Source organism: Myxocyprinus asiaticus, chromosome 5 (genome assembly GCF_019703515.2).
Source record: "Myxocyprinus asiaticus isolate MX2 ecotype Aquarium Trade chromosome 5, UBuf_Myxa_2, whole genome shotgun sequence".
NCBI classification, from domain to species: Eukaryota; Metazoa; Chordata; class Actinopteri; order Cypriniformes; family Catostomidae; genus Myxocyprinus; species Myxocyprinus asiaticus.
This window is the reverse complement of record NC_059348.1, coordinates 46,680,855-46,752,943: the sequence shown is the minus strand read 5'-3', so window position 1 is coordinate 46,752,943 and position 72,089 is coordinate 46,680,855. Positions and strand designations below refer to the sequence as shown.

General features: G+C 38.8%; 2 protein-coding genes and 4 non-coding genes across 9 annotated transcripts; all 6 read left to right on the top strand.

The window, feature by feature from the left end:
- Positions 1-30,305: 30,305 nt before the first annotated feature.
- Positions 30,306-51,363, top strand: LOC127440330 (condensin complex subunit 1-like). The gene is made up of 32 exons (XM_051696862.1): positions 30,306-30,432; positions 30,671-30,798; positions 30,904-30,979; positions 31,555-31,613; positions 31,716-31,891; positions 32,336-32,481; positions 33,231-33,358; positions 33,950-34,073; positions 34,864-35,011; positions 35,498-35,695; positions 36,329-36,463; positions 36,607-36,694; positions 36,852-37,047; positions 37,146-37,264; positions 37,372-37,584; positions 38,342-38,516; positions 38,612-38,696; positions 40,687-40,823; positions 41,328-41,460; positions 41,547-41,622; positions 41,706-41,909; positions 42,005-42,165; positions 42,276-42,384; positions 42,475-42,598; positions 42,674-42,829; positions 44,308-44,485; positions 44,879-44,973; positions 45,066-45,146; positions 45,323-45,506; positions 50,571-50,727; positions 50,822-50,935; positions 51,104-51,363. The coding sequence occupies exons 2-32, from the start codon at positions 30,681-30,683 to the stop codon at positions 51,181-51,183; spliced, it is 4,173 nt and encodes a 1,390-aa protein (XP_051552822.1). The 5' UTR covers positions 30,306-30,432; positions 30,671-30,680; the 3' UTR covers positions 51,184-51,363.
- On the top strand, positions 31,936-32,265 carry LOC127441738 (small nucleolar RNA U85). Its single transcript, XR_007897400.1, has one exon. It is a non-coding gene; the product is annotated as a small nucleolar RNA U85 (small nucleolar RNA).
- Positions 33,497-33,830, top strand: LOC127441739 (small nucleolar RNA U85). Its single transcript, XR_007897401.1, has one exon. It is a non-coding gene; the product is annotated as a small nucleolar RNA U85 (small nucleolar RNA).
- LOC127441736 (small nucleolar RNA U85) lies at positions 35,067-35,375 on the top strand. Its single transcript, XR_007897398.1, has one exon. It is a non-coding gene; the product is annotated as a small nucleolar RNA U85 (small nucleolar RNA).
- Positions 40,916-41,215, top strand: LOC127441737 (small nucleolar RNA U85). Its single transcript, XR_007897399.1, has one exon. It is a non-coding gene; the product is annotated as a small nucleolar RNA U85 (small nucleolar RNA).
- A 292-nt stretch (positions 51,364-51,655) lies between the features above and the next one.
- acsm3 (acyl-CoA synthetase medium chain family member 3) lies at positions 51,656-71,847 on the top strand. Of its 4 annotated transcripts, XR_007897117.1 has the most exons (14): positions 51,665-52,202; positions 52,974-53,184; positions 55,574-55,781; positions 55,973-56,116; positions 57,483-57,639; positions 57,804-57,883; positions 57,979-58,102; positions 58,294-58,374; positions 60,361-60,462; positions 60,570-60,697; positions 60,776-60,875; positions 61,186-61,305; positions 66,770-67,004; positions 70,879-71,847. XR_007897117.1 is itself a non-coding variant. In XM_051696872.1 (13 exons), the coding sequence occupies exons 1-13, from the start codon at positions 51,975-51,977 to the stop codon at positions 61,514-61,516; spliced, it is 1,776 nt and encodes a 591-aa protein (XP_051552832.1). In that variant the 5' UTR covers positions 51,669-51,974; the 3' UTR covers positions 61,517-62,578. The 4 variants fall into 4 exon arrangements, 2 of the variants coding, with proteins under 2 accessions (XP_051552833.1, XP_051552832.1); XM_051696872.1 differs by lacking the exons at positions 66,770-67,004; positions 70,879-71,847 and adding an exon at positions 61,424-62,578 and having other exon boundaries at positions 51,669-52,202; XR_007897118.1 differs by lacking the exons at positions 60,570-60,697; positions 60,776-60,875; positions 61,186-61,305; positions 66,770-67,004; positions 70,879-71,847 and adding an exon at positions 58,892-59,012 and having other exon boundaries at positions 51,656-52,202.
- Positions 71,848-72,089: the final 242 nt, after the last annotated feature.

The following is a 72,089-nucleotide window of genomic DNA, read 5'->3' as shown; positions in this document are numbered from 1 at the left end:
AAAGATTTTTACAAAACATCTTAAATCAGACAGATTTGCTAATGAATCATTCAGATTGATTTGTGAACTGGTTTGACCTCTGAAAAGAACAGACTCCAAAGAATGATTTGCTCACAAATTTTGAATCATTAAACTTTGTGAGCAAGTTAATTCTATGCAAGCGCTACACAAGGACATTATTTAGCAGATTAAATATTTTAGATCTAAGCAAAACTAGAAAAATGTATACTGGAGCTGGATCCCATGAAAATAATGGGACTGTGGCGACATTTTTGCAAAATTATATTAATTGGTTCATTACATGCATTTCGGCAATTTCGAGTTGAAATATGTCCACTGTGTGGTTCTAAAAGTTAAATGTTCTCCCAAACAGATTAGATTTTAAAGGGTTTTCAAGGTTAATGATCTATCAAGAAAAACGTACCTCCCTACCCTAAACCTCAGACCTAAACCTAACTGATAGTGTAACAAAAAGCTAATTTGAGATTAAAAACAAATGAGGTTTTAAAGGGTAATACCCTGTCAATTTTTAAATCAACAAACTGACCTCCCTGCCCTAGACCTTAAATCTAAACCTAACCAACAGTGTCATAAAATCTAAATTAAGAAGAAAAATGCAATTGCTGAAGCAACCATGTCATTTTCTTGTGCTTCTATGACACTTTGTGCCGACTCGGATGCTTTTCAGGACTCGTACCCTGGTCCTTTGCATCGCAAGCGTTGGTTATATGCAAGCGTTCGCAAGCTTTAAATGTATCACCTTACAAGTCATGCACTATAGTAAAAGTCTTGATGAAATAAGATGGTGTTATGTGAGGAAAATAAAGCAAAAAATCAGAGTTTATTAACTGAAAATCTGCCGATTTACTCATGATTTGTGTGAAAGGGACTAAAAGTTGTTGTTGTAGCACATCTAGTGTTTATTTCATCAGGCAACTGCTGCGACATGTAGAATGAGCCACATAAATCATTTTGCAAAAATGTAGGTAACGTATTCTGTGAGACCAGGTTGGTATCACAAATTTTCCATGATTTTTCCAGCACTTTAAAACACAATTTTAAAATGCCTTGATATGTCTAACTATCCCATGATCTGCTACACATCTGATTGATTAGAAAGGTATTAGCATACCTCTCCTCAATAAGTTGCATGATTTGAGGGTTTGGAACAACATGAGGGTGAGTAAATGATGACAGATTTTTTTCATTATTGTGTGAATTATTATTTATTTATTTTTTATACATAAATTCTCATTATAATTTTTTAAAAGGGATAGTTCACCCAAAAATGAAAATTCTCATCATTTACTCACCCTCATGCCAGATGCGCAAGATTTTCTTCTGTTGAAAACAAAGATTTCTAGAAGAAAATCTCAATTATGTAGATCCTCACAATGCAAGTGAATGGTGATAATTTGAGCCCTTTATTAATATAAATTCTCCTCCCTCCCCAGTAAGTGGCGATGTGCATGAAGAATGCAAATCGCCAAAAACAAAAGAAAAAGAATGTGAAAGAGGAGACTGATAGTAAAAAAGGACTTAACTATAGATATTTCTCACCCACACTTATAATATCAATTCTGAAGACATGGATATAACCACTGGAGTCTAATTAATTACATTTACGCTGGTTTTATGTACTTTTGGAGCTTTAAAATGTTGGTACCAATTCACTTGCATTGTGAGTACCTACAGAGCTGAGATACAGTGGCTTTAAAAAGTCTACACAACCCTGTTAAAATTGCAGGTTTTTGTGAAGTAAAATATGAATCTGAAATAAATCATGTCTGATATATTTCCACCTTTAAAGTGATAATGCAATCAACCAAATTCAAGTGAACAACAAAGGAGAAAAAAATAAAAAGATTTACAATAATCTGGTTGCATAAGTGTGCACATCCCTCAGCTAATAGTTGGTTGAAGCACCTTTTGCTTTTAATACAGCAGCCAGTCTTTCAGAATAAGAGTCTATCAACTTTGCACATCTTGATTTGTAAATTTTTTGCCACTCCTTCTTGAAAAAAAACTCAAGATCGATCATATTGTGAGAGGATCTCCAGTGCACAGCCCTCTTCAAGTCATTCCACAAGTTTTGATTGGATTTAGGTCTGGGCTCTGACTGGGCCATTCCAAAACATTGATCTTCTTCTTCTGAAGCCATTCCTTTGTTGACAGATTTGTGTTTGGAGTCATTATCATGCTGAAAGATGAAATTTGTCTTCATCTTCAGCCATCTAATGGAGGCCTGCAGATTTTGTGCCAAAATGGACTGGTATTTGGTACTATTCATGATTCCTTCTCCCTTGACTAGTGCCCCCTTCCCAGCTGAAGAGACGCAGCCCCATAGCATGATGCTTCACCGTGGGTATGGTGTTGTTTGGGTGATGAGAGGTCTTTTTTTTTTTTTTTTTTTGCACCAAACATACCTTTTAAATTTATGACCAAAAAGTTCTATCTTGGTTTCATCAGACCATAAAACATTTTTCCACATGGTTTTGGGTGATTGGATATATATGCAATATGATTTGCCAAAATTTAGACAGGGCTTGGATGTTTTTTTGTTTTGTTTTTTTGCAAGTAACAGCTTCTGTCTTGCCACCCTACCCCATAGCCCAGACATATTAACAATACAGGATGTTGTTAACACATGAAACGAGTGACCAGTAGTTGAAAGATTTTCTTGCAACTCTTTTAATGTTGCTTAAGTTTTCTTCTTGTTTTTTTTTGTTTTTTTCCATATATGAGTGCCCTGTTCTTTGGAATGCCATTGTGGTGCCTCATATTCTTCACTTGTTGATGATGGCCTTCATAGTGTTCCATGGTACATCTAATGTTTTGTAAATTCTTTTGTACTCCTTTCCTGATTGTTACCTATTCACAATGACATCCCGCACATCCCTTGTAAGCTCTTTGCGGACCATGACTTCAGCAGTAAGACGCAACCAAGAAGATGCCAAGGAAACCCTACAGAAACAGCAGTATGTTTGTTTGAGACAAGGCTGAGAGGACGCTAACATTAAAGCTAACCTCAAGCAGTTAGAACAATGTGACAAAAATACAAGTCCTACCCAAATGTTTAAATGTCACGATTGTTACCATCTATTTGCATTAGTTTATATCCTGCTGGTCACGTTTATGCATTCGATAGCCAGCTAAGTTGCATATTTAAAGCTAGTGACTTGAGAAAGCAAATTAATATCTTCATGTAGCTGAGAGAAATGTATAAACAAATCAGAAACGCATCTGATTTCAGTTCAGTTTTTTTATCCTCACTGAAATATGATGACTTCAGATCGATAACATTCTTGCGCTAAAAAAAGGCTAGACACAGTGCAACAAATACAGTTGAACAGAAAGCAGATGTCTCAATATGCTTTTAAAGTTCTTTTTAATTAGACACATCATCTAAAAACAGTGCTCCTGCACGAGACGCTGAATAAACGGAAACAAAGGCAAACAAAGACATTCGTCTAGCATGCGTTTACATAGAAAAACAAAGGATTGATGAAAAAGCGTTCGGTGTGAACAGCGCCTTACAGTTGGTGGAGGTCTTTGGTCGTTGCGTCTTGCTCTCTTATAAGCATTTCTCAGATTAAGCTATGAGTTGTTTGAATGCTTTGTCAGGAAAGATGTTCAACTTGGAAATGTGTGTCTCGAGATTCTCGTGTTCGGTTCCAGTCTGTTGTGTTCCATCTGTTTGAACAGCCCCTGGCCTGGGCTCATAGTCTGAGCCGCTTCACCACCAAGTTCAGCCGAACACCACTGCTATCTGTGAATATTGCTACTCTATATACAATTGTAATGAATAAAAAACAATGTGCTATTTTGCTGTTATTATAGCTTGAGTCTGGGGTAGTACACTGTGGCATCAGTGCAAGTGTAAGACCATGCAAAAACTATCGGTTGATTTATCGGATATCGGCAGGTACTGCCCAACTAATTTATTGGTATTGGTAAAATCCACTATCGGTCATCCTCTACTATGTATGTGCATTTTTTCAGCTCATATCAGTGTGGATTGCTTGTAAACCAGTCATAAAATGATTCATGCTTTGCAAATGAACTGTAATTGAAGGATGGGCCAGTTAAAAACACTTGGACCCGATCGCAAAACCATAAGTAAACAGTTTCATTCATTAATATTTCAAATGGCATGACTGTTTGATAGTTTATGTTGCTGCTGTGCTTGAGTGAACAGTTTAATTTGGATGCAATGTGTTGGATGTGTGTTATGTGTAAACCCTGAAATTTAGCTTTATAACATTGTGGAGTTTATTCATTCTCTTCCGACTGAGTTGAAAATATGTATGGCTGTGTATATGAGGGGCTGCACTATGTTAGCTAATCATAACAGTAGGTGTTTGTGCTGAAGTTTAAAGGAGACGCTGAGGCCAAAACAGAGCGTTTCAGACAGAGGGCCAGAGACAGGGTGAAAAATGATCAAATATCACTCAATTTTGACTGTTTTGGTGCACAAAAACTTTACTAACATTGTCAGTGGACCTCAGGGAAGATAATAACATTATAAAAAATATAGCCACAAGTGGCAATTATCAGGGTCCAAGCACATACAGTATGGAGAGATGACCAATATAATTACATTTGTCAGAAAAGATCCTGTGGATGCTATCGACAGTTGTTTTGGTGTTGGTTAGGTAACCCTAACCCTAATTGTCCATGTGTATTAAGTTTTGTTAAGTTTGGATACTGCGCTCACAAGATACAGGCCAATTAGTAGTAATAGGCCACACCCAAAACACTTATTGGCTTATATCTTTGTAATGATTTGACCAGTGACGGGCCATGCATTTAAAGTCTAGGCCTTCAATGTGATTCATGCCATTAAGAAATGGCATTCACAGTTTCACAGTGAATAAGACAACCTATGCCTTTGGGCATCATACAGTATGTTGCAGCTAACTAGTAATACCAATTGACATTTTAAAAAGACGTCCACGCACGAAAGCCAGAACATGAAACGACACTTAATGCTCAAGCATGCCTAATTTTAATTGCAGCTTGACTGTTTTGTGATAAAATTATAATTTTTCAATTGAATCTACCAAGGAGGTCTATAATACCTGGAAAAATCTATCTAATAATATTTGCGATTTAAATGTTGCTTTCAATACATTTCGTTTCGTCAGGGTACACAGTTATGCTGCATTCCATTCAAGTGTGGGATATTCCTACTTGATATCTCCGACCATAAATGCATTCCATTCCCCGATATTCGGAACTGCAACGCTCCCGTTAGCTTAGTAGGGGTTCGACTCTCATTAGAGATGTCTTCTAGCAATCCAACTGATAAACAATGCTGCAGCACTAGCATTTGTGCTAAAGGTGTACGATTATCAAAAGAGATTATAATGTTTTATACACCTGTTTCTGCAGGCATTTGTTAAACAAGCTTTAATATCATGTAATGTGGAAACAACTCGTTTATCGATATTACTTAATAAAGTGAATGTTTATCACTTACTTTGTATATCTCCCTGAGTTTCGACGTGTTTGTGTGACATCCTGTATCTCGGCGAGATCGTAGTTGAGAATTTCTGCACGAGCCTACAAGCTGTAATTCTGACTTCAAGATTCATTCCATTGCACATTTCCCTAGTAGGAAGTTGTAAAATCCGACTTTACGAGTTGAAGGGAACGCAGCACTACTTTTCAAAACTTGATCCGACACTGAATGCTCCAGCAACCTAATTTACACTTAGAAAACTCCTGATGTTGCTATAACAATGCAAAAAGCACTTACCAATTTACTTGAAGTGAAAATCAGTCCTCCTTTCATGATTAATAAATTAAGCAATCACATGGTCGTGCAGAACATCTCGTGTTTTTAAATCCATAAGGATATCTTTCTCAACGGCAATACTAGCAGTGATGACAGCTGACTCATCAGACAGCTTGAGAGCTCTTCGCTTTCAAATTATGTACATCACTTAAAGCGTGATTGCATCACTCAAGGCCAGCTAGAAGGCCTCGACTGGGAAATATCCTAAAGATCACACCCACCAAGAACAAATAATCTGATTGGCTGATGAATCTGATTGGCTGATGAATCTGACAATCTGACTTTAATTGCTCATTCATTTGCACTATTGAGGGATTCTGTGGAAATTCTGAAGGTGATGGGGTGGAGCTCAGACTCACACGCTGCTTCGGGCATGTGATTTATGAAACAGTTGTCACACTTTGCTTGTAAGCATCAAAGAATACATTCTGACTGGATAAACTTTTCGTTTTTCTCTATTTGTTTGTAGATTAATTAAGAGTGGAAAGCGATTAACAATACATAGGCAAAAAGATGATTGAGAATAAAAGGATGAAAAACATTTATTTGGCATGTTATTCCAGCAGAGAAGGCTTCGCTGGCCCTGAGAAATCACCACTGGATTTGACATTTCAAACTTCTTTTGATACATTTTTGTCAGGAGGGTCTGTAGATGATGTATACCAAGTTTCATGCATATCGGAAAAACGACCTAGGATGAGTTACAAAAAGTAAGTTTTTCAAATGAATCGAAGTAGTAGAAAATGTTTAATGCAGAAATGGAAATTCATGTGACCATATTATTTGGGGCCACTGATGGTTACAGAGAAGCTTAAAAACTTTATTCTAGCCTATACGGTTCCAGAGTTATTATCAAAAATGTGAATTAGCTCATTATAGTGCCACCTTGTGTGCCAATTCTCACGGAATTTTATATATCAGTAGACACTCTGCTTGTATATAATACGTTTCAGGACCATGGGCTAATCCCAATACAAGTTATTAGGTGCTGAAATTTGATTGGCTGCTGGCAGCCATTTTTGTTGATTTGTTTAATCGATTTTAAGAATATGTTAGCACTTGAACCAAAGAAGGTGCATTTTTAATATAAACTTTGTCAATCAAACAACTGCAGAGTTATTACAGTTTTTTGGTTATCGCGCCCCCATGGGTAGAATTGTATGAAAATTTTGCATCCTGTAGACTATGTGTACCGGGTTTTGTTACATTTGAACTTTGCCTTGAGTAGATATTGATCAATAAATCAAAGTGCATTCTACCGAAGGAATTGTATCGCTAATATCTTTGGGACAGTTTCACGTATCGAAATTCTTTTGATACATTTTTGTCAGAAGGGTCTGTAGATGATGTATACCAATTTTCGTGCAAATTGGGCAAACGTCCTAGGAGGAGTTAAAAAAAGTAGGTTTTTAAAAAAAATAATTATACTTGACATAAGGAATCAGAGGAAAATATAATTTTGGTTCTAGCCCTTATGGTTGCGGAGTTATGAGCAAAGACGTAAAAGTGAAGAAGGAGAAGATCTGAACAAATACAACAGGGTTCCAGCACCTTTGATGCTTGGACCCCTAAAAATAGCATTTCATGACCCCTTTAAAAGTTTCTATTTGTTTGTTCTATGAATTTGATTGGTTTCAATATCACATTGAAGGTAGAAAAAGATCTGACATGATTTATCTTGGATTCATCTTTTACATCTCAAAAACCTGCAATTTTATCAGGGGTGTGAAGTCTTTTTATAGCCACTGTATTCTTCTCAAAAACTTTGTGTTCAGCAGAAGAAAGTCAAACACATCTGGGATGGCATGAGGGTGAGTAAATGATGAGAGAACTGAACTATCCCTTAAAAGGATGAGCAATAGTAATGATGCTTTCCTTTGCAAGCACAATTAATAAACAGTCTAAGAGCAATTTTCATTACATGCACCAGAAAATAACCGCACACATGCATTAACACATTAAGGCACAGAATAAAGCACTTGTATGGAAAATGTAGATGCTCTTTGTTGTTTGCTGTGTCATATTTTGAAAATATAAATCAATACTTTAAATAGAGAACCGTATGTTTGTTCTGATTATACAGTATGTGGCAGAAAGATAAAGAAAAAGAAAGATGGAGAGAGAACAGAAAGGCACAGCAGTTGAAGCGACATTTCCAATCACCCTCCTGCCAGGCTGCAGTCTGTGCTCACACATGCACATAAGCTCGCACACACGCGTACATAGCTCATCCTAATTTCTCACATACTAGTTTTCACAAGAACACATGAAGTATTTACATGTATTCTCAAGTGTGTGTGTAAGTGCAAATCACCAAATGAGTGTGTATGTGTGTGTGTGTGTGTACATACTTATAGTAGGGAAGAAACCAAAAGTGAGCTAAATCTAACAAAACCTCACTTTGGAGTCCTCTACTCTAAAACTGATTCACAAATACTGTTATTTAAAGCAATAAAAATGCAAATGTTAGTTTGGGAGACGAGGTTCCCCAGTCGTGTAAAGTGATGAGAGTAATCAATGTTGGAGAGCAATAGTGTGTGTTTGGTGCAGATTTAACTAGGTGAATTCCTGATGAGACTCAGGGAGCTTGTCCGAACACACAAACACACACACACACACACACACACACACACACACTTGCTTTAGCTGGAGGGAGATGTTGGCAGTCAAATCACGGCAGGAGAGAATGTGAGTAGGACGGAGAGATTAAAGCGCTTACTCACCACAATCTGTACATAGAGAGAAAAGATGCAGGGATGGGCAGAAGATGATGAGGTGTACAGGACACTTCAAGACCTCTTTAACTTCATTCTGACCTCTTTGTCCCCAGAGAGGGAGTATGCATGAATATTGATCTTCCATTCTTTGTCATGTCATGAGTAACCGTTAACTAAATAACAATAACATCTCTCCCTCTCGGCCTTAACCAGAACACCTGAGCTACTGCTGTGTGTTTCATTGCTTGTCAGTGTGCCCATATTTCCCATAAGCCCTTGCTCATAGTAAGTGCTTTGCCATTAGTGAGACTGAGTTCTGCCAGAGGGGCTCTCCCAGAATCCTCTCCGCTCCCACAACAGCTGCGAAGCTGCTTATGTAACAGAGAACACTCTTTGGAGGCCAAAAAACTTATTTTAGACGAACGATGGCTGCAGTGCTACAAATATGAGAGTTGATCTTTCACCTCAATGGTTCAAGGGTAGTTGATAAATAACATGCACAGTAATTTCGGTTTGCAAAGTCTTGCCAAAAGCACTTATCACTTAACATGCATAACACTTGGTATGCGGTTGTTAAGGTGTTCTATGTGGTTGCTAGTTGGTTACTTACTGGCTCAAGTCTCTTATGAAATTCTGGTTTCTAGATATGGCTTGGTCCCTCCTGCAATGTAAGCATTTGGGATTTGTTGCCTGTATATCGCCCACCAGGCAAACATCTTTCACTCAAAAATGTAATCATGTCATTTTGTTCCAAACCTGCATGACTTTTTTTTCTTCCAGTGGAACACAAATGGAAAAAATGTCACACTTGAGTTGCACAATTACTTGAATAAATAATTGAGATTGCAATTACAGCTGCCACAATAAAAAAGTAATTCAGAATCACAGTTATCCACTTGTTTTCAAAATATGACATGCATTTGCCCAACACATAAACGTTTTCATGTAAATTATACTGATTGAAATGAATCGCAATTACAATATTGAGGGAAATAATGGAGAATTATTATTTGTCGTAATTGTGCAGCCCTACTTAACACGTCTTTTTGCCATTAAATAAATGAGAAGTGACTCCGGGAAATCAAGCTCTATAAGGGACAAAAAATTTTGTTTTAAATACTGAATAAAAGTAGTCAACATTAGTAGTTTCCATTTTTTGTCCTTTATGGAGCTTTACAGTCGAGAGTCACTATTCACTTTCATTATATAGAAAAAAGACTTCTGAAGATTACATTTTTTTCTTTATTATGTGTTCCACAGAAGTCAAATGATGACAATATTTTGAAAGAGGGAGAGAGAGGGAGAGAGAGAGAGAGAGAGAGAGAGAGAGAGAGAGAGAGTTTCACAGAGTCTCTCTTGACCTGTTATTATGATGTAATGCTGTTGAACCTCTGGTTCCATCTTTGCCCCGACACACACACACACACACACACACACACACACTTACTAACAAAAAATTTAATCTCATCCTTAATGCCTTTGCCTGGCTCAGAATTCCTAAAACACACACACACACACACACACACACAATTGAACACAGACTATTTTTCTCATTCTTTTTTAAAGTATCTGTGAAACAGGAAATAAATAAGACATTTAAATTATATGAGAGAAAGACAATGCGAAAGAGAGAGAACAAAGTAATTGAGAGCATTTCTGTAGCTGACCTTGAAATGCTTCAGAGTTTAATTCAAATAATCTTCCTACAGTGGCACAAACAGGCCCTGCAGCAGTAACACTGACCCTAACATACAGTGATGACCTCTGCCCTTTGAAATAAACAAATAAAAAGGTCATGCTCCTACCTTGACCCTGTGACCATGCAACAGAAGTTCTTACTAATATACCAGAGATAGCAGATGAGAGTAAATGACCTCACCATACAAAGCAGACACACTATCAATTAAAGCTTTGAGTGTGTGTGTGTGTGTGGGCAGGTTTAAGTGGTTTACGAGGACTTTTTTTTTAGGTTACAAACTGGTAATTACAGGGGTATTATGCTATAAATGTGGTTTACGAGGGCATTTCTAGTGTCCCCATAATTAAAATCACTTAAAAAACATACTAAACGATGTTTTATTGAAAATATAAAAATGCAGAATGTTTTTTGTGAGGGTTAGGTTTAGGGGTAGGGTTAGGGTTAGGGGATAGAATCTATAGTTTGTCCAGTATAAAAATCATTATGTCTATGGAGAGTCCTCATAATGATAGCTGCACCAACTCAAATATCTACGTTCCTTGAACTTATTTTTCTTACAAATCCATAAATTTAGCCCTATTTTAAGAGCGCTAGCATTAAGCTTAGTGCTATACCACAAGTCATAAGTGCAAAGTCAGTGGGCATGGCCATGAAATTTTGGAATTTTCATGCAAGCGTGTGCTAAGTCAAGGCGCAAGTAGGTTTGGCGAAATCGCCTGCGCAGCGCACAAATGGGCTGGATAAAATGCAATTGAATTCTGAGGTTCTTCTCTGGGATTTCCACCATCTGCATCCTATTATAGTCCAAACCTTGTCAAGCACCAACGATATGAACAAAGACATCACATTCATAAGAAGTTGGTAGTGTAAATCGACTGTATGCTGTGAATTGGAAGAATAGAAAATCTGCATTAACTGCATCCTTGATGAATGCCAGGCATAATTCCATGACAGTGACACGCTACTTATATATGCATAGAAAATGTGATTCTCTTCTGAATTTGGATGTACACTCAGTTAAATTAAAGGGAATGTAAGCATTATTAATCATTTTCACATACTGAAACACAAATCAGGGCTAGTATTAACAGTGATTGTGTCGGCACACACTTCAATTCTACCGGTCGATTTTGCTTTTGAAAAATTAAATTAATGTATTCAAACACTAAAATATAAACCAAAAATATTTCTAAATTCAACTTGCACTTTAAACGAAACGAAAATAGAATCAAAATAACAAAGTGGTACAAAAGTTATACCCAATCCAAACATTTAATCTCTCCTTTCACCGGCCCCTTTTGCAGTGACTTAAAAATCAATCTCAACAACAGGTGGAAAATTACAAGTAGGCTACAAATTAAATCATCAATACAATTTTAATTAATACATTTCAGTCATTCATTCACTTTTAGAAAATACCACCAATTACAGCAAAACCCATAATGTGCATCTTTAACTACACATTTGTCATATTAACAACCATACAGTAATTTGCCTCCTCTGATTTAGGTTTCATGGGCTTTAAGTATAACACAGTAACAATTTAATAATTTAGAGTCGGACATAGCGAAATGAAGGACTTGCTGTTCAATAAGTTTTTTGATTCGCTAAAAAGAATTGTCTGATAAGACTAAATTGTTTGGAGATAGCATGAGCACTGCATCCGAATAACCATAATTCCTTACTGTTTGCTATGCGAAAAACAATATGTCAATGGAGTAGTATGTCCAAATCCTCAGTATTCATAAAAGAGTAAGTGAGAAATACCCGGACGAATTACTATTTCTGGTGAGATTCTAAAGTGCAGTTACATTACTATCCCATAATGCCTCAGGAGCTGAGGAGACATCATATTCAAAATGCTGGATTTTAAAAAAAGGCAGAGATTCGCCAGTCAGGCAGCTCTTCACAAATGTAAGTGCTATGTATACTAAGAAAGTTGTTCCTTGTGCTAAATTGGTGCTCATTTAACAAAACCGGTTGTAATTACATCATACACTATATTCACTTCATGGGAAATGCACACGTTCCTGGATGAAGTATTTCCGGAATCTATTCATACTACTTGCATGCATTTCTTAAGAATGTACTTGTTTTACCAGCTGAGATGTGTGTCCATTATTAAAAACAGTACATACTCCGACAATACGTGATTTGGGAAACAGCATTGCGGTGTAGATTCAAAAGAACAGCTCATAAGAGTCAACAAGCCTGAGCTGAACTAAGCTAAAGGTGAGCAGATGAGAACGTGATAGAACAACAGATCTCTCTAACAGAGCTACTCTGGCATGCACGCAAAGAGCAAGAGAGAATGTTCTAGAGTTGATTATCCTATTGCATGTGTGCAGAAGAATTGCAGAGGATTTGGATATTAAAAACTCATCTCTAGCCATCTGCTGGATTATAAAGAATCCAATGTTACAGGAGACAGGCTATCAGATGAGAACCTGTGTGTGTGAGGGGGAAGTGGAGTGTAGGTTGTTTTTTCGGTTCCGCTGCCTGTCTTTTTGAGAAGGGCAGAGGACGCAGGCAGCATCTGAACTCCCACAGGAAAACAATTCCAAAGAGCTACTTTTATTCTAAGCCCAACCTACATCAAATCTACAGCCAGAACACTCAGCTGTCTAACACCCCACACACTTCAACACAGCACACCCACAATCGCATCCCAGCAAAAGCCAAAACTTTGTAAAGTTTTGCTCCTGGACAGGTTTAGCATAAGACATCTTTGTGGTCTAAAACCCAAATCTTACTCCGGTTGGTGGGAATCAGCCCTGCCAAATAAGCAAAACACACATTCCAGATGAAATCAGACCTCTCTTAAATATCTGATTTTTTCAGTGTGAGTATGATGAGTTTAGTTCTTTGTTTCCTGATTGTGGAACAGGGCTGAAACTAAGTTAAGGTCAAAGTCAATGACCTCTTCTGCACTTGATATCTCAGCAGAAGTAATTAAAGCATCAGCAGTGTCTATGTGAGCCGACTGTCGTGAAGATCCAGCAGTTAAATTCATCCACAAACAGTAACACCCTCACTTGGATGAATCCATTATCTGATGGAGGTCAAAATGACACCAAAGCAGCAGACAAAGTGTCAATATAAAGAGATACTTGTATATGAATAAAAAGATACTTGTCTGAGTACATATGTGAGCAGCATACGGTACTCACCATCATTACAGTCTTAGAGATAGATAGTTGACCCAAAATTCACCCTCTTTTTGTTAAAAAACCTACTAGCCCTGTCACGATTATTAAATAATCGTCTGATCATGGTTATTTAATCTAAACACGATTATTTGAGATAACCACAATAATTTTGCACTTAAAATTCCAATCACATTTGAATGCCCAAATAAGGGAATTGTAAGTGAATATATAAATGCCATGAACGGCAGGTTTGTGTGTCATTCAGTTGAGCTCTGAGCATCACAGAGGAAATGCACGCTTCCTCAATTTCTGTGGAGTGATAAAATTATGAAACTAAATCTCAAAGGTTTTGTTTTATAAATCAGGGCTCATGGGTTTAATCAAAGAGCATTAAAAATGTGTGAAAGTGAATAAATTAGGATAGAAATATTTAACAATTAAAAATATAATATAATAGAAATATTTATTCTATTTTTTCTTTATATATATATATATATATATATATATATATATATATATATATATATATATATATATATATGTATGTTAGCAAATCATCAAGCCTGCTTGTGGTTAACGCAACACGACAGGTGAAAGAAGACTTTTAAATTTAGCAAATTGTCGATGAAATCCACATTTTTTAAGAATCTTAAAACAGGACTGAACAGCAGGATCATACATATATCATATATGGCTCAATGAAGGAGCGGAGGATGGAGTTGCTGTACACACACTAAACATTTGCCTCCCCCAAAAAATTACCTCAAGGAAATACTGTTAGAAACCATGTCTGACTCAGATCTATTAAACAAGTTTTTACCGTAAAAATGATCTAAAGATACAAGTGCACATCATTGAACTAAATGAAACAAAGAACTGTCTCTCTTAACAATATAGATGCATGATAACACACATTGGCTCTGGTGTTTGCAATGGGTCTGTATGGCATTGTCATATTCCAATGAAATGACACCTGAACTAAATCTAACATAGCTAACAAACAGCATTCACTAACTTGAGCTCATGTCTGCTGTTAAACCTGTGAAGACAGCCATGTGTTGAGATAGAAATGTATTTGATTCCCTTCCCCGCAACTGAAGATCCAAGCACCGTTTTATACTTCATTCAAATTTTATAATTTTCTTAAGTGTTTGTGCAGACAAGTGATCTCTTGATCACTGAACAAGAGATCTGGGGTAAAATATGAATTCTGCTGGAAAGGTTGCAGTGGTACAAACCGGGACACAGAAACCAAAAATCTACAGATGCAGCTGTTGCTTAGAAACAGATCATTCCATGCCTGATCCACTCATGACAGACAATACTCTGTGTGTGAGCACACATACACGTTCGCATGCAGATGAAAGCATGTCATGCCCACACAAACTGGCCCCCTACATACACCTGTTTGTGTGTGTATATGTAAAGTAGGTCTTATTAGGGAAGGTAGTTGCTGTTTTGCTAATTAAATGTATTGTTAGAGAAGCGCCATCACATACAGCCTTTATAAAAGAAAGAAAAACAAATAACAAGGGAAAAAGAAAACAAGAGTGATGGAGACTTTTTCATGCATGCTTTATAAGGCGTCACTAAAGTTGCTGGCGGATAGAGGTGCATGTTGAAAATGATTACATAATAGCGACAGGGTCCTCCTCCTCCTCTCTTATTGTCATTAAAATCGGATTATGTGTGGAGAGAACAGCTTTAAGATGACAGACAGACAGATAGACAGACAGGCAGAAAAACAGACAGTCAGAAAAACTTAAGACAGAATGTTAGACAGTCAGTGAGTCATAGACAGTCAGATAGACAGAGAAATAGAGAAACTTAGAAAGTTAAAGAGTCAAAGACAGTGAGGCATATAGGCAGTCAGACAAACAGCTAGAGAGTCAGATAGACAGAAAGACAGAAAGATAGAGAAACTTAAACAGAAAGTTAGACACTCACAGACAGTGAGACATATAGACAGTCAGACAAATGGTTAGACAGTCAGATAGATAAATAGACAGAAAGATAGATAGACGGACAGACAGACAAACTTAGAAAGATAGACAGTCACAGAGAATGAGACAGACAGACAAACAAATAAACAGACAGTCAGGCAAACTGTTAGACAGTCAGATAGACAGACAGACTGACAGACAGACAAAGACACAGATAGACAAACAGTTAGACAGTCAGCTATACAGATAAGATAGACAAACAGATAGACAGTTTGATAAAACTTAGACAAACTAAGACAGTTAGACATTCACAGTGAAACAGAGACAGTAAAACAAACAGATGGATAACAGTAAGACAGTCGCACAAACGGTCAGACAACCAGATATACAGAAAAATGTCTATCAGCAAAAGTGTCCCTACTTGATCAGAATAGGAGGGTTAAATGTGATAAAAGTGTTAAATGTTTTAATCGCATGCGTTAACATGTTCACTTTGACAGCTCTTATAAAAACATGTTAGACCAACAATATTCCCCCAAATGTTGTCCCAACTAGCCTAGTAATGTTGTCTGAACGAACAATTTCATATTAAACATTGTTGCTGATTTGCGAGTTCCCAGCATGCATTGCAACATGAATAAATTATGTGGTTATTGTTATAGGCTTATTTTTTGCTGTTTGCTGACTTTAATTATGCTGTTATTGTTGTTTTCTGTTGCCACTGTAAGATAATTGTTGTGTGGTGATGTTAAGAGCTCATCTTTAAACTTAAGGTTTGTTGATTGTCATCGTTATTGAGGTTTGTGTGTTAAAGGTTGAGGTCTATAGTCTGTCTATGTCAAACAATTGCACTTACTGTCTTGCCTTGCAAGACACACCTTTCTTCAGAGGCAAAGATTGCAGTTAACCTCTATGTCCTGATACCATATTTTGGAGTACCAATACTTCCGTTACCCTTTTTTTTCTGCATTACATATCAACGGTTTATTTCAATCGGTATCGGGACATCCCTATTAACTTCATGTAAAAGTAATATAATACCATATATAAGATTGAAATGGTAACAAAATGAAAGTTCTGGTATTGTGAATTGATAGTTAGTTGAACAAGTAATTAGTAGTTCTCTCAACAACAATTTTTGCGTTTAGTGAACAAAGAAATTCAAATTGACTAAACAAACTAATGTTACTGAGGCCAATTATTAAGACAGTTGTTCAGAGAACTCAAAAAATCGTACTGCATCATGTTGCCTTGAATTTTTAACTTTGCTCAACAATTTCTTTTTTACAGTGTGCCGCTTGTCGGTGAGACAGCATAATGTGGCCAATCTTAGGGTACTGGAACTCTTGGAAACAACACGCTGACTTCACTTGTGATCATGTTGGACAATTCCAGCAATAAGACTTCCTAATAAGTCAGTGTGTGATCCACTTAATGCTTAAATCTGACCTCTACCTGAAACAGGAGTTCTCATTACCTCCAACCTAGTTCACTACACCATAAGGAGTGAGAACTCGCACTTACACACACACACACCTTAAACACACTCACTGAGCCAGTCAGGAATTTCCAGCACCAGATGGTCAAAAGAACAAACTGTTTCATACGTATTAGGACATTGACAATAAACAGAAGCTGATATGAGCTTAAGTGCTGCCTCACAGATGTGAGAAGCGAACAAGCCAGTCAGAACAGTCATGTTTGAAAGTGGCATCAGTATCAAGGTTAAAATAACAGCAGCATTTATAAATACAAAAACAAGAATTGTAGTGACAGTTTAAGATTGTAGGAATATTCAATAAAGGTTAATGGAGGAAAATTTTAACTTTGAATCTATACAGACTCCAAAGCTTGGAACTGAAATAGTATAAGCATAGTATTAACAATTAATACTGTATATTTGACATGCTAACATTTCAGTCAATAAAAATTTTTTATTTGGAAACATTCAGGAGTTTATGACTATAAATATAGCATGTTAATAGAGCAGTTGCAAATTCATCAAGAGTCAGTCATGACAGAAACATTTACAGTTTCACACACTGTAACACGGTTTAAAATGGAGGAGGCGGGAACCGGACAAACAATCAAAATAATGTTTAATGAAAACTTAAAGACATAAACAGGCTCTCTCTCGCGCGATCTGCTGCATCCGGCTCGGCCTTATCCCTCTCCTTGGCTGATTAGCCCGATTGGAGGCTGGCCGTGCGCACTCACGGCCTGACCCCGCCCTCCTCCTCGTCACACTCCTGCCTCCTTTGCCTCAGGCCAGGGAACCCCCAGCATGACATACAACCCCCCCCCCCCCCCCCCGCCCTTCTGGCCATGCCTGCTGGCAGAAAAAAATTGCTCGCCGGGTCCCAGACACGCCGTCGCCTGGTCCTCGACCACTCCTCCACCCTCTGGTGGATGACTGCCACTCCTCCGTGGGCGGACCGGAGCGAGTATTCCGCCCCCTGGCAGATGGAACGCCCCTCCGTGTTCAGGTGGCCGGCAATGAGCCCCTCCTCCCCTCGCAGATGGCAGCTGGCAGCGACTCCTCCATCCCCTGGAGGACGGCCACGGCTACTCGTTTGAGTGGATGGCAGTGGTGAGGACTCCACGACAACTCATCCCTCCTCCCTCCCGGGTTTCGGCACCAATGTAACATAGTTTAAAATGGGCAAGGAGGAGGCAGGAACCGGACAAACCATCAAAATAATGTTTAATGAAAACTTAAAAAGACATAAACATAAACACACATGGCAGCTGCGTGTGGCTCTCTCTCTCCTGAACTGCCGCATCCGGCTCGGCCTTATCCCTCTCCTCGGCTGATTAGCCCAATTGGGGGCCGGCTGTGCACACTCACGGCCTGGCCCCACCCTCCTCGTCACACACACCCTTTCACATCTAGATTAATAAACAGTAATGTGTGTGATATAACACATAACACAACATCAATTCCTACAGACACATGCAATTTTTGAGCTGTAGAGATGTTCTCCTGTCTGTTAGTCAAAGTGCAGAGCTGTCAGAAGGACAGAAGATGACAGAGTCGCCAGACATGAGCGCGATAAAACTCACTTCCTGTGTACGAATTCCATCTGTGCCCTCAAACACGTCCAGAGAACTTCCAGTCCCTGCTTTCACATTCACACACATACACTTCCCTAAGTGGATATAAAATATCAGTGTAATGTTTCCGTTTAATGCTGGGTTAAAGAGACAGTTCATCCAAAAATGAAAATTCTCTCATCATTTAGTCACCAACATGCCATCCCAGATGTGTATGACTTTCTTTCTTCTGCAGAAGATTTTTAGAAGAATATCTCAGCTCTGTAGTTCCATTCGATGCAAGTGAATGGTGGCCAGAACTTTGAAGGTCTAAAATGCACATAAAAGGCAGCATAAAAGTAATCCATAAGACTCCAGTTGTTAAAACCATGTCTTCAGAAGCTATATAATAGGTGTGTGTGAGGAACAGATCAATATTTAATTATTTTTGTATTATAAATTTGCTTTTACACAGCTCTCCTATGCACGCTCACGAGAGGTTTTTTTTCCCCTCCCCTTTTCTCCCCAATTTGGAATGCCCAGTTACCAATGCGCTCTAAGTCCTCTTGGTGGCGTAGTGACTCGCCTCAATTCGGGTGGCGGAGGATGAATCTCAGTTGCCTCTGCGTCTGAGACCATCAATCCCTGCATCTTATCACGTGGCTTGTTGAGCGCGTTACCGCAGAGACTTAGCGCGTGTGGAGGCCCACGCTATTCTACGCGGCAACCACGCACAACTCACCATGCAACCCACCGAGAGCGAGAACCACATTATAGCGACCATGAGGAGGTTAACCCAACATGACTCTTCCGACCCTAGCACCCGGGCCAGTTGGTTGCTTAGGAAGCCTGACTGGAGTCACTCAGCAGCAATTTGCATTCTTTGTGCATATCGCCACCTACTGGCCAGGGAGGAGGGAAAAAAAGGGAGGGATAAAGCAAAGGAAAAGTATAAATAAATCATATAAATCAACAGCTGAGAAGATGGCGATATGCAAGAAGAATGTAAATCAGCAAAAAACAGAAGAACTTTTGTGAACGTGCATGGGAGGTCTGTTTGAAAGTAGATTTATTAGGGCTGGGTATCAGCAAAGATGCCCCGATTCGATTTTGATTCACAAGATCTCGATTCGATTCGATTCTCGATTCGATTAATTAGAAATGGAAAATTCAGTACTACTAATTGGAGAGATGTTTTTAAAGCTGTACATGGAACACCAATTTAAAAATAAATAAGAGTGCAGTGTTTCCTACAGGATTCTTAGCAGCGGGGGAGACCAGTAGACCGCCCCTTGAAATTTTGTATATATACACTGGTGGCCAAAATTTGGAATAATGTACAGATTTTGCTCTTATGGAAATAAGTGGTACTTTTATTCACCAAAGTGTCATTCAACTGATCACCATGTATAGTCAGGACATTAATAATGTGAAAAATTACAATTTGAAAAAAATGTTCAGAACTTTGTTCTGAAAAGTGTTCTCATCAAAAAATCCTCCACGTGCAGCAATGACAGCTTTGCAGATCCTTGGCATTCCAGCTGTCAGTTTGTACAGATACTCAGGTGACATTTCACCCCACACTTCCTGTAGCACTTGCCATAGATGTGGCTATCTTTTCTGGCACTTCTCACGCACCTTACAGTCTAGCTGATCCCACAAAAGCTCAATGGGGTTGAGATCCATAACACCCTTTTCCAATTATTTGTTGTCCAATGTCTGTGTTTCTTTGCTCACTCTAACCTTTTCTTTTTGTTTTTCTGCTTCAAAAGTGGCTTTTTCTTTGCAATTCTTCCCATAAAGCCTGCACCCCTGAGTCTTCTCTTTACTGTTGTACATGAAACTGGTGTTGAGCAGGTAGAATTCAATGAAGCTGTCAGATGAGGACATGTGAGGTGTCTATTTCTCAAACTAGAGACTCTGATGTACTTATCCTCTTGTTTAGTTGTACATCTGGCCTTCCACATCTCTTTCTGTCCTAGTTAGAGCCAGTTGTCCTTTTGTCTTTGAAGACTGTAGTGTACACCTTTGTATGAAATCTTCAGTTTTTTGGCAATTTCAAGCATTGTATAGCCTTCATTCTTCAAGACATTGATTGACTGACGAGTTTCTAGAGAAAGCTGTTTCTTTTTTTGCCATTTTTGACCTAATATTGACCTTAAGTCATGCCAGTCTATTGCATACTGTGGCAACTCAAAAACAAACACAAAGACAATGTGAAGCTTCATTTAATGAACCAAATAGCTTTCAGTTGTGTTTGATATAATGGCAAGTGATTTTCTAGTACCAAATTAGCAATTTAGCATAATTACTCAAGGATAAGTTGTCGGAGTGATGGCTGCTGGAAATGGGGCTTGATAAAAAATGACTTTTTTCAAATAGTGATGGTGCTGTTTTTTTACATCAGTAATGTCCTGACTATACTTTGTGATCAACTGAATGCCACTTTGCTGAATTAAAGTACCAATTTCTTTCCGAAACATCCTTTTGGCCACAAGTGTGTGTGTGTATATATATATATACAGCAGATTCAAGATTCTACTTATTACTGGTTGTCTTCACTGTAAGATTATAATACATTAGTCATTTTAAAACTAACTTTAAAACTAACCCAGCCAAGAGCAGTGACATGTTTTCTCGTTTTCTTGTTATTGTTGTTTGATTATTATTAATGACCTGCTAGACAGAGACAGAGCTGGAATTACACATTTATAAATTAAATATTTTGATACAACTCAGCCTTTTCTCCCACTGTTTACATTTACTTTAGTAATAAATCTCTGTGTTTACATTCATACCTCGATAAGTCACCAGATGGGTATTTTGACAGAATTTGTATGCATTTTTCAGCATTCTTGCACAAATTCACATCGCGAGCACTCTTGGAACACACACACACATAACTATTGGCTACAAAGCCGAGGAAAAGTTGTACTCTGTCAACATGTGCTACGCGGACGAATTTAGCTGTTGTGCACCGTCTCCGTATTTACATCCGCTTCTCACACTGCACACATTAGATGCACTCCACTCGCAAACGGCAACTGAGAAGAAGGATGTCGGACCACCTGGGAAATGTGGAACCCTGGGCTGCAGACCACGTAAGCCTGTGGATTAATGCACCCATGATCTGCACATTGTTTTGGAGCACTGTTGCTAAACAGCAGTGCAGGAAATGTTGAGAAAGAGATATCTAGAGGAGAAGCAAGTAATAAAAGGATTCACGTTAAGCAGACTCAGTACACCAAGATCGATCCATTGCTTTTCAGAATCGATACTGAATCGACCAAATAAAAAAGTAAAAATTTTTTTTTTTTGCCCAGCCCTAAGATTTATAGTAAAAAAGGATTTTAATATCGATCTGTTTCTCACCCATACCTATCATATCGCTTCTGAAGATATGGATTTAACCACTGGAGTCATATGGATTACTTTTATGCTGCCTTTATGTGCTTTCTGGACCTTCATATTTCTGGCCACCATTCACTTGCATTGTATGGACCAACAGAGCTGAGATATTCTTCTCAAAATCTTCATTTTTGTTCTGCTGAAGAAAGAAAGTCATACACATCTGGCATGACATGAGGGTGAGTGAATGATGAGAGAATTTTCAATTTTGGGGTGAACTATCCCTTTAAATGGCAACCCAAAAATGATTTGATTTTTGTCATCATTTACTCACCTCATGTTGTTTTAAATTTGTATGTCTTTCCTCCATGGAACACAAAAGGAGATGTAAGGCAGAATGACAGCCTCAGTCACCATTCATTTTCATGGCATATTTTTTCCATACAATAAAGGTGAAGGGTGATTGAGGCTGTCGTTCTGCCTAACATCTATTTTTGTGTTCCACAGAAGAAAGTTTTACAGATCTGGAATAACATGAAGGTGAAACTTCTCACAACAGATGGTGTCACAATACTAGAGCTTATAAAAATCCGTTCATGGCAAAGACAAACATCATACAGATCCAGAGAAGGCTGGGAAGGATTGATGTCTGATTCATAGGCTGAGGTGAGAGCTGTGTGATTATGTGCTGTGCAAATTAAAGCTTTCAGAAGAGAGTCTCACAAAGAGTGTACAGTATCTGTGACTTAAAATTATTCAAAGAGAGAAAATCATGCAGCAAATAAACAAACTTGTGAGACAGCATTGGTTGGTCATGGTGTATGTTTAGAACAAACCCTTTCATAAATCACAAATACACAAGCGGGTTACTTCCGTGTGCATCCACTGGCCCATTTATCGAAGGCGAGCCCATCTATCATCCCAGTCCCATTGCCCGGGTAACCCAGTTAATATTCCAGACACGAGTATAAGAGAGAAAGGAGGAGAAAGGGAGGCACATTCCTCCTGAAGTGCTAACAAATAAGCAACACATTTTAAAAGGTCCAACACACAAGCACCAATTTTCAACAATCCCAAGCACAGCACACACATTTAACCATCAACAGTTTTTACAAGCTCGCACAGATGAATATACTGACCCACACAACATTTCTTATGCATATACAGTAGCATATTCATTAAAAATTAATTTGACAAAATATTTTCACTTGATCACACATACACTTTCAGTAATGAAAAAGTCTAAAAAAGACCTTTTCACAAGGTCATGTGTAATTCACAAATATAAAGACACACACACACACACACACACACACACACAAACAACAGGTCTTATGCATGTACAGTATAGAAACAACTATATTTTTATAACCAAAACAAAACAGATGTTCCCATTCAATCAGAACAAAATATGGAAAACACACATCTCTCATGTATGCAACACATATTTCCATTCAATTTTCATTCATAAACTGCAGTGGTTGTGGTGATGGTTGGGGGGGGGGGTAACCCCCACATGACTGAAGGACCTTCCAGCAGCATTGACTCCTCTCAGCCAATCAGGTGACAGGATGAAAGGGAGGAAGAACAAAACAGGATAGGCGGGGCCGAGGAGATACCGCATACCACTGCAGCCCTCCCCTCCTCCACCTTTCATTCATTTGCTCCCTCGTTCAACCTTTCATTGATTCATTCATTCATAAAGTGTGATGTATTTTGCACACCACGGCAGTTGAGCTGGACCTCGCTGTCACTGTAACAGTCCTGGTTCTGCACACGTTACGTGTCTCTGAGGGGTACAGAATGTCGAGAGCAGGGGAAAAAAAGAGACAATGCTTGCAATGTAAAATGAGCATGCTGATTCAGGCTCATTTTTTCCAATTGTGACTCAAATCAGAGCAGTTCATTCAACAATTGATTCCTCTTAAACTCATCAGAATTTCTTTGTAAATGAAATGTGATTGTTCTAGTGCAAACCAAAGGATACTTCAATGTATCTCTCGTTCTTTGTTATCTTGTTTGATTCTGCAGTGGGGTTACGGCAGTACAACCAATAGCAACCGAGAGAGAGAGAGAGAAAGAGAGAGAGAGAGTATGTGTGTGCTTAGGGGCTACCCTGCAGATGGCACGTCGGTATGAGCTGTCACAGATACTTCAAAGACCACCCTCTCCTCTCCCTCCTTCACTCTATGCTCTTTCCGTTCTGTCAGCAATAACTCTAATGAATGTGAGTTTGCCCTCTGTGAGTGGAAAAAAACAAACACTTGAGAAGACATACTAAAAATGCAGACACACACACGAATATATCAAATGACTACAAGGCACTCTTGGCAGACCTGACTTTGACTGGTCAGTTACTGTATTCTCAACATGATCACACAACATGTTGACATGTTGCTTCCAAAAGTTCAAGTACTCAGAAATCCACCTCATATTGCTGAATTACTGATAAGCGCCATCCCTAATCGAAAATGTTTGCATCAATTCAAGCATGAAAACATTTCCTTCTAGTGCTACTGATAGGGTGTTGCACTAGCAACCTGCGAGACACGGGTTCTGGTCCCGTTGGAATCAGGAAGTAATCACGTTCACATAAACAATGAGCGTGATTCGCAGGTTGCATTTTTGCTCTAAACGTACATTTTAATAGGTAAACTTTAGATAGGTAAAATTTGTCAAGACAAACTTTGATGTTGGCTTGACAAAGCCTTGTTTGAAAGTTTAAACTTGTTTTAAAAGTTTGAAGAATGATGGTTAAACAGACAATGCATTAACACACTGCCTACACCGGATGCAGCAAATGTTGTAAACCGTTAATTTATCTTGTTGGCAGGAGTACTGTGAGTGTGTGCAGCGAAAAAAAGTAAAGGGACATGCGTTTACTGGGATAATGGAATCTGGTTGGTTGGAGGATGGATGGATGGATAAATATATATATATATATATATATATGAGAGAGAGAGAGAGAGAGAGAGAGAGAGAGAGAGAGAGACAGAAAGAAATAGAGAGAGGGCAACTTAAAGGTGCTGTAAGCGATTTTAGCATTCTGAAGCTTTCATGTGACTGAGCCGTTAAATTAGTCACGCCCCCTCATTCCAAAACCCCGCCCATTAAAGATCATTTTGAGACCAATACCGATCAAAAAAGCAGCATTGTTTGTTCCTGTGGCTGTCGAATTCAACAGTGGCACAATAGCGCCCTCAACTGACAAACATTATGAATCACAGCCTCAATGATCCACATCAAATACAACACTATGAGAACGAGCAAAATGAGTGACAGGTGAAAAGCGTCAATGTCCGCAGACACATTTTTTTTGCTGTTTACAAAGTCTACAGCTGTCACAGAGACCAGTGAGATCTCTCAGGACACTTATTTCTTTAATATCTTTAAGGGAGTAGGAACATTTTTTGCATACTTTTCCATGAAAAAAAAATCGCTTACAGCACCTTTAAAGCAGATTAAAGGCCTTGTGTGAGTTTGTTTACGTTTAAATTTTTGACAGTTGGCGTTTGAATTAAAGAGCATTCTGTTGGCCCATTTGAACATTCTGACAATAGCTGGGTTTCCATCCTTGTATCTTTATGCACATTTTGGGATATTGCATAAAAACTGCTGGATGGAAACACTAAGATGCAAATAAAATCTCCAAAATGGAGTAATAACAATGTACTAAAATCCAAAGCCTGCAAAGAGTTTTCAGGGCAAATAAATTGAATACAAACTTAAATTGTGCTGAAGAGCAGGTTTATTGACACTTTTGAAAAATATCAAATCGATCTGCATGGTGAAGTCATAAGGATAGAGGAATGCACACGCATAGTGCTCCCAGAACTGTGTGACGCACTGCTGCTCACAGACACGAGACAAAGTTCTTTACAGTGTTTTGTTTGCATGTTCTAAACCATCAGTATTTTATAAATGAAAGAGTCACAGTGGCTACAATTTCTCCGGAAGCGACGGTTTTGTTCTTTTGATGTAATATTATGTTTTTTCGCATAAATTAAATTCGCAACTTGGATGGAAACATAACTATTATAAATCTATGGGAATTTTTCTGATTTTTTTTTTTACGTCCGCTGTGAGAAAAGTCTGATCAGTTAGAAAAGCCATAGCACACTATTCCAGAGCAGTCTGAAGGTCTGTTCCATGTTTGGTGGATATAGCTGGAAATCTCTAGGAGGAGTTAATGTTAGAAATTTTGGTCTTTAGTGGTTTTGAAAAATTTCTAAAGCAAGTTTGTAGAATAACAGTATGTTGGCCTCACCAAGCCAACATTATAAATTGTTTGGTTGGAGTTTTATTCAAAATGAGCAAAGACAATCCATTTTTTTATGACATGCCACTTTTAAGCACTCTTCCACTAATGTTAACTTCGGGACATCCACCACTCTTCTTATTGCAATAACCCATTACACAACCACAGAAACATGAGACACACATACAGCCTTAACAGCTTGCTCAGGAATCAACCCTGAGCCAGTCTATTATGGGTAAGGGAGGACACTTATGTTGTTATGGCAATTCTGAGTTGGAGCGAGAATAAAAAGCAGTATCCTTGAGCATGGAAAAATAAAATAAAGCATCCAATTCTGCCCTGATATAGGAATGTCATAAAATATCGATGCATCGATTATTGATCGCCATGTTATTTTTTTTAATATGTTTTTGAGGCATTGAAATATTAAAATTAGCTGACGCTTAAATTAGAAACCTAATTTGTGTGCTTTCCAATTCACTGTCAGTTGGCCTTCCGTTTAACATAGTCTGGCGTAATAGATTTGGGAGACCAAAAGGGGATGATATAGCATATACTGTACTTAATAGTGTAGGACTTAATAGTGTCGATGCGGTGCAGGTGGCAGTCGTAAAGTTGTAAATCCAGTCACCATACACACACAAAAGTTACAAAGGTTTTTGTACTTCTTCAAGAATGAACAAAGTTCAATGATGAGTTTGCAGGTTAGTGTATGTGTACAGATGCCGAGCAGTGGCAGCGGTGTTCGTACCTTCGTGGAAAATAATTGTTTCTAATTTTAGAATGCGCCTTGTCGTGTGCCAGATGCATCCGGTGTGCGACCCCTTTTAAGTTACCCTGCTGCTCACACTTTACCAAAGATGTGTTGAAAAATATAAATAAAGAGACAAAAACTAGTCTATTGTGCAATGATTAGCCTAATTTAAATCTGAAAAAGACCAAACTAGGTCGAGAAAGAACATTTCAGAATCTTGCGATGAAAAAAAAAGCTTAGAGAAAATCACCCACACCAAGCAAATTCACAGCAGTTCTGTGGTCAGATGGTCTCGTCTTGAAGGTTACATAAAGATGTTTCCATTACTTGTGTCAGAGGTCACAGGTGAGGCGCATGAGGGAACGGTGTGTGTGCGTGCAAGTGTGTGTGGTACTGACTCTCCACCTAACGTACGGCTGAGAAAGATCACAGAGAGCGATGTTGTTATGTTTGTGACGGTGGGCTGCTCTGGGAACATGATGTGGGTGGGGTCTGTGTGGAGATAGGGAAAGATATGGCTACACAATTAATTGAATAAATAATGGAGATTACAATTACAGCTGCCACAATTAACTAACCTTGAAAACATCCCACCAACATCATGCTTAATCACAACATCCCCAGATACATCCCTGCATTACGACTCCAATGTATGCCCATGGCAACACTTTATGCCCCGCATTCAGGACCCATGCTCTTTAAAGCTGCAGGAATATCAACTCAACACTGACCCACACTAGCTCCTCAACTAATGCAGATTTCTTATGAGGTTGAAGTGAGAATGGTGGCTGTTTGATTGGTAATTAAATTGAGATATGGCTGAACCTGCCTGAGATATGGCTGAAAGGATGGGAGCTCATGTCCTAGCTTTGAAGAACAGATCTGGAGCTCAGAGAGCATGTCAGAGGTCCACACTCATATCCAATACACCACCAGCTGAATACATGATCCCTTATCCTGCAGCCGCACACACTGCATTCAGCCAGTCCAACACTGCCCCCTAGAATTGGAATACAGCACTGCAGTTGCAGTAAATCTAAAGATCAGTGTTGACTGTAGAATGTTAAACACAAATAATTCAGCTCATCGTTTGTCTGTCTGCCAGCCATTATTTTTACACAGCAAAACTGCAAGCACAAAAATGGAAATACTGCCGATTAAGTACCAGGAAACCAGGGTTCCCCTTCCAGGCCAATCAGAACATGATATATCATTTCTGAGCTTCTTCGTAAGAATTAGTAGTCTTCATATTTTGTATGTTCTCCTACTTTTATTACTTAAAATGTGTACTGTAATTTGCTTAGTATAAAAAAAGCACCTGCTAAATAACCAATGAGGAGAAGAGGGATCTCACTATCTCTCCAGTTCATGGTTTACTTTGGGAGTGAATACACAACTTTTGTGTTAGCAGCCTAAAATCCATAAAGTTAACCATTAAAAGAACAGTTCACCCGAAAATGAAAATTCTCTCATCATTTACTCACTCTCATGCCGTCCCAGATGTGTATGACTTTCTTCTGCTGAACACAAACAAAGATTTTTAGAAGAATATCTCAGCTCTGTAGGTCCATACAAGTCAACAGGGTCCAAAACTTTGAACCTCAAAAAGCATATAAAGGCAGCATAAAAGCATATGACTCCAGTGGTTAAATCCATGTCTTCAGAAGTGATATGATAGGTGTGGGTGAGAAACTGAATATTTAAGTCCTTTACTGTAAATGTCCATTTTCACTTACACATCCTTTTTCAATTGTTTTTGGTGATTCTCCATGCATATTGCCACAAACTGGGCGGGGAGGAGAATTTATAGTAAAAAGGACTTAAATATTGATCTGTTTCTCACCCACACTTATAACATCACATGAAGACATGGATTTAACCCCGGGAGTCTTATGCATTAATTTTATGCTGCCTTTGTGTGCTTTTTGTTGCTTCAAAATTCTGGCCACCATTCACTTGCACTGAATCAACATAGCTGAGATTTTTCTAAAATTGTTTGTTTGTGTTCAGCAGAAGATAGAAAGTCATACACATCTGGGATGGTACGAGGGTGAGTAAATGATAAAATAATTTTCATTTTTGGTTGAACTATTCCTTTAATGGTTAAATTTAAGGATAAACTACCACCTCACATATTCATTGCTTTAAAAAGAATAATGTTTAAAATATAACTATTGCCAAGGCACATACACCGATCAGCCACAACATTAAAACCAACTGCCTAATATTGTGTAGGTCCCCCTCGTGAGATGATATTCTTCTCACCACAATTGTACAGTGCATTTATCCGAGTTACCATAGACTTTGTCAGATCCAGCCAGTCTGGCCATTCTCTGTTGACCTCTCTCAGCAACAAGGTATTTCCGTCCACAGAATTGCCGCTAACTGGATGTTTTTTGTTTTTGGCACCATTCGGAGTAAATTCTAGAGACTGTTGTGCGAGAAAATCCCAGGAGATCAGCAGTTACAAAAATACTCAAACCAGCCCATCTGGCACCAACAATCATCCATGTGATTATCTAATCAGCCAATCATGTGGCAGCAGTGCAATGCATAATGTCAACATCAACCATCAGAATGGGGAAAAATGTGATCTCAGTGATTTTGACCGTGGCATGTTTGTTGGTGCCAGATGGCATGACGCTAAGAGAAATGACATAAACCAGCGCCAAATCCGACTTGACAGCTCAAAATACAAATTCTTTTTATACACTTACTGAAATGAATCAGGGTAAGGTAAGGACATTGTTTTGAACACTGATTGTTTATGTACTTAATCAATAATGACAATTTGTTAATTTTTAACCAAAAAAATCGTACATAGTGCAGCTTTAACTAAAACCCCAACTTTTTTTGTGCTAGCCCTTAACATGTCAAGCTGTGCTTTGGCAAACAATACATTGGTTTTTAATTGTGTTACCATTTTAATTATCCAGTATTGTCACACTTATCTCAACTGTCCCAAAACTAGGCTACTTGCACCCACATATTTTAACACCATGTACCCATATTAATAATTGAATTAATTAACTGTAATATTACCGAATCCCAAGAATGGCCCAAAAACCAGTAGCAGTGCAACATTCCCTACTTTATTTGCATTCTAACTGCCTATAAAGACTTATCACCGGGGAATTGGATTCATGAGCACCATTTGCAGATTGTAACTTTGCAGGTATTGTTGTCCTAATGTTCGCTAATGATGATGGTCCGGTGAAGAGGTGAACTCGTGGAAGTTCTGTTCAGACAGAACTACTTTAGGTAACTGGATTTTGAATGTGTTATTCTAAAATGCTGAAAAAAGCAAGAGAGTTCGAAAGAACAACATCAAAAACTTAGATGTTCATCTTTTATTTTATATTTTTAATTATTTTTATCTGATTAAATAAAAAGAAAGACAACCTAATAAGTACAAATATTAATCCAAAACAGCGAAAAAAAAGAAAACAAAAGAAAAAAAAACATTAAAAATGGTTTAGACTCTAGTACATACGAGCAAGTGTGCGCCCTGTGCATTGGCGTCGCGCCCTCTACTGGCCAGATGGGTGCGGTGCACTGATCTATATAGATCAGTGATGCGGCGTGTGAGTGGGCGGGGAGATGACGTACTTCCTTTGGCGCGTTGTGTGAAATTCAAAGCTGCGACTTGAACCGTTCAGTTCGGTTTAGGCGAAAGGTCTCTGCGGATTAATTTATCTGTTAAAGATTTATTCAGAGTACATTTCTCATCGGTGAGTCTCATATTGTTTATCTAAACTTTGGTACGTGTTTCGTTTGCTGAGAGAAATGTTTTTGCATGTTTAGTCTGTAGGTTAGCATAGCACGTTAGCTTTCCTTGTCAAACAAAAACAATCATGATTTGATTTGTGTTCATGTGTATTTTTACAGTGTTGTAATGTCTACTAATTTCTTTACAGATCAACACAAACTCTTATTTTTCGCTTTAATCAAAGTACGTTTTGTTTTTAGTTGTTCAGGGATGTCGTGGGATTTTATCGTACCGGTTTGTTTGGATGATCTTGTAAAGTCTGGAGCAGTGAACCAGTATGTGGTGCAGGATGTGCTGTCTGCTAAACACCTCCCCTCTCACCTCAACAGTAAGTGTCGATCTCTAAACTGTGAACATCTTTCAGTTCATTATTGCTTTTTAAAATGAATTAATCCATTTCCCTCTCTATTTCTGTCTTATGTTTTTTCATAAGGTATGAAAGCAGCATTGAGAAGCCAGGGGCCACTATGCATCCTTGAACATTTTGACACAGTGTACAGTGTACTGAAGTCAGTGTGGACAGACATTTTCATGATTATAATATCTCTGTGTTAATGTTTTATCAATCGAGTGCCTAAGAACACTACAATTTTACACTAGAAATTTATATAGGAATGGTAGTACAAAAAGACAAATGAAATGTGCAACAAACATGACAAGCCATAGATGCTTGAGAATGCCTGCAAAAAAAAAGACCCATAGACCTTATTCACAATAGCGCCATAAGCTCTCAGACCACATCTGATTTTCCACTACTCCTGTTGTCTGGAATTTTTTGTCTACTGAATGTTCTTGGAAAGATGTTTTTTCAATGATTTGTCAGCGGAAAGATCCAAAAACACTTAAACCGCTGTACAGCCCGTTGAAGAGAGAGTAGGTCTATCCCTCACAGCCTTGTTGTCATTCCCATCAAAGGTGGCGCTGCTGTGAATAAGATCTCTAGAGCAGAACCTTTTAATAATAATGCAAATAAATAGGTTGTATTACATTTAGCTGTATTATGAGTTGGATGAAGAAATAACCACATTGAGTTTCAACCAACCAGACTTGAGTTTGTTTACATTTTCTGATCTTGTTTTTTTAGACATTGTCGCACAGTGGATGTGGCGGTGAAAGAAGACACACTTGAGTTGCTGATACAAGGTCAGTGTCTCTCACAGTCACACTAATCACATCGTCCTCTTTGCTGCAATGAATCAAAGCTACATTTACCACAATCCATCACTTTGCTGTCTCTGTTTACAGTGGTCAGGGGACTGTCCGTCTCTCTACCTACCCTCCTCCTGTCTGGGTCCCTGTCATCTGTAGACCGTAAACAACAGCTCAACGCTGTCAAGATGAGCGTTTTTCTCCTTTGCAAGCTCACAGAGACACTTGAAAGTGATTCCTATAGGGAGAATATTGTCACTGTGCCCAGCAAGGTAGACCCAATCCAATCACATGCTCATCTTGAAGTAGTGGTTGTGCCCAATGATGAGACCAAGGCAAATACGAGCTGATTGGCTGGGGATGTTGTGTTCTCTTGCTTTCTGATGGGTGGGTAATCTTGGCAGAGCAGTGGAGATTGGCTGCGTTGCTGTAAGGGCCCACCCATAGTCAAATCAGCTGCCACTCAGAATACACACAGTTCTCCTTTAGAAATGGACACTTGTGGATGATTTGCAGCTTACAGAGTGTATTTGTGTGAGTATGTGCCGTTTGTCTGGGCGTGTGTAAATGTGTCAGTTAGCAAAGAGTCACATCTCTCCAAATGGGCCAACCAGCTGTGAATGTTTTCTTTGGTAATCTGAGGGTGATGACCAGTGTTTCTGAGCTTGTTCAAAATGTTGTTTTCAGAAATTGAAGATTTATTCTGTGTGCTTCAGGGTCGTAAGAAGGATAAAGTGGCTGGGAAAGGTCTTCTGCAGTGGGACAGTGACAGAGAGACAGTTCTTCAGTGTTTGACTCAGCTGCTGCAGCTGGACATTCGCACACTGTGGAGTCTGTCTTTAGTTGAGGAGGAGTTTGTCAGGTGAAACCCTGTCTTACACAAACACTGCCCATGCTACTGTCTTGTTTTATTGTCAAGTGAAAAAATAGTAATTCTTAAAGTCAACACTCTCAAAACCCTATTTAACCTGTAATAACCCTTAATACAGGTTTCTGTTTTATTGAGAAGGATACATTGAAATAACTTCCAACAAAGATGTTTTGTATTAGTAATCTTTCAGTGAACTATAATAACTTCCCTGTTCAGCTGATATCACCTATCTCTTATTTTTCAACTCATCCGCTCCAACAACCTGGCTTTCTGGCATGGAAATACGTAACATAGATGTAGACGATATACTGGTTTTACCAATTAATCAGTTGCTTATTGGAACTATCGGTTATCTGAAAAAATCTATGCTGATAGTTGCTGGATGTTTTTTTTTTTTTTTTTTTCCCCTCTGTGGCTTATGTGGATTCTACAGTTAGAACAGCTTGGTTCTACAGCAAACAGCAGCCTCTAAAAGTGAAATAAAAACAATGACTGACACCTCATAGGGACTTAGTCTATCCAAATCAATAATCAAATTGAAGCAAGGGCATGCAAAGAAAAATGCGACTATATGGAAATGTGCCTCATCAGATTCAGCACATATGTTGGGTCTCCAACTTCATATCTTGTGAATAAACCTTATTCCTAATTAAACTTCATCTGTGTTATATACATGTATACATACATATGGCAAAGGTTTTTTCATTTCTCAAGTGTCTTTTCTTACGTAATGTGTATAGTTGTGTGACATGCTGCTGCTATAAACTCTTGGAAAACCCCACCATAAGCCACATGAAGAGCAAATCCACCAGAGAGGCCATCATCCATGTGCTAGGAATCATGGTAAAGAAATACAACCACATGTTGGGTGAGTTTATAGTATTTATATTTGCAATCACATATGCTGGAATGAAATGAGTAGAATCTTATCTTTGGTTTGTCAGTGTTTTAACTTGCAATGTGTAGAGACCCAAGCTGGTCACACTCATTTAAAAGTAGTGGCTGTGTCCATTGATGAGACCAAGGCAAATACGAGCTGATTGGCTGGGATGTTCTGTTCTCTTGCTTTCTGATTGGTGGGTAATCTTGGCAGAGCAGCGGAGATTGGCTGCACTACTGTAAGGGCCCACCTATAGTCATACCAGCTGCCACTCAGAATACATACAGTTTTCCTTTTAAATATGGAAACTTGTGAACGAGTTGCAGCTTACATACAGTGTGGGGGGTGTGTGTATGTCCCATCTGTCTGAGTGTGTGTGTAAATGTGTCTATCAGCAAAGAGTCACGTCTCTCTAATGGCCACATCAGCTGTGAATGTTTTCTTTGGTAATCTGAGGGCAAAAACTGGTGTTTCTGAGCTTGTATAATATGTTGTGCAATGCAATTGATATAATCTTGTTCTCTATGTCAGAACTGCAGTGGTGAAGATGTTGAGCTGTTTATGTACTGTGTTTTGTAGGAGCATGTGTGAAGGTGATTCAGCTCTTGCAGCACTTTGAGCAGCTGGCGTCGGTGTGTGCCCAAGCTGTGGCTGCCTGGAGCACAGAATACGGGGTCAAGGCCATCGTTGGAGAGATCATGAGGTGAAATTGCCTGACTTAAAGGGATAGGTCACCCAAAAGTAAAATTCTTTTATTTACTTACACTCATGCCATCCTAGATGTGTATGACTTTCTTCTGCAGAATATCTCAGCTTTGCAGGTTCATACAATGCAAGTGATTGGTGACCAAAACTTTGAAGCTCCAAAAAGCTCACAAAGGAGGCATAAAAGTAATCCAAACGACTCTAGTGGTTTAATCCCTGTCTTGAGATGCGATTTAATTGGTTTTGGGTGAGAACAGACCAAAATATAATTCCTTTTTTACTAGACATTTTGCCATTGCAGTCACGATCATGATTTCAAGCTTGAGTACACTTCCTAGTGCTTGATGGCGCTGGAAGTATAGTTTAGCTTTAAATCACGATGCCAAGGAGACTGCTGATATCAAGATTTATAATGAAACGGGAGTTAAATGTCATTTTTTTTTCTCTCACCTAAAACCAAATGGATTGCATCAGAAGATGGATTAAACCACTGGAATCATATGGATTACTTTTTTGCTGCCTTTGTGTGCTTTTTGGAGTTTCAGAATTTGGTTACCTTTTCACTTGCATTGTATGGACCTTCAGAGCTCACATATTTATCTAAAAATCTTCGTTTGTGTTCTGCAGAAAAAAATCATAAACATCTGTGATGGCATGAGGGCGAGTAAATGATAAAATAATTTCTTTCTGTGTGAACTGTTCCTTTAATAATATTTTGATACATGTCATTTCACTGACACTTCATCCTAATCAACAAAAATTGTGCTGATTCTGCATGCGTGTCTCAGAGAGATTGGTCAGAAGTCGAGTGAGGAGCTAGTCAGAGAAGGTTCAGGTGTAAAGGCTTTCTCCAGCTTTCTGTCTGAACTCGGAACTTTGGTACCTGAGACCATGATCCCCAACATCAGTGTTCTTCTGACACACCTGGAAGGAGAGGTACACTTGCATTTTCTCGACACACTCTATTGCATCACTTATGTCATTTGGTTCTACCCAGTGATGAGACCAAGGCGAATGTGAGCCCTTTGAATTAGAGTCTGAACTCTCCTGTGTTCCTATTGGCTGGTAATCTTGGCTGGACAGTGAAGATTTGCTGTCTTGCTGTAAGGGCCTGCCTACATTCAACAAGCCCTTCCCTTATAAGTTTTTATCCTTTTGAGAAATGGGGGAAGAGACAGAGGTGGGGGCTTACATTTTGTGTGTGTGTGTGTGTGTGTGTGTGTAAGGGTCATGGGTTGAGTTTCATTTCTCTACAGTAATTCTTTGGGCACTGAACTCTCTCTCTGGTTATCTGAGGGTAAACAGGCAACAGGATTTCATGAAATCTTGTCAAGACATTTTTCTAGCCAAGCATATTAAATATTTAAGTATGGTTCTCATGTCTGGGACTATGTATTTAATATGTTGGATGTGTTTTGGCAGAGTCCGAGTCTGCGTGTGGCCGTGTGTGAGATTCTTGGTGAGGTTCTGGTGCGGGTTTTGACTGGTGATAAACTGGATGAGTTGGCTCGCGCGGACCGAGATCGTTTCCTGGACACGCTGCAGGAGCATATTCATGATGCACATTCACACGTCAGAGCCCGTGTGCTGCAGGTCTACACGCGTATCGTCAACAGCAAGGTATGAGTTGTCATTTCAGCAGATAATGCTATGTGTTTCTGATAGGATGCTCTTAAGATATTCACTCACCGAGCACTTTATTAGGAACACTATGGTCCTAATTAAGTGCCCGACGTGGTCTTCTGCAGTTGTAGCCCATCTTCCTCAAGGTTTTGACGTGTTGTGCATTCTGAGATGCTATTCTGCTCCCTACAATTGTACAGAGAGGTTACTTGAGTTACCGTAGCCTTTCTGTCAGCTTGAACTTGTCTGGCCATTCTCCGTTGACCTCTCTTATCAACAAGGCGTTTCTGTCCGCAGAACTGCCGCTCACTGGATGTTTTTTGTTTTTGGCACCATTCTGAGTAAAATCTAGAGACTGTTTGTGAATTCCAAGAGATCAGCAGTTACAGAAACACTCAAACCATCCCATCTGGCACCAACAATCATGCCACGGTCAATCACTGAGATCATTATTTTTCCCCATTCTGATGGTTGATGTGAACATTAACTGAAGCTCTTAACCCGTATCTGCATGATTTTATCCATTGCACTGCTGCCACACAATTGGCTGGTTATACAATCACATGAATAAGTAGGTGTACAGGTGTTCCTAATAAAGTGCTCAGTGAGTGTAATTTTTTTCTCGTTCAGGCCTTACCATTGTGCAGGTACACTGAGGTTATGGAGCTAACCGTTGGTCGTCTTGGTGATAAATCTGTTCATGTGTGCAAGAGTGCCATCCAGCTGCTGGCTGCCTTCATTGCTCATAACCCATACAGCTGCAAGGTACGAACATGCACAGCTAAAACAGTTGGTACACACTCATTCTGTGCATGTGTATCTAATGTGGATGTCCAATCAACTTTCAAAAATAAAATGTGATCGTTCTTGTTTTGTTTATCTCACGTCTATACATTAATTTTTTTTAGCTGAGTAGCATGGACCTGAAGAAGCCTCTGGAAAAAGAGACAACCAAACTAAAAGAGATGAGAGATGCACAGAGAGAGCAAGAGCCTGGTACACACCCATTCTTTTCTATTTGATTCCTTTCAGTCTTTAGCTACTGTCTGCCTAAATGACTCCATGAGTGTTGTAAAACCAGTTATCTCATAATCTTGGTAACAAGCATAGATTTATTCTCGCACTAGCTGTAATATTTTAGCTCTGTTTGTAGTTGCAGTGATCACAGCAGCTGATCTTTGGGATGCGATGATGCCTGAGGTGGAGCTGACAGTGATTGCACAGCTGGAGCCCAGCAGTGAGGAAGAGGGTGATAAAGAAGAGGATGTAGAGCCAGAGGGAGAGGAAGGGAGGAGCGACAGAGACACTGCTGTCCATATCGCACAGCTTCTCAGAGAAAACAAGTACAGGTACATGTATAGCACATGCAGATAAAAGCTATTACACTTACATATCCATACAGATGCACAAGAATGAGGCGTTTAACTGTGCATGCGTGTGTTTGCAGGCAGGCGGTTAGTCTGTGTGTGCGGGCTCACTCACTGTTCCCAGAGTCTCCATTCTTCTCTGCTCTGGCTGACCTGAACACAGAAACCCTCATTAATGCACTTGCAACCCTTTTCAAAGGTACATTTTGCCTGGAGTCGTGCTGCAAATTTGCTTAGATTTTGAGATTAATAAGCACCTTTGAGATGCCTATCCCCCTAAATAACTTGTGTGGCACTTCTTCTCAGGCCCAGAGGAGGAGACGTCCAAGGCTGGAGCAAGCGATGCACCACCCACCCCACAAAAAGAGGGTGAGGGAGGAGGAAACGAGGGGAGAGAGAGTGAACTGAAGAAGCAGGAGATGTTGGTTCAGTACTTGAAAGACACAGAGAGCTTTGCTCTACAAGTGGAAAGAGCCATTGCAGTAATTAACAACATGCTGTACTGGAAAATAACTACAGGTAATTACTACCATTGAAACGAATACCAATAATAATACTAGTACGATTACTATTACTGTAATTTGTCACCCCGAAAAATAAGACCTTAAAGGGATGGTTCACCCAAAAGTGAAAATTCTCTTATTTACTCACCCTCATGCCATCCCAGATGTGTATGACTTTCTTCAGCTGAACACAAATTAAGATTTTTAGAAGAATATCTCAGCTCTGTAGGTCCATACAATGCAATTGAATGGTTTGTAGCTCCAAAAATCACAAAGGAAACAAAAGTAATCCATATGACTCAATATTTAAATCCTTTTTTTTTACTCTAAATTTCTACTTTAACTTTCGGATGTGAAAGTAAAAGTGGAGATTTAGAGTAAAAAAAGGACTTACATTTTGATCTGTTTCTCACTCACACCTATTATATTGCTTCTGAAGATATGGATTTAAACACTGGAGTTGTATAGATTACTTTTATGTGAGTTTTGGAGCTACAAAGGTCTGATCACCATTCACTTACATTGTATGGACCTACAGAGATGAGAGATTCTTCTAAAAACTTTGTATTCAGCAAAAGAAAAAGTCATACACGTGGGATGGCATAAGGGTGAGTAAATGATGAGAATTTGTATTTTTGGGTGAACCATCCCTTTAATCTCTTGACAACACCAACTTGATATCACTTTCAAGAACATGCTAAGAAAAATTATTAAATTCTTAAACATATCATTAAACAATGTGTAGCCCTCTCTAATTTGTTTCTTTCTCTCAGTGGTGCAGGAGGCTGTGCAGTTCTGTGTCACAGCATTTGAGTTTAGTGTGGCTGACTCTGTGTGTGGGGTCAGGAAGATGCTGCCTCTGGTCTGGTCCACTGACGTCGCTGTCAAAGATGCTGTGATTCAAGCCTACAGACGCCTGTACCTCAATCCTCATGGTGACAACACCAGGTATGCCTGTATTTGAGTGCTTTCATCAAGGTTAAAAGAATGCAAATCTTGATATTATGGAAGCTCTAAGCATATTTGTTTGTTTTGTTCCTCAGGGCAAAGGCTCAGACACTAGTGGACAGTCTGTCAGAGCTAATGGTTGATTCTTCTTTAGGAACCATCCAGTGTCTGGAAGAGATTGTGAGTAACATGCATTAAGCACCTTTGCACTCTTTTCTGTTGGAAGATGCAATAATGTCCAAAGAAAGTGGGCTTGGCTGAAACTGAAAGTGCCCTTTTTTGTGTCATCCAGTTGCACTTGTCAACCTAGAATTAGTTTTGATTTAACAGTTTTACAGAGTGCTTTTCACATATTATAAATAGCGCCCAACCGATATGGGATTTTTGAGACGATGTCATTTTAGAGGGGGAAAATTCACCGATTACCGATACGGGGGCCAATATAGTTAATTTGAGCTGGAATGAAAACGGACCTTTTTCTATATGGATTGTGCACTGATATGACTATGCAAAGGTACTCAGAAGGCTGCTTTCTTAAATATTTTGATCAAAGAATCTTTGACATTATTATTATACATTGTCAACGAATTCTAGAAATGAACACTGAGAAAATAAAGAATAAAAATACAATAAATAGCTAAATAAACATCAGTACTGTATGTTCAATATCAGTCAGTAGCTGACCATTTAAATAAAGAATAAATGAAAATAAATAGCTAAATAAACATCAATAACACTGTTTAGTATCAGTCAAATGCTGACTATTTTAATACTGCCAGTCAACTAGGGGCAGGTTGTAAAACAAGAACCATTTACACCTGCCAAGTCAAGAGATAAGCAGCGGTGTTGCACCGTATTCTGCTGTACAAGTTCAGGGGAAACTTTCAACAGTGGAAACCCAGACTTTTAAATATTACATTTTGTAAATGCAACGACTGGAATTGTTTGGTTGGAGGTACCAAACTGCGAATCCTGAACAAAACAGTTTGGTGAATACATGTTTACACATTAGCTTCCACTTAGCTGACAAGGTATGAAAGTAGCTACATGGTTAGCTAGTTAGCTATAAGCTCGTTGTCATGGAGAGTAAAAGATGGACGTTGTTTATTTACTTTCCAGCATTGCGTCTCACCAGCTAGGTAACGGCATAGCATGAAATCAACACTCAACAGACACAATCCACCACTGCACCATTGTCTGCTGAGATGCACAAAGATGCTCTAATGTTTGACTGCACTGACTATAGCTGGCTAACATGGCAAACAGATGTGATGAACATGAGTGACATGGTTGTCAGGGACAGGGTTAATGTTATATTAGTTATATACTGAAAAGGGAAAATGATGGGGTCATTGTGTATTAACTTTCCAGTATGTATTTCACTAACTAGTTAGCAACTTCTGTGAAGTTACCGCTTACCTCCGCACTGTCTGCAGAACCACCGTCAGCTCAGCTCTGTAAACAATGGAGTCGGAGCGCGCTCTGCTGGACAAACACTTTGACACCAATTCTAAATCACCCCAGCAATATTTTCTGCATTATATGTTCTGAAACAAAAGTTTTCATATCTGCGCATATCGGAAAACATATATGCCGATACCGATATATCTGTGATGGGCTAATATCGGCCAATAAATCGGTCAGGCACTAGTTGTCAGCAGCCTTTTTTCCTGACAAGATAGCAGCATCCAGTTGAACTTGGATCATTTCTCAAATGTGCTGCTTTTTCTCTGCATCAAAGTTTCAGTTCAAGTAATTTCTATTAAAGGAATGGTTCTCCCACATTCTCATCATTTACTCACCCTCATGCCATCCCAGCACATTTTCCTTTTTTATTTTTTGTCCTTTGGTGATCACATGCCTGATATCGCCACCTTCTGGACTTAAATATTGATCTGTTTCTCACCCACACCCATCATATCACTTCTGAAAACATGGATTTAACCACTAGAGTCGTATGGATTACTTTTATGCTGCCTTCAAAGTTCAGAGCTGAGATATTCTTTTAAAAATCTTTGTTAGTGTTTGGCAAAAGAAAGAAGTCATACACATCTGAGATGGCATGAGGTTGAGTAAATGATGAGAGAATTTTCACTTTGGGTGAACTATTCCTTTAAAAGCTGACGTTTTGGTGTATCCCTACCATTGTATTGTTTTCCTCTCTGTGCAGGTGCAGGAGTTCTTCAGCAATGAGAGTGCCCTGCAGTCTTCAGTTGTACAGGTTCTGTGGGAGAGGTTTTCTGGTAAACGAAACACTTCAGCACTTCACAGGAGAGCTGCAGTGCTTCTGCTGGGAATGGCAGCACGGTAAGACACACATTCACGCAAGACAATGTTAAGGATCTTAACAGTCAGTCGGTGGACTGATTGGATGGCACCAAAATCACTGTAGGTTTTTTGCCCTGTGATGAGACCAAGGCGAATGTGAGCTCATTGGATAAGAGTCGGAGCTCTCCTGTGTCCCAACTGGCTGGTAATCTTGGCTGAGCAGTGGAAATTTGCTGCTTTGCTGTAAGGGCCTGCCTACATTGAACAAGCCCCTCCCCTTAAGCTTTTCCTTAGAGATATGCAGGAGAGAGAGTTGGGTAGGGTTGTCATAGTGTGTGTGTGTGTGTGTGTGTGTTGTGGGAACACCAGTCGAGACTCTGTTCTCTAATGTATAGTGGGCTATGAGCTTGTTCTTTGGTAATCTGAGGGCAACCATGTCTCTTTGTATACACAGAGATGATACATGAAGTTGTGATGCTTACTACTATTATGAAGCGTAGCATACAACATTTATACTCCTTTGATTTTTATGTTTGTGTGTAGTGCTGAGAGGGAGGTGGTTCTCAGTAATTTGGACACACTCTGCTCTGTCGCTCTGGAAGAGAAGGTTGCAGAAGATTATCTCCTGGCTCGGGACACGCTTGTCACCATCGCTAATATAACAGACCATGTGAGGGTGCGTAAATACACATGCCAATCACAGGACTAATGATGTAATGATTAGACTTTGAGGTGAATGTTTTCTTGTATTCTTTATCTCAGCAATCAAAGGGCGTCCCCTTCAGACTTCCTATGGACCATCATCTCTTCAGCTGTCTCTCACAGGCTGTTGCTGATGGTATGTTTTCCCTAGCACCCTTCTTTATCGTTTTTATTACGTTTCTTCTCTTGTCATCAATGGTTGTACCTTCACTTGAATAGGAGTGGTCCAGTCTGACCCCCATTGGCAGCCCTTCATGGAACAGGCTGTCCGTCTCATCTACTTCCTGGCAGAGTCACCTGACCAGCTGTGTTCCCGCCTCCTCCAGCGGTCTGCTCGTCTCCTATTGGAGCAAATCACAGACGGTGGAGAGCCCAACCAATCACAACTGTATGAGGGTGGGTCTCAGGGCTCTGAAGAGCAAGGTAATGTAGTCACAAGAGACTTTGCTCTTTGCATACTTTATATGTATGGTTTACAAGTGCAAATAAAATGTGTAACATTCTCTTATTCTCTCTAGTGAATTGTGTGAGTCTGGCCCAGGTGTTGTCACTATGCGGCGCAGTGGCTTTCTGGCAGGTATCTCACCTTGAGAGAAGCGTCAGTGCTGAGCTGCGGAGGAGGAGAGGAGAAAAGGAAAAGGAGGAGGAGAAAGAGAAGGCACCTGCCAGCAAAGCAAAGGTTAATGAAGAGAGGCCCTTGATTGGTTGCTTCCTGTTTTCTACACACCCACATTTAAGTGCTGCTTCACTGCTTTACTGTTGATGACTCATTTGCATGTTTTTTGGTAGGATGCCAATGACAGTTGTGTGGAGGAGGAGCTTGGGCTGGTGGGCGCTTCTGCTGAGGACACAGAGGCGGAGTTTATCCGGAAGATCTGTGAGACCGAGTTACTAGCTGGTGAGTCTATAAAAACCTGCTCACAGAAATGTGTGTATATGTGTAGAAAAGACCTTAGCTGATCCTTGTTGCACTGTGGTCTCTCTGTAGAAGGGAACATGTTGAGTGCATTTCTGCCCCTACTGGTGAAAGTTTGCAGCTCTCCAGGCAGATATTCCCACCCTCAGCTCACCACTGCTGCCTGCCTGGCTCTGTCTCAGTACATGATGATCAGGTACACACACACACACACGCACTCTATTCCTTCAGTCATGTTATAAGTGTATAATAACACTGTCTGCTTCTTTAGTCCTGCTGTTTGTAAAGATCACATCCGTCTTATGTTCACTGTGCTGGAGAAATCCCCACTTCCTATCGTCAGGGCCAACACCATTATTGCTCTTGGTGACCTAACGGTGCGCTTCCCGAACATCCTGGAACCCTGGACACCCAACCTTTATGCAAGGTAGTCCCTAACTCAATGATTGTTTGTTTTGGTGTTTTAGGCCACGTACACCCTGCAGCTAAATACGGTTGTCAGTTCACCTTTTAGTGCTTTATCCTGTTCACAGTTCAGTAATTTACAAGAGTGACCACCACATTCTACAACCAAATTAACTCCTGAAAAATTCAGATAGTGACAACTGCACCTTCAAAAAATTCCACATTGTGTGAACAGAACCAAACTGAACAACTACGTTTTTAATGACATGATCAATAGCGCATGTGAGATCTGCATCGGTGGTATGTGTGTTCATTCATATATACCAGTCTGTTTCTCTCCACTGTAGTTTCTCTCATCAGCCCTGTGGTCTCGGGGTAACTCTTACATACAATCCAGAGAATGTGTACACTGTTTAAATGCAGCCACTTAGATGAGTGTAAACAAAACATGGCAATTCTGTTGACGGCAGCTCACTAAACATTGTCGGATGATAATACATATCTGGTGGATAATCTCTTTTCTCAAAAATAGTGAACACAAAACAGGTTAAGCTGGTGGAATTCATGTTTCTTGTTCCAGGGATGCAAACTACTCACCTTTTCTGAAGCTAATTTGCCCAAATTGTTTGGTAAAGGTTTCAATATTTTCTTTATTAAAATTACTAGAAAGGGTTAATTGTTTATTTGATTTTTTTTACGAATCTCGGTTGCCTCCGCGTCTTGAGCGCGTTACCGCGGAGACATAGTGCGTGTGGAGGCTTCACGCCATCCACCACGGCATTCACGCACAACTCGCCACACGATCCATCGAGAGCAAACCACATTATAGCGACCCAGAGGAGGTTACCCCATGTGACTCTACCCTCCCTAGCAACCGGGCCAGTTTGGTTGCTTTGGAGACTTGGCTGGAGTCACTCAGCACGCCCTGGAATTCGAACTTGCGAACTCCAGGGGTGGTAGTCAGCGTCTTTACTCGCTGAGCTACCCAAGCCCCCTAGAAAGGGTTACTTTAAGCTTAAACACTTAATAAAAGCTTTGAATAAAGCAACAAATCAGCTGAAAGTATACATCTGGAGCACCTGCTATGATTTTCTCACATTTTTCACCTCTCATGAATTTGCATTCCTGTTGCTGACAAGCTCAACTCGCTGCAGGGTTGCTATGGTTATTACTTGCCAGTCATCACAATTGCGAGAATCAGTCCTGGATTCCATACACACATGAAATGAAAAGTTAGGGGATTCACTCCCGCATTTTAAATTCGGATGTCACTCCCAAAACTTTGTAGTGTGTACGTGGCCTAAGAAAGGGTGATGTGTAGCACTGCACTTCAAATTTTAGTTAGATTATTCAAAGTGAAGGTTGTAATTTCTACTTTTTCTAGTGGCAACAAATGGAATTGAAAAAAAATAATATTTTAATTATATTTTCAAACAGGTTTTCTAATCACTGGATGTGGGTTAGTGATTATCATTGTTGTGACTCTGTGTTTGTCTTCAGGCTAAGTGACGTGAATGCATCTGTGCGTCTGACCGCCATCACTGTTCTGACGCAGTTGGTGTTGAAGGATGTGATGAAGGTCAAAGGTCAGGTCAGTGAGGTCGCAGTGCTCCTGCTGGACTCCGAGCCACATATCGTCAGCCTCGCTCTCAACTTCTTCAATGAGCTTTCTGCAAAGGTAGACATTGTGCAGCTGTTCTGCTGACAGTCTCTTCCTTCCACCGCTTCTATCCAGGGTTTCTGCAAGTCTCAATTTATTTTTTAAATGAAGGCCTTAAAAAGTCTTACATTGGAGCCAGATGCTTGAATTAAAAAATTTAACAGTTGGATGAAGGAATACAGCACTTGTCATTGAGTTTTTGTTGCACTTATGTAACTTAAAGGTGAGGTGTGTGATTTTGGCTCCAAAGGATATTTCACCGAAAATCACTATACCTAATTACCGGGACATTTTAACCTGGTTTTTGCCATGAAAGCTAGCATGGTGTTTTTTTTTTTTTTTTTTTTCATCAGATTTTTTTCTTATGAAAGATGAGAAGGCATTATTAAAATGCTTTACCTGTTTCTTTAGGACAATGCCATCTATAACCTTCTGCCAGACATCATCAGTCGATTATCTGATCCTGAGCGAGGGATAAAGGAGCAAGATTTTAACACCATAATGAAGTAAGAAAACAATGTTGCTTGCAAGGATGGCAAAAGTTTCACTTCAGTACAGCATTATCAAATGTAAACCCACCTCTATTTATCTATCTCAGGCAACTTTTCTCTTACATCACTAAGGAGAGACAGACAGAAAGTTTAGTGGAGAAGCTCTGCCAGAGATTCAGAACTGCAAAGTGAGTCAAACATGCATGCTGTTGTTTTTGAAGAATTCTATTTAGGACAGGGAAATTCTCTCACCCATTTGCATGTGTATAAATTCTTTATAATACTGAGTCAGTTGGCAGGTGTGTGTGTGTGTGTGTGTGTGTGTGTGTGTGTGTGTGTACTCACCTGTGTTCTCTCTCTGCAGGACGGAGCGTCAGTGGGCAGATCTGGCTGTGTCTCTGTCTCTCTTATCTGTGTGTGAGCGAGGTTTTAAGAAGCTGCAGGAGTGCTGGGACTGTTACAGTGATAAACTCACTGAGCATGGAGTCTATCAACCCCTCCTCTCCATCATGGCCAAACTCCGCCGAAGAGCCAAACCACAGTTTAAGGTATCGCACCATCACTGTTGAACTCTTCCAGTTGGTTTAACTGCATATTACGTACAGTTGATGTCAGAGGTTAACATACACCAAATACATTTAAATTCAGCTTTTCACTATTCCTGACATTTAATCATAGAAAACATTCCCTGTCTTAGGTCAGTTAGGATCACTACTTTATTTTAAGAATGTGAAATGTCAGAATAATAGTAGAGAGAATGTAACAAGGGTTAAATGGGAAAAGAGGCGGGAACCGGCTGAACAGTCAAAGTAATATTTTAATTTAAACTTAAACAAAAAGATACAAAACATAAATGCACACACGGCAGCTGTGTGTAGCTCTCTCGAACTGCCGCATCCTGCTGCACTTATCCCTCTCCTCGGCTGATTAGCCCGATTGGGTGCCGTGCGTGCGTAGGCCTGGCCCTGCCCTCCTCTTCGTCACAGAGAATTATTTATTTCAGGTTTTATTTCTTTCATCACATTCCCAGTGGGTCAGAAGTTTCATACACTTTTTTAGTATTTGGTAGCATTGCCTTTAAATTGTTTAACTTGGGTCAAACATTTTGGGTAGCCTTCCACAAGCTTCTCATAATAAGTTGCTGAAATTTTGGCACATTTGTCCAGACAGAACTGGTGTATCTGTGTCAAGTTTGTTGGCCGCCTCGCTCTCACATGCTTTTTCAGTTCTGCCCACAAATTTGCTATCGGATTGAGGTCAGGGCTTTGTGATGGTCTCTCCAATACCTTGACATTGTTGACCTTAAGCCATTTTGACAACTTTGGAGGTGTGCTTGGGGTCATTGTCCATTTGGAAGACCCATTTACGACCGAGCTTTAACTTCCTAGCTGATATCTTGATGTTGCTTCAATATATCCACATCATTTCCGTTCCTCATGATGCCATCTATTTTGGGAAGTGTACCAGTCCCTCCTGCAGCAAAGCACCCCCACAACATGATGCTGCCACCCCCATGCTTCACGGTTGGGATGGTGTTCTTCGGCTTGCAAATCTCACCCTTTTTCCTCCTAACATAACAATGGTCATTATGGCAAAACAGTTCAAATTTTGTTTCATTAGACCAGAGGACATTTCTCCAAAAAGTAAGATCTTTGTCCCCATGTGCACTTGCAAAATGTAGTCTGGCTTTTTTATAGCAGTTTTGGAGCAGTGGCATCTTCCTTGCTGAGCAGCCACCCAGATTATGTCGATATAGGACTCATTTTACTGTGGAGATAAATACTTGTCTACCTGTTTCCTCCAGCATCTTCACAAGGTCCTTTGCTGCTGTTCTGGGATTTATTTGCACTTTTCGCACCAAACTACTTTCATCTCTAGGAGACAGAATGCATCTCCTTCCTGTGCGGTATGATGGCTGCGTGGTCCCATGGTGTTTATACTTGCGTACTGTTGTTTGTACAGATGAATGTGGTACCTTCAGGTGTTTGGAAATTGCTCCCAAGGATGAACCACACTTGTGGAGGTCCACAATGTTTTTCTGAGGTCTTGATTGATTTTTGTATTTATTTTCCCATGATATCAAGCAGAGGCACTGAGTTTGAAGGTAGGCCTTAAAATACATCCACAAGTACACCTCCAATTCAGTACACCTCCTATCAGAAGCTAATTGGCTAAATGTCTAAAGGCTTTACATCATTTTCTGGGATTTTCCAAGCTGCTTAAAGGCACAGTTAACTTAGTGAATGTAAACTTCTGACCCACTGAAATTGTGTTAAAAGTGAAACTTCTATCTGTAAGCCATTGTTGGAAAAATTACTTGCATCATGCACAAAGTAGATGTCCTAAACGACTTGCCAGAACTATAGTTTGCTAATATTAAATCTGTGGAGTGGTTAAAAAATTAGTTTTAATGACTTCAAACTAAGTGTACTGTATGTAAACTTCTGACTTCAACTGTACTCAAACTTATGCTGCCTTGAAGTGCAACTGTGAGTTGGCCAGTCATTATTGCGTCATGTCATGCATTCAAGTCAGAAACAAAATTCAGAAGAAGCCAAGCTAAAGCCCCATTCACAATGTGAGCAACACAGAGTAACAAAGCAACACAATCTCATTCATTTTCAATGAGAGCACAGTGACTTCCGGCGACACAAGCCTCAGTGACCGTTGACAAGATGTGACCATTGCGAGCGACACAACAAAGTTGAAGTTTAATTTTGTGAAAATGTCAAACAACATTCAGGTGTGACTGCCAATGGGAGAGAAGGCAGTAGAGCTCATGTTATCCATCTCCTGTGAGATATTGAAGTAGAGTGCTGACAAGACAGAGAAGTTGTAAAAAATTTGAGGGATTTCACTGCTGTATTTCATTTGTCTGTAGCTACATGCATGGATATAATAAAACTATGGTGCGTGGAAAACGGCATCAGATACTGATGGCATTCTGAGTGAGTTTGATTCGTATTTTGGGTTGCACCAAGGATTAATCTTAAATTTAGATTATATCAAGGTTTATCTGAATTTTGTTGCACCAAACTTTAAACCTTGTTTAAAAATAATTAGGGTTACATTTTAACCATCGATTTAATTCTGATTTTAATTTCACAGTAAATCTGAATTAACTTTAATCCTGTTGCTCCAGTACTTTAAACTCTTATTTAAATCTCAGTTAGGGATTAACATTAAACTCGGTTGTTTAAATGAAAAATGACTAGGTAAACGAACACTCGTTTTTAATGATATGATGCAACGAACACTGCTGCAGGTTATATAAAAACTAGTGCTGTCAGCGTTAACATGCTAATGCATGCGATTAATTTAAAATGTATGAACACTTGAACCTGCATCATATGTCATCATGTGCTGTGCCCATCGTCAATGTCAGAGTCAACTTAAGATGTTTTTCAAAAGTCAGGATAAAATTCAGTGAGGAATGTTTTTCAAGGAATGTGTCTGATAATAAAATAATATTTTTCACTTCAGTCATCTCAGTGCATGCTTGTTTTGAGTTGATTCACAGTGCATACAGATGACACTGGTTGATCGCATATAACTTCAAAGGTGCATGTTGATACAACTTGAATGGAATCATTTTTAATGCTACCAAAATGTCATAAAAACGGTTTGTTTCATGACTCAAACTACTTGTTTATTATAAAACAAATGTAGAATCTTTTTAGAAACTAAGAAATTATTTCTGCGTACACAATCAATGTAGAACATTGCTCGGAGCCACCAATCCAGAGTCAGCTTTTCTCATCCCATTCTCCCAGTTACGTGGAGCTGTAACACAGAGCAGTTCGGAAAGTAGAGGCATACAAAAGCAATGCATTACTTTATTTAAAAAGTTGCTCCGATATTATGGTCTAAAATAAAAAATACTGTTACTTTACTCGTTACTCAAAAGTAATCTGATCACGTAACATGTGTTACTTGTAACGCGTTACCCCAACACTACCAGCGGGGACATTGCACTTGGTTACACACTACAAACAAACACACAACAGTGAGTCCGTGCTTGAGAAAGGACCTCTTATAAAACAAACGCTGATGGGACAAAAGTTAAGTCCTTCGCTTCTTTTGTAAGTCAGAATTTCACCACATAAGCATGTCAATTCTTAAAAGCCTGCTGCGCAGCTTGTTCTCCCTTGGAGGGTCTATTGAAACTCCGCTCAAATGTAACAATTTCAGCTTTGTACCTGTTGCCGCTGAGATTTCCATCGGCAATGCCAGCGCTAAAAGCAGAACAAGACACGCTTTTCATATGGAGTTCAACACGGCACTCGCTGCCCTGAAACAAATCATGCGCTTTCCATATCCAAAGTGTAAAGACAGCCTGATGACGATAAATATTGTGGAGGATGAGAGATTTAAGAGATTAAGGTTTAAGAGATTTAATTCGCATTGCAATGTATAGTTCTATCAATCAGTCTATGTCCCACTTAGACTTTGGTAAATGCTTAATCATTACTTGAATTAGAGCTATTTTAGTGAATTTCTGTCTTTGTACTGTGGAGTTTGGATAATGTTAAAAGCATTATTGTTACATATTTTGTTCTATTGTTTTGTTCTTTCCAAAGGAGGAAATGAATGCATTTTGACAGGGAATATATATATATATATATATATCAAATTTCAGCACTTTTTTTTATTTATTTATTTACTCCCTTTTCCTAAGTCCTCGTGGTGGCATAGTGACTCGCCTCAGTCCGAGTGGCGGGGGACGAATCTCAGTTGCCTCCGCGTCTGAGACTGTCAATCCATGCATTTTATCACGTGGCTTGTTGAGCGTGTTACTGCGGAGACAGTGCGTGTGGAGGCACACTATTCTCTGCGGCATCCACGCACAACTCGCCATGCACCCCACCGAGAGCGAACCATATTATAGTGACCACGAGGAGGTTACCGCATGTGACTCTACCCTCCCTAGCAACCGGGCCAATTTGGTTGCTTAGCAGACCTGGCTGGAGTCACTCAGCACGCCCTGGATTTGAACTCACGACTCCAGGGGTGGTAGTCAGCATCTTTACTCGCTGAGCTACCCAGGCCCCTCAAATTCCAGCACTTTTAAAATCTGAGATTAATCACGATTAAAAAATTTAATCTACTGACAGCACTAATAAAAGCACTCTCCCTTGCATAATGTTAAGAGTTGTGTAATGTTTTTAGAGGCGAGAGAACTGATTCCTTGTCAAATTAGAATAAAATCGTACTTTTACCGGCAGTATTATATGTAATCAGCATTTCAAAAGCTAATGGGGCCAGATATGAAGTCCACCAATAACTTTAGATTCATAGCACAGAGACTAGTGACACCAAGTGATAATGTCATTGGCAGTGTGAACGGGGCTTAAAGTAAATGGGCAGTAAATGACAGCAAAAGCTAATTTTTCCATTGTGCCAGTAGATAAGCATAAATACACCTGCATCACTGTCACAAAACCTATATGATTTATTTATGCATGACTTCTAACATATTATTAATTTACATAATGCAAACCCCAAAGGGGGGCATTAGTTGACTGTGTGTGTGTGTGTGTGCATGCAACGCAACTCATAATTATTATATTTTTGAGGTGTTGAAATTAATGTGTGTGTGTGTGTGTGTTCAGGCACAGGTTGAAGACTTTGAGAAGCGATTGACGGCCGTTCACACTAAAGGGCTGGAGAATGTGGAGAGTGAGGGGAGAGAACAGCAGATGGGAGACACACAAAACCAAAACATGCGCACACCACAGCCACACAAGAGCACTCGAAAAACCACACGAGGTAAGACATGACTAATATGGATGATTAGAAGCACATCATTTCTGACAAACAATGAATAAACATTGTATCTTGTCTCTCTCTGTCCATTCCTCAGGCCGTGGTAAGCCCAAGTTAGATGACAGTGAACTTGTGACCCCAAAAACTACTCGCTCACGTCCCAAGCCTGTCATCACCTTCACCAGTGATGAGGAAGATGAGCAAGAAGATGGTCAGTCCACATTATTACTTGTACCAGTGATTAGAACATTCATAGTACTAATTCAAATGTTGAATAATAAATAGGAAGGATGGTATGCCCATTGGGACAGAAGTATATTTTTAATTTAAGTTACATTTCAACTTTGACTTTCCTTAATTCTGATTGGTTCTCTTCCAGATGCTGTTATGGCTGAGAGTGAGACGCCTAAAGTGACCACACCCATTGCCCGCACGCGACGCACTCATCTCAGGCACTGAGTGCTCTTATTTCTATTCTTATGGTTGGGGGGGGTTATATCTGTTTTGTTTTTGTCTCAAACATTTAACCTAATGGTTTTAGACGGATGAAATCTGACTATATTTTTTTAACTTTTAAAATATTTTAGTTGCCCATTCAACACGTCTTAATTGTTTTTTATTAAAGATTTTAAACTATAATGAATGCTCTGAATGATTTGTGTGTGTGTGTGTGTACATGTATCTTTATTATTGATATTTTTGGAGTACAGAAATGAATTAATATTTAAAGTTTGTTTCTTTTTTAAATAAGAGCCTGCATTTAAAACTACTTTTTTCCATGTTTACCGATTGCTGTATTTTTCATGTGTTGGCGAAATAAACACCTGGATACGAGTTTTTGTCATTTCGAGCTTTGCTTTAAAAATCTAAAATGGTTGTAAATAAAAAAAAAAAGGGAAAAGCTTTGGATATTGGACTTTAGTTTTGTAGGCGTTCATTTTTCTAGAGAACTGATTAGATTTGGTGTCAGATTTCACAGAGTTCAACTTGAACGCTTTGTTATGCGATGTCAGGGGTTTTGCAACGTCTCGGTTTCTCTTATATGGTCATTTTCCGCAAAATCTTTATTTCTGCAAATGAAACCTAAATTCATGTGTTTGTCTCCTGCAACATTCAGACTGTTGAAGAACAACGATTGAAGAACCAGACTCCGAAAATGAGTTACTGATCCGTGTGAAAGTTTCAGCTGTCAGTAGAGACCGCTGGAGGAACGATTTCAAAACTTTCTGTTGCACAGTTACTTTGCGATAATGCATTTGACTACCTTTCGTAAAGCCATTTTTAAACCCACCCTGAAAAACGCCTACAACCCTGAAGTACTCTGGCGAGGACAATGGCTGCAAATGTGCAGACCTAAGACATCTGCACCAAAAAACTTCGGCGATTATGAGAACATAAGACGGACTTACAATCTAAAACCCTCTGCACGATTTAATTTCGCTAAAGATGTGCTCGAGCAGTGGGAGAGGAAAGAAAAGGTAAACGAAAGCTCTACGATGTTGTCTTGGTATTTTCTGGTCTTTCTCACTGCACACTGGGTAATACTTTATTTAATTTTTTGACAAACATAGAATGTTTAACAGAATAGAAATTGCTGTACGATCACATTTTAATATGAAAATAAGTTTTTCAGAACATGTCTGAAATCCAAATTTGGAAATAGAATTTTGGAATACAAACCAAAATACTCCGACTGCCTGATACAGAGCACTGAAAAAGGTTTCCTGAGAAATCATCACGTGTTTTTTAACTGCCTTAAAATAATTTGACATTGGGCCGTGCGTGTAAGCCAATCAGAAAGCTTAGAGGCGGTTCTCAGCCAATTGCGTGAGTTTGGGGCGGGACTACGCGTTTTTTCGCTTTATGGAAGACCGGGTGAGCTTTTAAAGGAAACCTGTTTGAACATCAGTTTTATAGTTTAGTTTGGTGGTGCAGAAGTTACGCAATGCAGCTCAGAAGTTGATATGAAACAAAAATTCACAAATAATAATACAAAATCTTTAATGACTAGGGCTCAAAGGTAAGGGTTTTTTAGTTCAGTAGTTCAGGTTGTTGCTTGCCCTGCCAATATTTTTACCAGCCCTAACACAAAAATTATATATGTGTATTACTTATTAATGAAAATTATTGTAAAGTATTTCCCTTAGCTGTTTTATTTATTGTAATACCATCTTTTAGTTTCACAGTGCCACTGCCAACAGTTGTGTAAGCGTTTTGATTAATTGTCTACTCTTGTTGTGAAATTACAGAATGGACTGAAGTCATCTCTTCCAGCTCTGTGGTGGGTGAATGACATTGGGGAGGAGGTTCGATGGAGTTTTGAGGAGCTGGGGTTTCACTCCAGAAGACTAGCAAATGTTCTGTGTCAGGTGTGCGGTTTGGAAAAATGGGACCGTGTCTTCCTCATTTTACCTCAAGTCCCGGAGTGGTGGCTGGCTAATGTAGCATGTCTCAGAACAGGTGAAATATGCACAGTCATACTCAAACTTATTGAGTTTATGCTGAGAGATTTTCATTATCCTTTCTCCTTTGTTCTGCTTTCCTTTACTGTTTGGATTAAACTTTAATCTTCTTTTAAGGCTTTACCATGCTGGGAAAAATTATGTTGTGTTATTTTAATGTTATTTTTGGACCATCTTAATCAGTGTAGCCTTGCTGGGTAACCAGCCAACAAAAGTTCTGCCCAAAATACACACTTGTACTGGTAACTGGCAACATGTTTTTTTTTAAATGGTTTTAAGTAGTGATAGACTGATATATCAGCCAGGCCGATTAATTTGACAGTATTTGTTCTTTTTGAGCTAATTGTTTGAAAAGAAAACTGTCATTTTTATTTGTATAGCACTTTTCACAAAACACATCTTTTCAAAGCAGCTTTACAGAAGGTCATGCCTTAAAGGGATAGTTCACCCATAAACGAAACTTCAGTCATTATTTACCCACCCTCATGCCGTCTCAAGATTTATAGTGAATAAGGACTTAAATTTTGGTCTGTTTCTCACTCAAAGCGTTTGGATTTCTTCAGAAGACATTGATGAAACTACTCTAGTCGTATGGATTACTTTTATGCTGCCTTTGTCCATTTTGGACCCCATCGACTTATATTGGACAAAAACACCCCGTACATCTTTCAAAATACACTATATTGCCAAAAGTATTCGCTCATCTGCCTTTAGACGCATATGAATTTAAGTGACATCCCATTCTTAATCCATAGGGTTTAATATGACGTCGGCCCACCCTTTGCAGCTATAACAGCTTCAACTCATCTGGGAAGGCTTTCCACAAGGTTTAGGAGTTTGTTTATGGGAATTTTTGACCATTCTTCCAGAAGCGCATTTGTGATGTCAGACACTGATGTTGGATGAGAAGGCCTGGCTCGCAGTCTTCGCTCTAATTCATCCCAAAGGTGCTCTATCGGGTTGAGGTCAGGACTCTGTGCAGGCCAGTCAAGTTCTTCCACACCAAACTCGCTCATCCATGTCTTTATGGACCTTGTTTGTGCACTGGTGCGCAGTCATGTTGGAACAGGAAGGGGCCATCCCCAAACTGTTCCCACAAAGTTGGGAGCATGGAATTGTCCAAAATCTCTTGGTATGCTGAAGCATTCAGAGTTCCTTTCACTGGAACTAAGGGGCCAAGCCCAGCTCCTGAAAAACAACCCCACACCATAATCCCCCCTCCACCAAACTTCACAGTTGGCACAATGCAGTCAGACAAGTACCGTTCTCCTGGCAACCGCCAAACCCAGACTCGTCCATCAGATTGCCAGATGGAGAAGCTTGATTCGTCTCTCCAGAGAACGCGTCTCCACTGCTCTAGAGTCCAGTGGAGGCGTGCTTTACATCACTGCATCTGACGCTTTGCATTGCACTTGGTGCTGTATGGCTTGGATGCAGCTGCTCGGCCATGGAAACCCATTCCATAAAGCTCTCTACGCACTGTTCTTGAGCTAATATGTAGCGATTGACTCTGCAGAAAGTTGGTGACCTCTGCGCACTATGCGCCTCAGCATCCGCTGACCGCGCTCTGTCATTTTACATGGCCTACCACTTCATGGCTGAGTTGCTGTCATTCCCAATCACTTCCACTTTGTTATATACCACTGACAGTTGACTGTGGAATATTTAGTAGCGAGGAAATTTCACGACTGGACTTGTTGCACAGGTGGCATCCTATCACAGTACCACGCTGGAATTCATTGAGCTCCTGAGAGCGGCCCATTCTTTCACATATGTTTGTAGAAGCAGTCTGCATGCCTAGGTGCTTCATTTTATACACCTGTGGCCATGGAAGTGATTGGAACACCTGAATTCAATTATTTGGATGGGTGAGCGAATACTTTTGGCAATATAGTGTATCTTTGTGTTCCACAGAAGAAAGTCATACAAGTTTGAGATGGCATGAGGGTGAGTAAATGATGAAAGAATTATATATTTTTTAGGGTGAACTATCCCTTTAATGTCTTAATGCCCACAGTGAACATCTATATAGGAATCGTGCTCATATTTTCAAAGTGTAGTATTGTCCCAAATGGAACACTTAAAGGTTTTTTTAATAGACGGAACACAGAAACATTCGCTGTTTAACAGCTGACAGAAATTATGTTTAGAAAGCATGCGATGTGTTGCTGCTAGCTTTAGTACATAAGCCAAATTCAGCTCAACACTTGTATCTCAATCAACGTACATATTCAGTTACATTTTTAAGGTGCTATCTTCACTGAAGTTTCACTTGACACCTTCTCCATTATTTACAATTGTGGGAATTCTCCATATGTCTAGTTGTGTGTTTTTCTTTCAACACTTTTTTTTTTTTTTCTTTTCTTTTTGCCCCCCTTTTCTCATAGGTACTGTTCTGATCCCCGGCACTTGTCAGCTCACGGCTCGAGATATCCACCACCGGCTGCAGGCCTCTGGAGCCAAGTGTGTAATCACAGATGAAACTGTGGCTCCACTGTTGGACACAGTGGCCTCAGAATGCCCTTCCCTCACCATCAAACTTCTGCTGTCCCACAGGACCAGACACGGCTGGGGCAATCTGACAGAACTGATGGGGTGAGTGGAGGAGACTGAAGGGCAGATGTGCATGTACAATGCTATTTTAATCAGAAAGTCATTTGTGTGCATGAGACTTTTTAATTAATAATTGCACAAAGCAATAAGTGAGTAAAGCACCTTGATAGGATACAAGTACTTTAAATTGAACACTATAAATGTGTAAATGAAATTTTACATTTGTGTTGTAGAAGAGTATCAGATGAACATGTCTGTGTAGACACCAAGAGTGAGGAGCCCATGACTATCTTCTTTACCAGTGGCACGACTGGCTCACCCAAAATGACCCAACACAGCCACTGTAGTTTCGGCCTGGGGCTCACGGTGAACGGCAGGTTTGTGAGGTCATTTGTAAGGGTCAGCAGGCTGGATTCGTAAAATACCAGTTCTGCATTTTACCTAAAAGGAATAGTTCACCCAATTCTCATCATCATTTACTCACCTTCATGCCATCCCAGATGTGTATGACTTTCTTGCTTCTGCTGAACACAAATGAAGAAATGTTTTTTTATTTTTATTTTACCCTTTTTCTCCCAATTTGGAATGGCCAATTCCCAATGTGCTTTTAAGTCCTCGTGGTCGCGTATTGATTCGCCTTAGTCCAGGTGGCGGAGGACGAATCCCAGTTGCCTCCGCGTCTGAGACCATCAACCCGTGCATCTTATCACGTGGCTTGTTGAGCGCATTGCCACGGAGACATAGCGCATGTGGAGGCTTCACGCCATCCACCGCGGCATCCACGCTCAACTCGCCACGCACCCCACCGAGAACGAACCACATTATAGCGATCACGAGGAGGTTACCCCATGTGATTCTACCCTCCCTAGCAACCGGGCCAATTTGGTTGCTTAGGAGACCTGGCTGGAATCACTCAGCACACCCTGGGATTTGAACTAGCGAACTCCAGGGCTGGTAGCCAGCATCTTTACCACTGAGCTACCCAGGCCCCCACAAATGATGATTTTTAGAAAAATATGTCGGCTCTGTTTGTCCATTTGTCCATGTCGCAGGTGAAGATCCAAAAAGCACATTAAGTCAGCATAAAAGTCATACATATGTCTCTAGTGGTTAAATCCATATTTTTTGAAGCAATATGATAGGTGTGGGTGAGAAACAGATTGAAGAACCTTTTGTTCTATAAATCTTCACCTTTTGACCAGCCCCAATCAGTAGGTGCTATATGCACGAAGAATGCGAATCACCAAAAAACAAAAGAAGAAGAATGTAAAAGTGAAAGGGGAGATTTAAAGTAAAAAAATAAAAAATAAAAAAGACTTAATTATTGATCTATTTCTCACCCACAGCTATCATATCGCTGGATTTAATCACTGGAGTTGTATGGATTACTTTTATGCTGCCTTTATGTGTCATTTTGAGCTTCACAGTTCAGGTCACCATTTAATTCCATTGAATGGACCAACAGAGCTGAGATATTTTTCTAAAAATCTTCATTTGTGTTCTGCAGAAGAAAGAAAGTCATACACCTCTAGGATGGCATGAGGGTGAGTAAATGATGAGAGAATTTTCATTTTTGGGTGAACTATACCTTTAAAGACCTTAAATCTCTACTGTATGTACAGTATATTTAATGAGCAGATTTAACTTTCCGAGTAGTGGGAATTTCATACATTTTATGTAGTTATAAAAAGGTTAAATATGTATAATTCTTAATATTTATATAAAATGTGCTTGTTTGTGCAGGTACTGGTTGGATCTGACAGAGCGGGATATTTTATGGAACACATCGGATACGGGTTGGGCCAAGTCAGCATGGAGCAGTGTGTTTGCTCCTTGGATTCAAGGAGCATGTGTATTTGTTCGCCATATGCCACGGTTTGACACCACTACAGTTCTCAAGGTACAAAAACTAACCTAAAATCTTACTATGGATATACTTTGCAAATCAACAAATATAGCTGCATATGTATGTATGTTTTATGATTAGTAAATAGATTTCGTTGTGTGCAGTAAACTCAACAGTATAAAAGTATCCAGGTAAAACTCTTGTTTTTCTCATGAAAGACTTTGTGCAGCTATCCCATCACCACCTTCTGCACGGCACCAACAGCTTATCGGATGCTTGTACACGAGGACAGATCCAGGTACTCTGTCTGTAACTGCTGTGCTCTGATATCCTGGACACAAATGAATAATTTTTAGCTCCTACTTTAAAGATTTATTGTAATTTGGCTTTCAGGTTTAAATTCCAGGCTCTTGAGCACTGTCTGTGTGCTGGGGAACCTATAAACCCAGAAGTGATGTGGAAATGGAAAGAACTCACTGGATTAGACATCTATGAGGGTTATGGACAGACTGAAACTGTAAGTTTTATATAATGTCAATTTTTGTGAGAGCAATGTAAACGGAGGTAAAAACTGGTCCAAAATTAGAACCTTTTTATGTAGACACAAATTCATTAATAAAATCCATTACAATGAACTGAAGGAGAATAAATTTAAGCTTAGTTTTGTGTAGTCTCACACAAAGATCATTTTCTTCTTTTTCCACCCAGGTCTTAATTGCAGGCACATTCAAAGGCATGAAGATCAAACCAGGGTCTTTTGGAAAGGCGGCACCAGGATATGATGTTCAGGTGCAGCAGGGTTAAAAGGCCATAATAGTGTTTTCTAGGGGTGTCAATCGAAGATTAAAATTAAATTAATCAAATTAATTACATGATTTTCAGATTAATTAATGTCATATATCAATATTTGATGAAAAAGGCCCCCCAAAAAAGATAATTTAGTATACATTTTATTTAAAATAATTATAAATATTACAGTTGAGATCATTTAAATACATTACAACATGCAGTATATACACACATTGTGGCCGCAAACAAGTGAAAGTGGCTTAAGTCGAAATATTGTTTGTTTTATTTTCATATCATTGAACATAACCCTATTGTTGGCCTATTTTGGTCTGAGCTATTTTTAATTGTTGGTCTTTGTACTAATGCGTCAGACGGACACTTTCGGAGTGCCTCATTTTGGTTGCCTTTTACTAGTCTTCAGTGTCTCTAGTCATAATTGCTGGGTTTTTAGAATACGGTGTCAAATTAATTGAAAAACGCAACTTGAGATCTCTGCATTTTGTTGTACTCAATCCAGCTGTCGTTGAGTGCAAAAAGCGCATCTGTGGAAGACTGAGCTGCCTGTTGCTTTTGTTGGTTTGACAAATCTTGTTGCCTGTAAAACTGGCGTGCTGACTGCCCCCTACTGCCACATCAAGGTGGTACATCAAGCTTGAATTGCTCCGATGGTTGGAACATTCCTTATTACAGACTTTATGCACTCATTAAGGCTTTGAATTTTGTTGTTGTTTTTTTTATGCATTATTTTTCATATGATTAATTGGAATAAATTAACATGTTAAAACAACAGATGTATTATTTTACTTTTCATTAAAATTTGTCGCACTAGTTTAACGTGCAAAATCGGCAGCCTGAGTATTTTCCTTTTTTATTTTTATTGCCTCATGTTAGTAATGTATAAACAACCGTTCCTATAAATGTTTAAATTGCTTTTCAAGGGAACAGACGCTTCTTGCTATTTTAAAGGAATATTCCGGGTTCAATACAAATTAAGCTCAATTGTCAGCATTTGTGGCATTATATTGATTACCACAAAAAATTATTTTGACGTCCCCCTCCTTTTTTTATTTTTTTTATTTTTATTTTCTCCCCAATTTGGCATGCCCAATTCCCAGTGTGCTCTAGGTCCTCGTGGTGGCATAGTGACTCGCCTCAGTCCGGGTGGTGGAGGACGAATCTCAGTTGCCTCTGCATCTGAGACCATCATCTTATCACGTGGCTTGTTGAGCGCGTTATCATGGAGACCTAGCGCATGTGGAGGCTCACGCTATTCTCCGCGGCATCCACGCAAAACTCACCATGCGCCCCACCGAGAGCGAGAACCACATTATAGCGACCACGAGGAGGTTAACCCAACGTGACTCTACCCTCCCTAGCAACCGGCCCAATTGGTTGCTTAGGAAGCCTGACTGGACCCCTCCTTTTCTTTAAAAAAAAATCTGGGTTACAGTGAGGCACTTACAATGTAAGTGAATGGGGCCAAGTTTTGGATGTTAAAATACTACATTTTTCTAAAGTATAGCCACTAGACATAAACAATATGCATTAAAACATGATTTTAGTGTGATAAAATCACTTACTAACCTTTTCTGTGTAAAGTCATAGCCAATTTTACAACTTTATTGCCATGACGACAAACCCTAAAATGATGATTTAAACAACTTTACAGCTCAAATAACACACTAGTTGTAACATAAAAATTAATGTATGTGCTTTTATAAAATTATAAGCTTCACATTTCTGTCTTTAAACCCTCCAAAAATTGGCCCCATTCACTTTCATTGTAAGTGCCTCACTGTAACCTCGATTATTGCATTTTCAAAGAAAAGGACGGACGAGTCTAAATTAATTTTTTTGGTAATCAACATTATGCCACAAATGCTGTCGATTGAGCTTAACTTGTGCAGAATCCAGAATATTCTCTTTAAGGAGCTTTACACTGATTTGGACTGATTTCAGTGAGCTTTTTGGATGTTTTGTTTGAAGGTGGTGGATGAAGATGGTTTCATTGTGCCACAAGGACAAGAGGGGAACCTCGCCATCAGAGTGAAACCACACAGACCCTTCTCTCTCTTTACAGAGTACACGGTACTTCTGCTCAAACACACTTTCACTCAGTGGGTCTGTAGTGTACGATTAATACCGTTTTTTCAGCATTGAGCAAATCAAGTTTTACTACTGAATTCATCCTATAGGGGGAGCCAGAGCGCACAGCAGAATGTTTCCGTGGCGATTTCTACCTGACAGGTGACAGAGGAATGATGGATGATGACGGATACCTGTGGTTCATCGGCAGAACTGATGATGTTATCCTCTCTGCAGGGTACAGTAACGGTTTTTTTTATCGTTTATTTGATACAAAGTTTATTTAGCTTGATATCTTTGATTGTGTGCGTTTTAGGTACCGCATTGGCCCATTTGAGGTGGAAAATGCTCTGATAGAACATCCAGCTGTAGCAGAATCAGCCGTGGTTAGCAGCCCTGATCCGGTTCGAGGAGAGGTACTGCAATTGCCTTCTCTATGAAGCATATATGCGAGACTGTCTTAAAATTTGGCCAAAACAAGGTGTCTTAGAACAGCCAACAGAATTTTGAAACAGCCTTCACATCGGGAGTATACCTATGATGCCTTTAAATACTGTTTAAGTAGACATCTTACTAGGTTTTAGAGCAAAGTTGGTATATTAAGTTCTTGGAGTAGTTTAAGATTTTAACTAATTGTGATGTTTTTCACTTAAAATACAAAATGTGATTTTCACACTGGTTTTCAGAAAAGAGAGGGATCTTAACTGTTTGTGCTCTGTGTTTTAGGTGGTAAAGGCTTTTGTAGTGCTGACAGCAGATTTTAAATCAAGACACCATGAAGAACTGATCCAGGAACTACAAACACATGTAAAGAGTGTCACAGCTCCTTATAAATATCCACGCAAGGTAACTGATCCCACTGCCATCCTCTTATATTTCCTAATTTCACTCGATACATTTTTATTTTGGAAACATTGTTACATTTTGTTCCCCATTTCAAATGTTTCAATCAATTTCTTGTCAGATTGAATTTGTGGATCATCTGCCCAAGACTGTAAGTGGAAAAATAAGGCGAGTGGAGTTAAGAAAGAAGGAATGGGAACAGAAAATGAGCTAGAACTGGAAATCCTTAATGGGCTGGAACACGAATCCTTAAAGGGATAGTTCACCTAAAAATAAAAATGTTAAGATGAATGTGAGCTGAGATCATAGAGAATATACAAGACTTATATAAGGAACCTTTAGCCTCATGCACTACTAAACTTCAGACCTGTATTACTACTGCTTGCCTGCAGGGGGCAGCATTTCTTAACAATGAACTCCAACCTACATCATACTTCTTATTTCCTTTGCAATACACATTTTAATAAATTTGAATGTTTTTACCATGTTTATTCATAGTAATGCAAGAATTTAAAGGAATAGTTCAAAGATGAAAATTCTCTCATCATTTACTCACCCTCATGCCATCTCAGATGTGTATGACTTTTTTTCTTCTGCTGAACACAAACATAGATTTTTTAGAAGAATATTTCTGCTCTGTAGGTCCATACAATGCAAGTCAACAGGGTCCAGTGACGGTACCTTTGATGGTACACTTGGGAATTTGTTACCTGCAGAACGCTTTAGCATGATGTCATGTGATTTATTTGATCTGATTTGTGGCTTACAACTATATCTGATCTGTATCTGATCCCTGTGTGCTATTTGTTGAATGATAAAAGGATTATACATTTTTGTGGATTTTTTAATTTTTGAAATCTGACCCTACAGAGGAATGTAGTGAATTTTCAGAGGAAAATTTACTTTTCCATATTTTACAGTCACATGTTTAGGCCACAAATTTCCCTGTCAGTTTAAAAAAATAAAAGGCTAAAATGTAAAACGTTTGAAATGTAAAACTTTTGCTTAGAAAAGTTCTCAACATTTTTTTATTCAAGGACCAGAGAATGCAGTAATGAGGGACAGGTGCTTGTTTAATTGACCTGTTAATGGGGCTTATGCTTATTGGGTGGAAAAAACAGAACCAAGTGACATTTGGTTTTGCCTTCCGTTGACTATTAGGGTTTATTGTTTTATTATACTGATGTCCAGGCCAAAATAAGCCAGACTGAAACACATTCTAGATAATATCTAATCCATGTTTTGAGATGTTGTTTTGTTTGTTATGGTGACTTGAAGAATGTCACAATAAAAACAGAATGTGTATTTTTGTGGGTTTTCTCTAGGCTCACTAAATCCGTTTTGCTTTGCCGCGGTTAGAATTTGAGTGTCTCAAAAACTAGTGAGCTCCTTCCAGAAAGTATTGTGGTAGCACCATGGTGTGGTGATTAGCATCAAATTTAATTGCAATTCCAAAAAAAATAAAGTTGGAACAGTATGGAAAATACTAATAAAAACAAAAAGGAATGATATGTAAATTCTACTCACCTTGTGCTATATTGAAAGCACTAAAACATATTTTGATGCTTTACCTTATGAATTTGTTTATTTGCTTTTTAAATATACAATTATTTCAAATCAGATGATTGCAACACGCTCCAAAAAAGTTGGGACAGTTGAGTGTTTACCACTGTGTAATGCAAGGTTTTTTAAATTTAGCAAGCAGAATTTTCCCCTATTCATCCATTATGCAGGTCTTCAGCTGTGGAATAGTATGGGGCCTTTGTTGTTGTTTTTGCGCTTAAATTCTAGAGACTGTTGTGTGTGAAAATCCCAGGAGATCAGCAGTTACAGAAATACTCAAACCAGCCCATCTGGCACCAATGATCATGCCATGGTCCAAATCACTGAGATCACATTTTTCCCCCATTCTGATGGTTGATGTGAACATTAACTGAAGCTCCTGACCTGTATCTGCATGATTTTATGCACTGCACTGCTGCCACACGATTGGCTGATTAGATAATCATATGGATGATTGTTGGTGCCAGATGGGCTGGTTTGAGTATTTCTGTAACTGTTGATCTCCTGGGATTTTCACACACAACAATCTAGAATTTACTCAGAATGGTGCCAAAAACAAAAAACATCCAGTGAGCGGCAGTTCTGTGGATGGAAACGCCTTGTTGATGAGAGAGGACAACAGAGAATGGCCAGACTGGTGTGAAATGACAAAGTCTACAGTAACTCAGATAAACGCACTGTACAATTGTGGTGAGAAGAATAACATCTCAGAATGCTATTCTGAGATGCGGGTTGGTGCTGTTTTATATAGGCAGGTGGTTTTAATGTTGTGGCTGATCGGTGTATATATTTTACAACACTATATTACTCTACAATCAATCAATGTATTATAAAAATAATACCAGTGTTAAATGCATTGAATACTATAGGAAATACATATGGGTTATACATATGTATTCTAGGTATTGTCATGGAAATTCTCTTATAGATCAAAAGGCTGACTAAGAAAAATGTCTTAACTAGACGCTGAGACATTTTTGACCCACATATGTGTTCTAGGGTTGAATCAGCATTTAAAACATCCAATATTTCTATTAGAAACACAGTCCCAACTTGCTAAAATAACAAATTTATTGTATAGCTATTTCTATTAAATGCATTGTTATTTTAATTAATTGTTCGAACTCAAATTTGTTTGTGTCTCTTATTGAATGTGAAATCATGATTATATGTTCATGTTTATTATTAATGATTACTTTTAATAAAAAAATGCTGTACAGGTTGCAATAAGATAGGGGGCTCAGAATGCAAAGATGTCAGGGGGCCCAAAAATCCTTTTGCCAACGAAGGCCCCGTGCAATTCGCAGCTGAAAATTCCACTTGCTAAACTTAAACTTGTGTCTTCAATGCCCAAATGCTTAAGTGTTATTAGAAGAAATGTTGATGTTGCACAGTGGTAAACACATGACAGCCTCAACTTTGTTTGGAGTGTGTTGCAATCATCTGATTTTGATTGAGTGTATATTAAGAAAAACATCAAATGCAATTAACATGGTAAAACATCATACAATGTGTTGTTGCTGTGCTGCTTTCAATATAACAGGGTAGTATTTACAGATCACTCCTTTATGTTTTTATTAGCATCTTCTGTACTGTCCCTGAATTGGGGTTGTAGCCTACTTTTGGCACTCCTTATTAGTGTAGGCAGCATTTTAGGCATTTAGTCAAGTCGTGAGTAAACACTTGCGCCTATGATGCCAAATATCGCTGTCTATGTAGTAGGGCCTAATCTCACTAGGTTTTGAGACACAGCTATTAATAAAGGATTTTCAGAACATTTGGTTCAGTGCTCTTGGTTTAGCCGTGAGGTGCGCACAGGTCACCGGCTCTCAATGGATTTTTTTTCTTTTCTTTTTTTTCTGCATCAAGTGGAAATCCGCGGACCACGTGAGATGAGTGTGCAATGACAGTGAACCGACAGCGAGCGGTCTCGCGCAGTTCTCGAGAAGTGGACCCGCATTCACATTACTTGATGTAATCAACCACTTTATCGCTTGCATTTTCTTTCTATTTATTTTGCTTTTTTGGGTTTGCAGTTTTTTTTTCTCTCCCCTTTTTTGCTATGGCTTGGCCGTGCATCAGCAGAGTATGTTGTTTAGCGCGGTTCTGGAATCAGTTTGATAAATCGGATTTGTCGGTTCCGCTAACGATTCAGAACTATTCGGACATCGCGGAGCACGAGGTGCAATCCGTGACCAAACTGGTTTCCACGGAGCAAGCGCCGAGCATCGACTTCGTAACGCCGGATCAGCGCGACTCAACCACGGCGCGGGATGCTGCTGGAGCTCGGTGGCCGCATCGGGGACGGACGGAAGCGAGTTACAAACCCCGCGAGGACTACCATCCTCCGGGTGTGCCTTTTCCGAGCGTCACCCAATATAAACAGGATTACAAACCTTGGCCCATTCCGAAGAAGGACAACTTTCCCTGGATTATTAACGGCGGAAAAAGCGGCGCATTAACGGACAGCCCGGTAAACAGTTACCCGAACGGCACGAATCAGCCGCGGGTGGAGAGAAAGGAGCGCAGCGGCAGGCAGAGAGGCGGAGATCAGATCAGCTCGTACAGGTACTGATGATCAATCCAGGAGTTTTGCTCTGTGGCCTCTCAAGGGAGCTGTTCTTTCAGCACCTCTCATTGACTGACTCAGACTCGCTTCTTTTCATTTAGTTATCATAATTAATCCAAATGAGACCCAGCAAATAAGCATTTGGCATTTAGATTTTGTTTGGTGCAAGAAACACTTTACAACGACTATATTATACTTATTATTTGTTATAATCCTAAAATACTAATGAAAAATATTTTAAATATTAAAAAGTATTTTAAAATATGTTTTAGTTAAAAAAGTCATTATAACAACGATATATATATAATTAATTCTAAAAATGTGTTTTGGGTAAATTGGTTGTTTTATTAATTATATTATTTAATGTTTTAATTTATTAATATTACATATATATTATTAATTTTTATTATTATTCTATATATACATTTTATTTTACGTTATTACATACTATTTATTACTAATCAGAATATATATATATATATATATATATATATATACTTATATTTTTATATATATATTTATTATATTATATAACAATATTATAAATAATATAAAATACAAATATAATAAATATAAAATATTTTAGTTATAAATGATATATTCGCTATCGTTAGAGCACATTTTATTATAAGCTATTTATATATATATATATAAAGAGAGAGAATATTATTATTATGTAGAATATAATAATTTATAATATATATTTTACAATAGTGTTTTTTTTTTTTTTTTTTTTTTTTTTAAGCGAAGCTAAGGTTGTTGTAATGGTTGTGCATTGCGGTGATTTTCAAACGATGTGCTCACTTGTCATGCATATTTAATTGGACAACTCGTAAAAGAGCAATGAAACTAAAATCTAATATGACATAAATTAAGTCGGATGAAAACATAATTATGATCGACAGAGCTGTTTGTATCAGCCTATCGTTTACTAGTTGATCTGTGATTTATGCATCATTTCACTTCAATTATTCAACTAAGCACTTCGCAGATTGATTTTCCCAGAGGATTTCATGCTTCTGCAGATTGTGCTGTTATAATCCTCTGAATATAAAGCCCTCTGCTGTGGGGTTTTCAACATATCGGACTGTAGTTTTTATGAAGAACATAATTTTTTCATATAGACAGACAATGAGCATGATGCAGCTATTCATATAAGTGACTTGAATCATGTTTCATACAGGTTGTAGTAAATCACTGATCAGGCCACCTGTTGCTTTCATTTAGAAACTTGATTTTAGCTCTGCATAACCTCTGCTGCTCTTGTCTGATGCTCCCCAGGACTCTGACACTGTTTTTGTCTGTCTGTAACATTTGATCTCTCTCTGGGATCAGGCAGGAGTACCAGCCTTGGTCTAGAGCCCGGCCATCAAAGTCTGCCCAAAAACGACCCACCTTCCTCAGTACAGGCACTGGTGAGCCCCAACCTGAGACCAGCTACCAGGCTGCCTTCAGCACGGACACACTCAGACATTCAAATGGTGTTCTGGAGACCAGCACGCACACACAGCCAAGCAGTCTGTCAGAGAGAGCACACACACAGAGGACAGAGCTCGGCATTAAACCAGAGGTGAGCAGAACGACTGATCAGGGAGATGAGATCTGACAGCGTGCTGATGTAACAAAGATCAACAATGTGCACAAATTTAAACCACACTCAGCAGAATGAGATTACACAGCAAATTTTGATATAATAAGCAGGGGATCATTGTGTAAAACCAATGTCAAATTTAGACTAAATAACTTCTCATTTTGATCTAATGCTTTTTTAACAATCACAATTTTGTATTTAGAAAATAATGGGTGACTCTCACAAAACCCGTTAAGAAAATGTCCTGGTCATACAATAATCAAAAAATCAATACGTAATAAATAAATAAATCTATATATATTTGGCATAAAGAAAATTAAGCCTAAATTCAGAACCATTAAATTTTTTTGCATTATTTTCAGAACACGTAACATGTTACTCCCTCATGTTTCTACCATTTCAGTAAAAAAGATGCTGTTGTACAATTATTTTTCTTATTTTAAATCAGCAGAAATGAAAAGCAGTACCAGTGGAGAACTACTATGATGTATAAATACTTTACAAGTTAAATAATATATCTTTTTTTTTATGTTGCATAATGAGAATATCATAGTGACTATCTTTTTTGCTGTGTGGTAATGAGAATTGCGGGGTAAAATGTGCACAACTGTCCTGAAAATAATATCACAATGTAAAATAAAAATATTTATTGGCCCTAAAATATGCTTCATTTTCTCTAGGCAAAATATAATTGGAGTAATATAGGACGAAGACATATTCTTGACAGGTTTTTTTTAATTTTTTTTATTTATTTTTTTTCTCAGAAACACCCTTGTATACAATACTGCACTTACAAAGGAAGCCTATAGTACATGCTGCCTCTGGAGGCAGTGTTTTAAATTTGTTTATAGTATACCAATTTTGGCTAAAGAAAAATCGGCACAAGCATGCCGATTGTTATGTGAGATCAGGCAGGTACATGTTGGTTTTAAAAGCTTTTACATGAATTCTTCAGTAAAAATATTTGATATATGAGCCGTAAAGTTAAAAATCTAAAAGTCTAAAATGTCCTTTTGAAGTGGGACTATTGCTTTCGCAAAAGGAGATGTTAGGCAGAATGTTAGCCTCAGTCACCATTTACTTTCATTGGATCTTTTGTCCATTCAGTGAAAGTGAATGTTGACTGGGGCTGTCATTCTACCCAAAATGTCCTTTTGTGTTTCACAGAAGAAACAAGGTCATACTTTTCTAGAACAACAAAGTTGTTTTTAACCTAGAATATTCCTTTAAGTTACAAGCAATGTTGATTTGCGTAACCTTATAGGTTAATCTGTGAAATCAAGTTCAATATGCAATTAAATTATATTAGTTATTTAACACTAATGCCTTTCTGGGACAAATCAGGGTTTTAGGTCACAATTTCTGAATACTGGTGCAGATCTGGTTGTACCCTCTGTGTCTGTTGATGTTGATCCATTGATGTTATGTAATCAGAGACTGACCCAGCTCCCATGGCACGTTACGTGAATGTAGGCTCTGTGCTTTCTGTCAATAATAATCAAAGCTTACTGTGAAACTGGGAAGACATTTAGAGCAGTCTCCATTATGTTTGCACAATTCTGCAGTGATGTATATCAGTAATAATCAGATTTAGTCCTAATTGCACTCTGTGTACCCAATGGATCCTCTTATACTGTACCTCAAAGGTGCTTAACCAGTGAGGAGAGAAACAGACAACTAAAGACAATACCAGGGACCTGAGGCAGAAATGCATGGATTTATTTGGTGAGGATTTATGGTGGGTGAACCATTTGTGCCCATGGTGTCACTTTAATTGCTCTGTTATTCTATTATAACTTTTCCCATTTTATTTAACCTGAGCTGCACTATTTGTAATTTGTCAAGTTATCAGACAGATCCACTGGTCTGTTGTTCTAATGCAGTGAGAATAAATGTTTTGAGATCATATCTAATGGTTGGTTACCTTCCTTTTTATGTGCATGTCTTTGTAATGCTTTTCCAGTTTTTTTTTTTTTAAGTCTTCAAAAAGAGTGTGTGAGACTGATGTGCTGAAATTTTGTGGAGTATGTGTCTGAAAGATTACTGGATAGTGTATGACTATGTCACTGGAGATTTGCGTGACTAAGCCAGCTGGCATCATTTCAGCCATCCCTGGGGTTTAACTCAAATAAAACCTATCCTGCCCTCCTTTTTGCCCTGCAGCTTCTGATTAAATTAATTTGACTAGAAAGGGCAGATTATTTGTCCACTTTTCTTAGACACTAGCTTGGACAAAGAGACCAGATATGTATAAAACTACTGGACCATTCTTATAAGAATATTCCAGATTCAGTGCAAGTTCAGCTCAATCGACAGCATTTGTGGCATAATGTTGATTCCCACAAAAATTATTTCTACTAATCCATCCTCTTTAAAAAAGGCAAAAAATTGGCTACAGTGAGGTTTTTACAATGGAGCTGAATGGGGCTAATTTGTGGAGGGGTTAAAGGCAGAAATGTGAAGCTAAAATTTTTATAAAACCACAAATAAATTCTTCTGTTAAAACTTGAGCCGTAAAGTTGTTCGATTTAAATTTTTAGGGATGTTTTAGGGTTTACAGCATTACGTCAGCATGGAAACAAAGTTCTAAAATTCGATATAACTTTACACAGAAAAGGTTAGTAAGTCATTTGATTACACTAAAATCATGCTAACATGCATATTGTTTACATCTTGTAAATATACTTTTGAAACAGGGCATTTTAACATTTATGGATTGGCCCCATTTACTTCCAATGTAAGTGCCTCATTGTAACCCAGATTTCTGCTTAGAAGTCTAAATGAATTTGAGTTATAAACAACATTATGCCACAAATGCTGTCGATTGAGCTTAACTTGTATTAAACCCGGAATATTTGTTTAATCTTTGTGTTTATTTTTTCACATTATGTTCATATCAGGCTATCAGTTCTAAGAAAATGGAAGATTGGAGTATATAATATGTGCTCCCCTTACAAATATTTGGCCCTTGAAAATACTTAAATTACAGTATTTATACTGCATTTCTAGCAGTTGTATGGTAGTATTCCAATCCAAACATAGCTCAGATATTGACACAATTCTGCTTTAAGTGAGTCTGCATGGCTGAGGGAGTTGTCAGGTTCTTTTTCTAGAAATACTAAACATAGTGTGTGAATGTGAGTGTGCGAGAGAGAAAAAGATTTAGTACATAAATCTCATTTTCTTTTTTTTCCCTCCACTGCTTGGCCTCTCACACAATAAGTTCCACCTTTTCCCCACAGTGCTTAGGAACAGATATTGTCTTCCAGCCAGAAATGGAGAAAGTCTGAGAGAGAGAGTCAGTTAGATGGAAAATTAAAGAAAGGTAGGCTGGATGGCAAATTGTATACTAATCATTGTACATTGAAAAAGGTATGACAAACGTGCCTTCGAATTTTTGAAGTGTGCATATGGGCTAATATTTTTTTGGGCTAATAGTTTTTTGGGCTAATATTGCGGTGGCTATCTTTCAACTTTCAAATATAGGAAAATAACAATGAATGCAAAGCCGAAGCTACAACAGCAGCTTTTAAATTGATGAGCCTAAAAGTAATAATGAGTTATTTTCATTTATTATTTTCACTTAAATGAAAACGTGTACAGTACGGACAAAGGCGTGTTACATCAAGAGACAATTCTTTTTGATGTAGCAGTGTGTCTCGATACTGTCTGTCTTACTGCATACTAAAACATTTATATGTATTTTTCTCATTGCCAGTGAAGTAAATACTTTTAGAGGCAATGCAAAGCACTACCAATTGCATTTTCATAGGGGTCTAATCCACAAACTTGAGTTTGAATCTTCAGTCATTGTGATCATTTTAATTGAAATGTCTATATTTGTGTGTAACAGGAGCAGGTGTTGAAGACTAAGCTGTCACCAAACCCGTCCGCTGTCTTTCAGAGCAAATCAAGGATCTTCAACATATGATCCATCAAGCTGAAAGAGACGCACACACATCTGATTCAGCCTTTCACTAAAAGAGGAAATCATTTAAAAAGAAGGAATGTCTCAAAAGACACATGAATGTTCAGAAACTGGAGGTATTGGGAGACTTGGAATGTATATCATAAATCAGGGGAAAAGAACAACTGAGATAGAAGAGAGAAATTTTCAGGACTGCAGGAACTTGTGTAAGATGTAAAATCAGTTAAATTGTGAAAAGCAAAATCAGTTTAACAAGATTCTCCAAATCATTCCACAGAGGAAATAATAGAACTAAAGAAATTTTGCTGGACATTTACTCAATGTAAAATCTATGCAAGAGAATGTATGTTTCAAATGTTAAACATCTACTGAAAGGATATGTTTGTAATAAACTTCAAGTGAAAAAGTGTGTGAGAGAAAGGGTGTGTGAAAGAGTGACTGGGAAAGTAAAAAAAACAGGCCTCAAGATTTGCTGACCTTGCCATGTCCCTGCTCAATGAAAATCTGCATGTTTCATAATAGTTTTATGTTTTGTTTGAATATGCAATGTTTAACAATGAGGAAAAATGCAAAAATGTAATATGGTAACTTAGTGTGGGTGTGTAGTTACACTATTCTTTGTATATAGTAATGCTCTTCTGCTTTTCTTGCTGTGTTAATGTCTGCCTGAGAACACTGGATGCTTTTAATTGCTGTTTTCCCTTTACAGACCTTATTGTATTTACATTTATACATTAAGATTAGTTAACTTTTACTGAATGTTGAGGGTGAATTACTCAAGAGGGGTATCCCATCGTGACCAAATTTGGTCTTGAGGGATATTAAGGGAAATATTGAGAGCAAACACTGTTTAAATAAAAATTACCTTCTGCATTGATGATGATGATTTAATCAAAGAGACTCAATCTAAATATTCACTCTCCCATACATACATTTAAATACTTCTGTTGTTTTGTGCAAAGAATCCCTTAAAACCATCATTAAAACAGTAAAGTTCAACACAGAACTATCTAGAACTTACCTGACTTTACTGAAACATATGGACAAAGAACAGGGGTCCCTTAAAAGTGTTAGTTCACCCAAAAGTGAAAATTCTCATCATTTACTCACCCTCATGCCATCTAAGATGTGTATGA

Coding starts and splice junctions, on each gene's coding strand:
- LOC127440330 (XM_051696862.1), top strand. CDS start 30,681: ATGTCGTGGGATTTTATCGTACCGGTTTGTTTGGATGATCTTGTAAAG. Junction 33,359..33,949: donor GAAATACAACCACATGTTGG/GTGAGTTTATAG, acceptor TGTGTTTTGTAG/GAGCATGTGTGAAGGTGATT. Junction 44,974..45,065: donor GATTTTAACACCATAATGAA/GTAAGAAAACAA, acceptor TATCTATCTCAG/GCAACTTTTCTCTTACATCA.
- acsm3 (XM_051696872.1), top strand. CDS start 51,975: ATGCATTTGACTACCTTTCGTAAAGCCATTTTTAAACCCACCCTGAAA. Junction 52,203..52,973: donor AGTGGGAGAGGAAAGAAAAG/GTAAACGAAAGC, acceptor GTGAAATTACAG/AATGGACTGAAGTCATCTCT. Junction 53,185..55,573: donor TGTAGCATGTCTCAGAACAG/GTGAAATATGCA, acceptor CTTTTCTCATAG/GTACTGTTCTGATCCCCGGC.